At 45.3% G+C, this 58,168-nt stretch overlaps 3 protein-coding genes and 3 non-coding genes across 9 annotated transcripts in view; 1 reads left to right on the top strand and 5 right to left on the bottom strand.

Annotated features, from left to right (window-relative positions):
- The first annotated feature begins 14,775 nt into the window (after positions 1-14,775).
- LOC117751391 lies at positions 14,776-33,864 on the top strand. Of its 2 annotated transcripts, none has more exons than XM_034563228.1 (4): positions 14,776-15,627; positions 17,450-17,641; positions 27,085-27,295; positions 31,513-33,864. In XM_034563228.1, exons 1-4 carry the CDS (start codon positions 14,976-14,978, stop codon positions 31,745-31,747), a joined length of 1,290 nt encoding a protein of 429 aa, XP_034419119.1. In that variant the 5' UTR covers positions 14,776-14,975; the 3' UTR covers positions 31,748-33,864. The 2 variants fall into 2 exon arrangements, with proteins under 2 accessions (XP_034419119.1, XP_034419118.1); XM_034563227.1 differs by having other exon boundaries at positions 17,447-17,641.
- Positions 33,865-33,943: 79 nt separating this feature from the next.
- On the bottom strand, positions 33,944-38,669 carry dkc1 (dyskeratosis congenita 1, dyskerin). Of its 2 annotated transcripts, none has more exons than XM_034563225.1 (15): positions 38,583-38,669; positions 37,661-37,710; positions 37,494-37,580; positions 37,062-37,153; positions 36,782-36,966; positions 36,577-36,641; positions 36,273-36,399; positions 35,810-35,940; positions 35,453-35,596; positions 35,248-35,368; positions 34,950-35,068; positions 34,775-34,878; positions 34,616-34,658; positions 34,302-34,460; positions 33,944-34,210 (listed from the first exon to the last, which is right to left on the bottom strand). In XM_034563225.1, the coding sequence occupies exons 1-15, from the start codon at positions 38,596-38,598 to the stop codon at positions 34,151-34,153; spliced, it is 1,503 nt and encodes a 500-aa protein (XP_034419116.1). In that variant the 5' UTR covers positions 38,599-38,669; the 3' UTR covers positions 33,944-34,150. The 2 variants fall into 2 exon arrangements, with proteins under 2 accessions (XP_034419116.1, XP_034419117.1); XM_034563226.1 differs by having other exon boundaries at positions 37,661-37,713; positions 38,583-38,668.
- On the bottom strand, positions 35,137-35,213 carry LOC117725497. The gene has a single exon (XR_004608935.1). It is a non-coding gene; the product is annotated as a small nucleolar RNA SNORD83 (small nucleolar RNA).
- On the bottom strand, positions 36,020-36,214 carry LOC117725498. Its single transcript, XR_004608937.1, has one exon. It is a non-coding gene; the product is annotated as a small nucleolar RNA SNORD17 (small nucleolar RNA).
- On the bottom strand, positions 37,236-37,430 carry LOC117725499. The gene has a single exon (XR_004608938.1). It is a non-coding gene; the product is annotated as a small nucleolar RNA SNORD17 (small nucleolar RNA).
- Positions 38,670-48,981: 10,312 nt separating the features above from the next.
- Positions 48,982-58,168, bottom strand: part of sec23a (Sec23 homolog A, coat complex II component) — a 21,074-nt gene continuing 11,887 nt past the window's right edge. The window contains exons 16-20 of one of the 2 annotated variants that reach the window (XM_034563669.1): positions 57,353-57,514; positions 56,264-56,350; positions 55,476-55,631; positions 55,049-55,114; positions 48,982-49,533 (exon numbers count right to left, since the gene is read on the bottom strand). In XM_034563669.1, the coding sequence (XP_034419560.1) occupies positions 49,444-49,533; positions 55,049-55,114; positions 55,476-55,631; positions 56,264-56,350; positions 57,353-57,514 (561 nt within the window). In that variant the 3' untranslated portion in view covers positions 48,982-49,443. The remainder of the gene's footprint in view (positions 49,534-55,048; positions 55,115-55,475; positions 55,632-56,263; positions 56,351-57,352; positions 57,515-58,168) is intronic. The other variant, XM_034563671.1, reaches the window with a different exon arrangement.

Here is a 58,168-nt window from a genome sequence, read left to right as displayed (position 1 = left end):
TCCACGAGAACACGAGAACACGACTCCATGAGAACACGAGTCCACGAGAACAAGAGTCCACGAGAACACGACACCACGAGAACACGAGACCACTAGAACACGAGACCACGACTCCACGAGAACCTTGAGAACACGATAACACGAGTCCACGACTCCACGACTCCACGAGTCCACGAGAACCTTGAGAACACGAGTCCACGAGGACACGAGAACACGACACCACGAGTCCACGAGAACACGAGTCCACAAGTCCACGAGAACACGAGTCCACGAGTCCACGAGAACACGACACGAGTCCACGAGTCCACGAGGACACGAGGACACGAGTCCACGAGAACACGAGTCCACGAGAACACGAGGACACGAGTCCACGAGAACCTTGAGGACACGAGTCCACGAGAACCTTGAGAACACGAGAACACGAGTCCACGAGGACACGAGAACACGAGAACACGAGTCCACGAGAACACGAGAACACGAGTCCACGAGAACACGAGAACACGAGAACACGAGTCCACGAGAACACGAGTCCACGAGTCCACGAGAACCTTGAGAACACGAGTCCACGAGAACACGAGGACACGAGTCCACGAGAACTCGAGTCCACTAGAACACGAGTCCACGAGAACACGAGTCCACGAGAACACGAGTCCACGAGAACACGAGAACACGAGTCCACAAGTCCACGAGAACACGAGTCCACGAGAACACGAGAACACGACACGAGAACACGAGTCCACGAGAACACGAGAACACGAGTCCACGAGAACACGAGAACACGAGTCCACGAGAACACGAGTCCACGAGAACCTTGAGTCCACGAGGACACGAGAACCTTGAGAACACGAGTCCACGAGAACACGAGAACACGAGTCCACGAGTCCACGAGAACACGAGTCCACGAGTCCACGAGAACACGAGAACCTTGAGAACACGAGGACACAAGTCCACGAGAACACGAGTCCACGAGAACACGAGAACACGAGAACACAAGTCCACGAGAACACGAGTCCACGAGAACACGAGTCCACGAGTCCACGAGAACACGAGTCCACGAGAACACGAGTCCACGAGTCCACGAGTCCACGAGAACCTTGAGAACACGAGTCCACGAGAACACGAGTCCACGAGAACACGAGTCCACGAGAACACGAGTCCACGAGTCCACGAGAACACGAGTCCACGAGAACACGAGTCCACGAGAACACGAGTCCACGAGTCCACGAGATCCTTGAGAACACGAGTCCACGAGAACACGAGTCCACGAGTCCACGAGAACACGAGTCCACGAGAACACGAGGACACGAGTCCACGAGTCCACGAGAACACGAGTCCACGAGTCCACGAGTCCACGAGAACACGAGTCCACGAGAACACGAGAACACGAGAACCTTGAGTCCACGAGGACACGAGAACCTTGAGAACACGAGAACACGAGTCCACGAGTCCACGAGAACACGAGAACACGAGTCCACGAGAACACGAGTCCACGAGTCCACGAGTCCACGAGAACACGAGAACCTTGAGAACACGAGGACACAAGTCCACGAGAACACGAGTCCACGAGAACACGAGAACACAAGTCCACGAGTCCACGAGAACACGAGTCCACGAGAACACGAGTCCACGAGATCCTTGAGAACACGAGTCCACGAGAACACGAGTCCACGAGTCCACGAGAACCTTGAAAACACGAGTCCACGAGAACACGAGTCCACGAGAACACGAGTCCACGAGTCCACGAGAACACGAGTCCACGAGAACACGAGTCCACGAGAACACGAGATCCTTGAGAACACGAGAACACGAGTCCACGAGTCCACGAGAACCTTGAGAACACGAGTCCACGAGGACACGAGAACACGACACCACGAGTCCACGAGAACACGAGAACACGAGTCCACGAGAACCTTGAGAACACGAGTCCACGAGTCCACGAGAACCTTGAGAACACGAGTCCACGAGTCCACGAGAACCTTGAGAACACGAGTCCACGAGTCCACGAGAACACGAGGACACGAGAACCTTGAGAACACGAGGACACGAGTCCACGAGTCCACGAGAACACGAGACCACGAGTCCACTAGAACACGAGTCCACGAGAACACGAGTCCACAAGTCCACGAGAACACGAGTCCACGAGTCCACGAGAACCTTGAGAACACGAGAACACGAGTCGACGAGAACACGAGAACACGAGTCCACGAGAACACAAGTCCACGAGTCCACGAGTCCACGAGAACCTTGAGAACACGAGAACACGAGAACACGAGGACACGAGAACACGAGGACACGAGAACACGAGTCCACGAGAACACGACACGAGTCCACGAGAACACGAGAACACGAGTCCACGAGAACACGAGGACACGAGTCCACTAGAACACGAGTCCACGAGTCCACGAGTCCACGAGAACACGACACGAGAACACGAGTCCACGAGAACACGAGAACACGAGATCCTTGAGAACACGAGAACACGAGTCCACGACTCCACGAGTCCACGAGAACCTTGAGAACACGAGTCCACGAGGACACGAGAACACGACACCACGAGTCCACGAGAACACGAGTCCACGAGTCCACGAGAACCTTGAGAACACGAGTCCACGAGTCCACGAGAACCTTGAGAACACGAGTCCACGAGTCCACGAGAACCTTGAGAACACGAGTCCACGAGTCCACGAGAACACGAGGACACGAGAACCTTGAGAACACGAGGACACGAGTCCACGAGTCCACGAGAACACGAGACCACGAGTCCACTAGAACACGAGTCCACGAGAACACGAGTCCACAAGTCCACGAGAACACGAGTCCACGAGGACACGAGTCCACGAGAACCTTGAGAACACGAGAACACGAGTCGACGAGAACACGAGAACACGAGTCCACGAGAACACAAGTCCACGAGTCCACGAGTCCACGAGAACCTTGAGAACACGAGAACACGAGAACACGAGGACACGAGAACACGAGTCCACGAGAACACGACACGAGTCCACGAGTCCACGAGAACACGAGTCCACGAGTCCACGAGAACACGAGTCCACGAGAACACGAGTCCACTAGAACACGAGAACACGAGAACACGAGAACACGAGTCCACGAGAACCTTGAGAACACGAGAACACGAGTCCACGAGAACACGAGTCCACGAGAACACGAGTCCACGACTCCACGAGAACACGAGTCCACGAGTCCACGAGAACCTTGAGAACACGAGTCCACGAGAACCTTGAGAACACGAGAACACGAGTCCACGAGAACACGAGTCCACGAGAACACGAGAACACGAGTCCACGAGAACACGAGAACACGAGTCCACGAGAACACGAGAACACGAGAACATGACTCCTTGAGAACACGAGAACACGAGGACACGAGTCCACGAGTCCACGAGTCCACGAGAACACAACACGAGTCCACGAGTCCACTAGAACACGAGAACACGAGTCCACGAGAACACGAGAACACGAGTCCACTAGAACACGAGAACATGACTCCATGAGAACACGAGTCCACGAGAACAAGAGTCCACGAGAACACGACACCAAGAGAACACGAGACCACTAGAACACGAGACCACGACTCCACGAGAACCTTGAGAACACGAGAACACGAGTCCACGACTCCACGAGAACCTTGAGAACACGAGTCCACGAGGACACGAGAACACGACACCACGAGTCCACGAGAACACGAGAACACGAGTCCACAAGTCCACGAGTCCACGAGAACACGACACGAGTCCACGAGTCCACGAGAACACGACACGAGAACACGAGTCCACGAGAACACGAGTCCACGAGAACACGAGAACACGAGAACACGAGTCCACGAGTCCACGAGGACACGAGTCCACGAGAACCTTGAGAACACGAGGACACGAGAACACGAGTCCACGAGGACACGAGTCCACGAGAACACAAGTCCACGAGTCCACGAGGACACGAGAACCTTGAGAACACGAGAACACGAGGACACGAGAACACGAGAACACGACACGAGTCCACGAGAACACGAGTCCACGAGTCCACGAGGACACGAGAACCTTGAGAACACGAGAACACGAGGACACGAGAACACGAGAACACGACACGAGTCCACGAGAACACGAGAACACGAGAACACGAGTCCACGAGGACACGAGAACACGAGTCCACGAGGACACGAGAACACGAGTCCTTGAGTCCACGAGAACACGAGTCCACGAGAACACGAGGACACGAGTCCACTAGAACACGAGTCCACGAGAACACGAGTCCACAAGTCCACGAGAACACGAGTCCACGAGTCCACGAGAACACGACACGAGAACACGAGTCCACGAGAACACGAGTCCACGAGAACACGAGTCCACGAGAACACGAGAACACGAGTCCACTAGAACACGAGAACACGAGAACATGACTCCATGAGAACACGAGTCCACGAGAACAAGAGTCCACGAGAACACGACACCACGAGAACACGAGACCACTAGAACACGAGAACACGAGTCCACGAGAACACGAGGACACGAGTCCACGAGAACACGAGTCCACTAGAACACGAGTCCACGAGAACACGAGTCCACAAGTCCACGAGAACACGAGTCCACGAGTCCACGAGAACACGACACGAGAACACGAGAACACGAGTCCACGAGTCCACGAGAACCTTGAGAACACGAGTCGACGAGGACACGAGAACACGACACCACGAGTCCACGAGAACACGAGAACACGAGTCCACTAGAACACGAGTCCACGAGGACACAAGAACACGAGTCCACGAGAACACGAGAACCTTGAGAACACGAAAACCTTGAGAACACGAGTCCACGAGAACACGAGTCCACGAGTCCAAGAGAACACGAGAACCTTGAGAACACGAGTCCACTAGAACACGAGTCCACGAGAACACGAGTCCACAAGTCCACGAGAACACGAGTCCACGAGGACACGAGTCCACGAGAACCTTGAGAACACGAGAACACGAGTCCACGAGTCCACGAGAACACGAGAACACGAGTCCACGAGAACACAAGTCCACGAGGACACGAGAACACGAGTCCACGAGAACACGACACGAGTCCACGAGTCCACGAGAACACGAGTCCACGAGAACACGAGTCCACGAGATCCTTGAGAACACGAGTCCACGAGAACACGAGTCCACGAGTCCACGAGAACCTTGAAAACACGAGTCCACGAGAACACGAGTCCACGAGAACACGAGTCCACGAGTCCACGAGAACACGAGTCCACGAGAACACGAGTCCACGAGAACACGAGATCCTTGAGAACACGAGAACACGAGTCCACGAGTCCACGAGAACCTTGAGAACACGAGTCCACGAGGACACGAGAACACGACACCACGAGTCCACGAGAACACGAGAACACGAGTCCACGAGAACCTTGAGAACACGAGTCCACGAGTCCACGAGAACCTTGAGAACACGAGTCCACGAGTCCACGAGAACCTTGAGAACACGAGTCCACGAGTCCACGAGAACACGAGGACACGAGAACCTTGAGAACACGAGGACACGAGTCCACGAGTCCACGAGAACACGAGACCACGAGTCCACTAGAACACGAGTCCACGAGAACACGAGTCCACAAGTCCACGAGAACACGAGTCCACGAGGACACGAGTCCACGAGAACCTTGAGAACACGAGAACACGAGTCGACGAGAACACGAGAACACGAGTCCACGAGAACACAAGTCCACGAGTCCACGAGTCCACGAGAACCTTGAGAACACGAGAACACGAGAACACGAGGACACGAGAACACGAGGACACGAGAACACGAGTCCACGAGAACACGACACGAGTCCACGAGAACACGAGAACACGAGTCCACGAGAACACGAGGACACGAGTCCACTAGAACACGAGTCCACGAGTCCACGAGTCCACGAGAACACGACACGAGAACACGAGTCCACGAGAACACGAGAACACGAGATCCTTGAGAACACGAGAACACGAGTCCACGACTCCACGAGTCCACGAGAACCTTGAGAACACGAGTCCACGAGGACACGAGAACACGACACCACGAGTCCACGAGAACACGAGTCCACGAGTCCACGAGAACCTTGAGAACACGAGTCCACGAGTCCACGAGAACCTTGAGAACACGAGTCCACGAGTCCACGAGAACCTTGAGAACACGAGTCCACGAGTCCACGAGAACACGAGGACACGAGAACCTTGAGAACACGAGGACACGAGTCCACGAGTCCACGAGAACACGAGACCACGAGTCCACTAGAACACGAGTCCACGAGAACACGAGTCCACAAGTCCACGAGAACACGAGTCCACGAGGACACGAGTCCACGAGAACCTTGAGAACACGAGAACACGAGTCCACGAGAACACGAGAACACGAGTCCACGAGAACACAAGTCCACGAGTCCACGAGTCCACGAGAACCTTGAGAACACGAGAACACGAGAACACGAGGACACGAGAACACGAGTCCACGAGAACACGACACGAGTCCACGAGTCCACGAGAACACGAGTCCACGAGTCCACGAGAACACGAGTCCACGAGAACACGAGTCCACTAGAACACGAGAACACGAGAACACGAGAACACGAGTCCACGAGAACCTTGAGAACACGAGAACACGAGTCCACGAGAACACGAGTCCACGAGAACACGAGTCCACGAGAACACGAGTCCACGACTCCACGAGAACACGAGTCCACGAGTCCACGAGAACCTTGAGAACACGAGTCCACGAGAACCTTGAGAACACGAGAACACGAGTCCACGAGAACACGAGTCCACGAGAACACGAGAACACGAGTCCACGAGAACACGAGAACACGAGTCCACGAGAACACGAGAACACGAGAACATGACTCCTTGAGAACACGAGAACACGAGGACACGAGTCCACGAGTCCACGAGTCCACGAGAACACAACACGAGTCCACGAGTCCACTAGAACACGAGAACACGAGTCCACGAGAACACGAGAACACGAGTCCACTAGAACACGAGAACATGACTCCATGAGAACACGAGTCCACGAGAACAAGAGTCCACGAGAACACGACACCAAGAGAACACGAGACCACTAGAACACGAGACCACGACTCCACGAGAACCTTGAGAACACGAGAACACGAGTCCACGACTCCACGAGAACCTTGAGAACACGAGTCCACGAGGACACGAGAACACGACACCACGAGTCCACGAGAACACGAGAACACGAGTCCACAAGTCCACGAGTCCACGAGAACACGACACGAGTCCACGAGTCCACGAGAACACGACACGAGAACACGAGTCCACGAGAACACGAGTCCACGAGAACACGAGAACACGAGAACACGAGTCCACGAGTCCACGAGGACACGAGTCCACGAGAACCTTGAGAACACGAGGACACGAGAACACGAGTCCACGAGGACACGAGTCCACGAGAACACAAGTCCACGAGTCCACGAGGACACGAGAACCTTGAGAACACGAGAACACGAGGACACGAGAACACGAGAACACGACACGAGTCCACGAGAACACGAGTCCACGAGAACACGAGAACACGAGTCCACGAGTCCACGAGAACACGAGTCCACGAGTCCACGACACGAGAACACGAGTCCACTAGAACACGAGAACACGAGAACACGAGAACACGAGTCCACGAGAACACGAGTCCACGAGAACACGAGGACACGAGGACACGAGAACCTTGAGAACACGAGAACACGAGTCCACGAGTCCACGACACGAGAACACGAGTCCACGAGTCCACGAGAACACGAGTCCACGACTCCACGAGAACACGAGTCCACGAGTCCACGAGAACCTTGAGAACACGAGTCCACGAGAACCTTGAGAACACGAGTCCACGAGAACACGAGTCCACGAGTCCACGAGAACACGAGTCCACTAGAACACGAGAACATGACTCCTTGAGAACACGAGAACACGAGGACACGAGTCCACGAGGACACGAGTCCACGAGAACACGAGTCCACGAGAACACGAGTCCACGAGAACACGACACGAGAACACGAGTCCACGAGTCCACTAGAACACGAGAACACGAGTCCACGAGAACACGAGTCCACTAGAACACGAGAACATGACTCCATGAGAACACGAGTCCACGAGAACAAGAGTCCACGAGAACACGACACCACGAGAACACGAGACCACGAGACCACGACTCCACGAGAACCTTGAGAACACGAGAACACGAGTCCACGACTCCACGAGTCCACGAGAACCTTGAGAACACGAGTCCACGAGGACACGAGAACACGACACCACGAGTCCACGAGAACACGAGAACACGAGTCCACAAGTCCACGAGAACACGACACGAGTCCACGAGTCCACCTTGAGAACACGAGAACACGAGGACACGAGGACACGAGAACACGAGAACACGAGTCCACGAGTCCACGACACGAGAACACGAGTCCACGAGAACACGAGTCCACGACTCCACGACTCCACGAGTCCACGAGAACCTTGAGAACACGAGTCCACGAGAACCTTGAGAACACGAGTCCACGAGAACACGAGTCCACGAGAACACGAGAACACGAGAACACGAGTCCACGAGAACACGAGAACACGAGTCCACGAGAACACGAGTCCACGAGGACACGAGAACACGAGAACACGAGAACACGAGTCCACGAGAACCTTGAGAACACGAGAACACGAGTCCACGAGAACACGAGTCCACGACTCCACGAGAACACGAGTCCACGAGTCCACGAGAACCTTGAGAACACGAGTCCACGAGAACCTTGAGAACACGAGAACACGAGTCCACGAGAACACGAGTCCACGAGAACACGAGAACACGAGTCCACGAGAACACGAGAACACGAGTCCACGAGAACACGAGAACACGAGAACATGACTCCTTGAGAACACGAGAACACGAGGACACGAGTCCACGAGTCCACGAGAACACGAGTCCACGAGAACACAACACGAGTCCACGAGTCCACTAGAACACGAGAACACGAGTCCACGAGAACACGAGTCCACTAGAACACGAGAACATGACTCCATGAGAACACGAGTCCACGAGAACAAGAGTCCACGAGACCAAGAGAACACGAGACCACTAGAACACGAGACCACGACTCCACGAGAACCTTGAGAACACGAGAACACGAGTCCACGACTCCACGAGAACCTTGAGAACACGAGGACACGAGAACACGACACCACGAGTCCACGAGAACACGAGAACACGAGTCCACAAGTCCACGAGAACACGACACGAGTCCACGAGTCCACGAGAACACGACACGAGAACACGAGTCCACGAGAACACGAGTCCACGAGAACACGAGAACACGAGAACACGAGTCCACGAGAACACGAGTCCACGAGTCCACGAGGACACGAGTCCACGAGAACCTTGAGAACACGAGGACACGAGAACACGAGTCCACGAGGACACGAGTCCACGAGAACACAAGTCCACGAGGACACGAGAACCTTGAGAACACGAGAACACGAGGACACGAGAACACGAGAACACGACACGAGTCCACGAGTCCACGAGTCCACGAGAACACGAGTCCACGAGTCCACGAGAACACGAGTCCACTAGAACACGAGAACACGAGAACACGAGAACACGAGTCCACGAGAACACGAGTCCACGAGAACACGAGGACACGAGGACACGAGAACCTTGAGAACACGAGAACACGAGTCCACGAGTCCACGACACGAGAACACGAGTCCACGAGTCCACGACTCCACGAGAACACGAGTCCACGAGTCCACGAGAACCTTGAGAACACGAGTCCACGAGAACCTTGAGAACACGAGTCCACGAGAACACGAGTCCACGAGTCCACGAGAACACGAGTCCACTAGAACACGAGAACATGACTCCTTGAGAACACGAGAACACGAGGACACGAGTCCACGAGGACACGAGTCCACGAGAACACGAGTCCACGAGAACACGAGTCCACGAGAACACGACACGAGAACACGAGTCCACGAGTCCACTAGAACACGAGAACACGAGTCCACGAGAACACGAGTCCACTAGAACACGAGAACATGACTCCATGAGAACACGAGTCCACGAGAACAAGAGTCCACGAGAACACGACACCACGAGAACACGAGACCACGACTCCACGAGAACCTTGAGAACACGAGAACACGAGTCCACGACTCCACGAGTCCACGAGAACCTTGAGAACACGAGTCCACGAGGACACGAGAACACGACACCACGAGTCCACGAGAACACGAGAACACGAGTCCACAAGTCCACGAGAACACGACACGAGTCCACGAGTCCACCTTGAGAACACGAGAACACGAGGACACGAGGACACGAGAACACGAGAACACGAGTCCACGAGTCCACGACACGAGAACACGAGTCCACGAGAACACGAGTCCACGAGAACACGAGTCCACGACTCCACGACTCCACGAGTCCACGAGAACCTTGAGAACACGAGTCCACGAGAACCTTGAGAACACGAGTCCACGAGTCCACGAGAACACGAGTCCACGAGAACACGAGAACACGAGAACACGAGTCCACGAGAACACGAGTCCACGAGAACACGAGTCCACGAGGACACGAGAACACGAGAACACGAGAACACGAGTCCACGAGAATACGAGAACACGAGTCCACGAGAACACGAGTCCACGAGAACACGAGGACACGAGTCCACGAGTCCACGAGTCCACGAGAACACGACACGAGAACACGAGTCCACGAGAACACGAGAACACGAGTCCACGAGTCCACGAGAACACGAGTCCACGAGTCCACGAGAACACGAGGACACGAGAACACGAGGACACGAGGACACGAGAACCTTGAGAACACGAGAACACGAGTCCACGAGTCCACGACACGAGAACACGAGTCCACGAGTCCACGAGAACACGAGTCCACGACTCCACGAGTCCACGACTCCACGAGTCCACGAGAACCTTGAGAACACGAGTCCACGAGAACACGAGAACACGAGAACACGAGTCCACGAGAACACGAGAACACGAGTCCACGAGTCCACGAGAACACGAGTCCACGAGTCCACGAGAACACGAGTCCACGAGAACACGAGTCCACGAGAACACGAGAACCTTGAGTCCACGAGGACACGAGAACCTTGAGAACACGAGAACACGAGTCCACGAGAACACGAGTCCACGAGAACAAGAGTCCACGAGAACACGACACCACGAGAACACGAGACCACTAGAACACGAGACCACGACTCCACGAGAACCTTGAGAACACGAGAACACGAGTCCACGAGTCCACGAGAACCTTGAGAACACGAGTCCACGAGGACACGAGAACACGACACCACGAGTCCACGAGAACACGAGAACACGAGTCCACAAGTCCACGAGAACACGACACCACGAGTCCACGAGGACACGAGTCCACGAGAACCTTGAGAACACGAGTCCACGAGAACCTTGAGAACACGAGAACACGAGTCCACGAGGACACGAGAACACGAGAACACGAGTCCACGAGAACACGAGAACACGAGTCCACGAGAACACGAGAACACGAGGACACGAGTCCACTAGAACACGAGTCCACGAGTCCACAAGTCCACGAGAACACGAGTCCACGAGAACATGACACGAGAACACGAGTCCACGAGAACACGAGAACACGAGTCCACGAGTCCACGAGAACACGAGTCCACGAGAACACGAGTCCACGAGTCCACGAGAACACGAGTCCACGAGTCCACGAGAACACGAGTCCACGAGTCCACGAGAACACGAGAACACGAGAACCTTGAGAACACGAGAACCTTGAGAACACGAGAACACGAGGACACGAGAACCTTGAGAACACGAGAACACGAGTCCACGACACGAGAACACGAGTCCACGAGTCCACGAGAACACGAGTCCACGACACCACGAGTCCACGACTCCACGAGTCCACGAGAACCTTGAGAACACGAGTCCACGAGAACCTTGAGAACACGAGAACACGAGTCCACGAGAACACGAGTCCACGAGTCCACGAGATCCTTGAGAACACGAGTCCACGAGAACACGAGTCCACGAGAACACGAGTCCACGAGTCCACGAGAACACGAGTCCACGAGAACACGAGTCCACGAGTCCACGAGATCCTTGAGAACACGAGTCCACGAGAACACGAGTCCACGAGAACACGAGTCCACGAGTCCACGAGAACCTTGAGAACACGAGTCCACGAGAACACGAGTCCACGAGAACACGAGTCCACGAGAACCTTGAGAACACGAGTCCACGAGAACACGAGAACACGAGTCCACGAGAACACGAGTCCACGAGAACACGAGTCCACGAGAACACGAGAACCTTGAGTCCACGAGGACACGAGAACCTTGAGAACACGAGAACACGAGTCCACGAGAACACGAGTCCACGAGAACACGAGAACCTTGAGTCCACGAGGACACGAGAACCTTGAGAACACGAGAACACGAGTCCACGAGTCCACGAGAACACGAGTCCACGAGAACACGAGTCCACGAGAACCTTGAGAACACGAGGACACAAGTCCACGAGAACACGAGTCCACGAGAACACGAGTCCACGAGAACACGAGAACCTTGAGTCCACGAGGACACGAGAACCTTGAGAACACGAGAACACGAGTCCACGAGAACACGAGTCCACGAGAACACGAGAACCTTGAGTCCACGAGGACACGAGAACCTTGAGAACACGAGAACACGAGTCCACGAGTCCACGAGAACACGAGTCCACGAGAACACGAGTCCACGAGAACCTTGAGAACACGAGGACACAAGTCCACGAGAACACGAGTCCACGAGAACACGAGTCCACGAGTCCACGAGAACACGAGTCCACGAGAACACGAGTCCACGAGTCCACGAGAACCTTGAGAACACGAGTCCACGAGAACACGAGTCCACGAGAACACGAGTCCACGAGTCCACGAGAACCTTGAGAACACGAGTCCACGAGAACACGAGTCCACGAGAACACGAGTCCACGAGAACCTTGAGAACACGAGTCCACGAGAACACGAGTCCACGAGAACACGAGTCCACGAGAACACGAGTCCACGAGAACACGAGAACCTTGAGTCCACGAGGACACGAGAACCTTGAGTCCACGAGAACACGAGTCCACGAGAACACGAGTCCACGAGAACACGAGAACCTTGAGTCCACGAGGACACGAGAACCTTGAGAACACGAGAACACGAGTCCACGAGTCCACGAGAACACGAGTCCACGAGAACACGAGTCCACGAGAACCTTGAGAACACGAGGACACAAGTCCACGAGAACACGAGTCCACGAGAACACGAGTCCACGAGAACACGAGAACACGAGTCCACGAGTCCACGAGATCCTTGAGAACACGAGTCCACGAGTCCACGAGAACCTTGAGAACACGAGTCCACGAGTCCACGAGAACCTTGAGAACACGAGTCCACGAGAACACGAGTCCACGAGAACACGAGTCCACGAGAACACGAGTCCACGAGTCCACGAGAACCTTGAGAACACGAGTCCACGAGAACACGAGGACACGAGTCCTCCATTTACAACCTGCTGTTATTTTTATAGCCCAGAATCACAAAATACTTGCCTCAGAGTGCTTCACAATATAACTTAAAAAACTTAAAATTGAACAAACTATATATTTTCCTGCACTATATATTTATCTCATGTATTCATGTGATTTATATTGTATGTTTCGAACATCCTTTGGGGACAAATACAAGTGATTTAATATTGATTAAAGTAACAAAGTGTCTTTCAACATGAATTCTTAGCTCAGCTGAAACGGTCCGAGTGACACCTCCTCTGAGGAGACGATCTTCTCTCAGTGACGCAGCAGGAAGCAGAACAAAAACAAATAAGGAGACGAACAGAAAGAGAAGAAAGAGAAAGAGAAGAAAGAGAAGAAAGAGAAGAAAGAGAAAAAGAAGAAAGAGAAAAAGAAGAAAGAAGAAAGAGAAAAAGAAGAAAGAGAAGAAAGAGAAAAAGAAGAATGGTCTAACCTCACACCCAGGACATGGTCTAACCTCACATCCAGGACATGGTCTAACCTCACACCAGGACATGGTCTAACCTCACATCCAGGACATGGTCTAACCTCACACCCAGGACATGGTCTAACCTCACATCCAGGACATGGTCTAACCTCACACCAGGACATGGTCTAACCTCACACCAGGACATGGTCTAACCTCACATCCAGGACATGGTCTAACCTCACACCCAGGACATGGTCTAACCTCACATCCAGGACATGGTCTAACCTCACATCCAGGACATGGTCTAACCTCACATCCAGGACATGGTCTAACCTCACACCCAGGACATGGTCTAACCTCACACCCAGGACATGGTCTAACCTCACACCCAGGACATGGTCTAACCTCACACCCAGGACATGGTCTAACCTCACATCCAGGACATGGTCTAACCTCACATCCAGGACATGGTCTAACCTCACACCCAGGACATGGTCTAACCTCACACCAGGACATGGTCTAACCTCACACCCAGGACATGGTCTAACCTCACATCCAGGACATGGTCTAACCTCCACCAATCGGCTTGTAGCTCCTTCACTTCGAGCTAAACACTCAAAGTCAGACTGTTTGCTGTGCTGGCTCCTCATTGGTGGAACGAGCTCCCCATTGACATCAGGACAGGAAGTCTCTACAGACTAAAAACACATCTTAGTGACTACACCTTGAATAGGGAAGGTAGAGCCGTAGTAGCACTTAAATGTACCTTACCGATAGCACTTTGTAGTTTAACACTTTAGTAGCACTTAAATGTCTCTTACTGATAGCACTTTGTAGTTTAACACTTTAGTAGCACTTAATCAGTAATCGATCAGACAGACCTGTGTGACATCACTAATAATCAGTAATCGATCAGACAGACCTGTGTGACATCACTAATAATCAATAATCGATCTTGAAGATGTCCGTGCTGCAGCTTCCTGCTGAGCTGTGGCTGCAGGTGTTCAGCTTCCTGTCCTGGAGAGACAAGCTGAATGTGCGCTGCACCTGCGCACACTTCAAGTACCTGCTGGATAAGTCCCGCCCCCTTTGGCGTGGCTTCTGCGTGGTGCTGAAGGACTTCTCCCGGTACAACCCGCCCTTCTGGCGCAGCCTGGCTGAGAGGCGTGTGGACGTCATCGTGGTGCGCTCAGGTAAGAGGAAACACCTGAAGCAGCTCGCCACCTGGCTTCCTGCTCTCGGGGCGTTGCGATTGGACGACTGGAGGGAAGGGGGCGTCACTGAGCTGAAACTGTTCCACAGGATGCAGTGTCTCTCTGTCACTTCCTGTTCCGCACCTTTGAAGAATGTGGACTTCCTGTTTTCCCTGAGTCAACAGCTGTTGCAGCTCAGACTGTGTAACGTGAAGCTCACCTGTACCGCCTCTCACCTGTTGGCTGCACTCAGTCAGCTGACTCGCCTCACCTTGCTGCAGCTGCACCACGACGGCAGTCTGAGAGTCCCAACACTCAGTGGTGTCCTGACTCACCTGTCTGAGTTGAAACACCTGTCCTGGACCATGATTACCTACAGAACACTGTCACATGACTTCTTCAGCCCTGCCCACCTTACAGGTAAATGTCACATAATCCAATCAGCAGGTATCACACGGTCCTTGTCCCCCAAGACAAGATGGAGCACTGACATTGATTTCTAGGAATGCAACCCAAGACTCAATTACACAGGTAGTGACAGGCGTGATGACACAGGTAATGACAGGTGTGATGACGACACAGGTAATGACAGGTGTGATGATGACACAGGTAGTGACAGGCGTGATGACACAGGTAATGACAGGTGTGATGACGACACAGGTAATGACAGGTGTGATGACGACACAGGTAATGACAGGTGTGATGACGACACAGGTAATGACAGGTGTGATGACGACACAGGTAATGACAGGTGTGATGACGACACAGGTAATGACAGGTGTGATGACGACACAGGTAATGACAGGTGTGATGACGACACAGGTAATGACAGGTGTGATGACGACACAGGTAATGACAGGTGTGATGACGACACAGGTAATGACAGGTGTGATGACGACACAGGTAATGACAGGTGTGATGACGACACAGGTAATGACAGGTGTGACGACACAGGTAATGACAGGTGTGATGACGACACAGGTAATGACAGGTGTGATGAAGACACAGGTAATGACAGGTGTGATGACGACACAGGTAATGACAGGTGTGATGACGACACAGGTAATGACAGGTGTGATGACGACACAGGTAATGACAGGTGTGATGACGACACAGGTAATGACAGGTGTGATGAAGACACAGGTAATGACAGGTGTGATGACACAGGTAATGACAGGTGTGATGACGACACAGGTAATGACAGGTGTGATGACGACACAGGTAATGACAGGTGTGACGACAAAGGTAATGACAGGTGTGATGACACAGGTAATGACAGGTGTGATGACGACACAGGTAATGACAGGTGTGATGATGACACAGGTAATGACAGGTGTGATGACGACACATGTAATGACAGGTGTGATGACGACACAGGTAATGACAGGTGTGATGACACAGGTAATGACAGGTGTGATGACACAGGTAATGACAGGTGTGTCGACAAAGGTAATGACAGGTGTGATGACGACACAGGTAATGACAGGTGTGATGACACAGGTAATGACAGGTGTGATGACGACACAGGTAATGACAGGTGTGATGACGACACAGGTAATGACAGGTGTGATGATGACACAGGTAATGACAGGTGTGATGACACAGGTAATGACAGGTGTGATGACGACACAGGTAATGACAGGTGTGATGATGACACAGGTAATGACAGGTGTGACGACAAAGGTAATGACAGGTGTGACGACACAGGTAATGACAGGTGTGATGACGACACAGGTAATGACAGGTGTGATGACACAGGTAATGACAGGTGTGATGACACAGGTAATGACAGGTGTGATGACGACACAGGTAATGACAGGTGTGATGATGACACAGGTAATGACAGGTGTGACGACAAAGGTAATGACAGGTGTGATGACACAGGTAATGACAGGTGTGATGACGACACAGGTAATGACAGGTGTGATGACGACACAGGTAATGACAGGTGTGATGATGACACAGGTAATGACAGGTGTGACGACAAAGGTAATGACAGGTGTGATGACACAGGTAATGACAGGTGTGATGACGACACAGGTGTGATGACACAGGTAATGACAGGTGTGATGACGACACAGGTAATGACAGGTGTGATGACGACACAGGTAATGACAGGTGTGATGACAACACAGGTAATGACAGGTGTGATGACACAGGTAATGACAGGGGTGATGACACAGGAAATTCAATTAAATTCATGACAGGTGTGTTATGATATATGATGTTTGTCTTGAAGCAGGTGGTGGCGCTCTCCAGCTGTCTGACCTCCAGTTGTTGAACTACGATGCTGTGGTGACACAGGAAGTTCTGCAGCCTTTGTCCCACCTCCGCAGCCTGTCAATCTTCCACCTGTACTCTGTACCTGGTCCCATCTGTCACCTGCAGACATGGCTGACATCACTGCCACAGCTTCTCAGCCTCAGCGTGCACGGTAAGGGTTGACATCTACTGCAGTGATGAGATTCTGCTGTGCATCGTTGTTATTAATAGGGCTGGGCACGTTAACTCGTTATTAATGTGTTAACACAGCAATCCATTAACGATAATTTCACCATGCGTTAACGGCATTTTTTTTTTGTTGCATTGGGAGGGGCTTAATGCTGGTAGGGGCTTAACATTGGGAGGGGCTTAACATTGGGAGGGGCTTAGTGCTGGTAGGGGCTTAACATTGGGAGGGGCTTAACATTGGGAGGGGCTTAGTGCTGGTAGGGGCTTAACATTGGGAGGGGCATAACATTGGGAGGGGCATAACATTGGGAGGGGCTTAACATTGGGAGGGGCTTAGTGCTGCTGCGCACATTGACCGAGAACATGGAGAAATGTACTTTGAAATGGACATTTTCATTTTAAATCTCTACCAGAAGCCGTAGTTAATAAAAGCAAAGTTATTGGTAACCACTCAAACTGGAGTTATCTTATTACCGGAGGACCACGAGAATGAAGTACCACGAGGATGAAGCACCACGGGAATGAAGTACTACGAGCATGAAGTACCACGAGCATGAAGTACTACGAGCATGAAGTACCACGAGCATGAAGTACTACGGGAATGAAGTACTACGAGCATGAAGTACTACGAGCATGAAGTACCACGAGGATGAAGCACCACGGGAATGAAGTACTACGAGCATGAAGTACTACGAGCATGAAGTACTACGGGAATGAAGTACTACGAGCATGAAGTACTACGAGCATGAAGTACTACGAGCATGAAGTACCATGGGAATGAAGTACTACGAGCATGAAGTACTACGAGCATGAAGTACTACGGGAATGAAGTACTACGAGCATGAAGTACCACGGGAATGAAGTACTACGAGCATGAAGTACTACGAGCATGAAGTACTACGAGCATGAAGTACCACGGGAATGAAGTACTACGAGCATGAAGTACTACGAGCATGAAGTACCACAAGCATGAAGTACCACGAGCATGAAGTACCACGAGCATGAAGTACCACGAGCAAAAGTACCACGAGCATGAAGTACTACGAGCATGAAGTACCATGAGCATGAAGTACCACGAGGATGAAGTACTACGAGCATGAAGTACCACGAGCATGAAGTACCACGAGCATAAAGTACCACGGGAATGAAGTACTACGAGCATGAAGTACCACGAGCATGAAGTACCACGGGAATGAAGTACTACGAGCATGAAGTACCACGAGCATGAAGTACCACGGGAATGAAGTACTACGAGCATGAAGTACCACGAGCATAAAGTACCACGAGCATAAAGTACCACGGGAATGAAGTACTACGAGCATGAAGTACCACGAGCATGAAGTACCACGAGCATGAAGTACCACGGGAATGAAGTACCACGAGCATGAAGTACCACGGGAATGAAGTACCACGAGCATGAAGTACCACGAGCATGAAGTACCACGGGAATGAAGTACTACGAGCATGAAGTACCACGGGAATGAAGTACTACGAGCATGAAGTACTACGAGCATGAAGTACCACGGGAATGAAGTACTACGAGCATGAAGTACTACGAGCATGAAGTACCACAAGCATGAAGTACCACGAGCATGAAGTACCACGGGAATGAAGTACTACGAGCATGAAGTACCACGAGCATGAAGTACCACGGGAATGAAGTACTACGAGCATGAAGTACCACGAGCATGAAGTACCACGAGCATAAAGTACCACAGGAATGAAGTACTACGAGCATGAAGTACCACGAGCATGAAGTACTACGAGCATGAAGTACCACGGGAATGAAGTACCACGAGCATGAAGTACCACAAGCATGAAGTACCACAAGCATGAAGTACCACGAGCATGAAGTACTACGAGCATGAAGTACCACGAGCATGAAGTACCACGGGAATGAAGTACCACGAGCATGAAGTACCACGAGCATGAAGTACCACGAGCACGAAGTACCACGAGCACGAAGTACCACGGGAATGAAGTACTACGGAGCATGAAGTACTACGAGCATGAAGTACCACGAGCATGAAGTACCACGAGCATGAAGTAACACATGGACACAGGAACAATGAACACAAGAACAATGATCACATGAACAAAGATCACATGAACAATGAACACATGAACAATGAACACATGAACGATGAACACATGAACGATGAACACATGAACAATGAACACATGAACAATGAACACATGAACAATGGACACATGAACAAAGATCACATGAACAATGAACACATGAACGATGAACACATGAACAATGGACACATGAACAAAGATCACATGAACAATGAACACATGAACAATGAACACATGAACGATGAACACATGAACAATGGACACATAAATAAAGATCATATGAACGATGAACACATGAACAATGGACACATGAACAAAGATCACATGAACAATGAACACATGAACATTGAACACATGAACACATGAACAATGGACACATGAACAAAGATCACATGAACAATGAACACATGAACATTGAACACATGAACACATGAACAATGGACACATGAACAAAGATCACATGAACAATGAACACAAGAACAATGATCACATGAACAAAGATCACATGAACAATGAACACATGAACAATGAACACATGAACGATGAACACATGAACAATGGACACATGAACAAAGATCACATGAACGATGAACACATGAACAATGGACACATGAACGATGAACACATGAACAATGGACACATGAACAAAGATCACATGAACGATGAACACATGAACAATGGACACATGAACAAAGATCACATGAACAATGAACACATGAACAATGATCACATGAACGATGGACTCATGAACAATGAACACATGAACAATGAACAGATGAACCAGAAACACATGGACTCATGAACAATGAACACATGAACAATGAACAGATGAACCAGAAACACATGGACACAGGAACAATGATCACATGAACAAAGATCACATGAACGATGAACACAGGAACACATGAACAATGAACACAGGGACACAATGAACACATGAACATTGAACACATGAACCAGGAACACATGGACACAGGAACAATGAACACAGGAACAATGAACGCATGAACAATGAACACATGAACAATGAACACATGAACAATGAACACATGAACAAATTAACATGAACAATGAACACAGGAACAATGAACACAGGAACACATGAACACATACACAATGAACAATGAACACAGGGACACATGAACACAGGAACAATGAACGCATGAAAAATGAACACAGGAACAATGAACGCAGGAACAATGAACACAGGAACAATGAACACAGGAACATTGAACACATGAACATGAACAATGGACACATGAAGAAATAAACACATGAAGAAATAAACACATGAACACAAACACATGAACACAGGAACAATGAACAATGATCACATGATCAATGAACACATGAACGATGAACTATTAACACATGAACTATTAACACATGAAAAATGAACACAGGAACATTGAACATATGAACATGAACAATGGAACACATGGACACAATGAACATTGAACACATGAACATGAACAATGAACACATGAACATTGAACACATGAACAATGGACTCATAAACAATGAACACATGAACAATGGACACATGAACAAAGATCACATGAACATATGAACGATGAACACATGAACATTGGACTCATGAACAATGAACACATGAACGATGAACACAGGGACACAGGAACAATGAACACAGGAACAATGATCACATGAACAAAGATCACATGAACACATGAACGATGAACACAGGGACACATGAACACAGGAACAATGAACGCATGAAAAATGAACACAGGAACAATGAACGCAGGAACAATGAACACATGAACAATAAACACATGAACACAGGAACAATGATCACATGAACAAAGATCACATGAACACATGAACGATGAACACAGGGACAATGAACACATGAAAAATGAAGTACCACGAGCAAAAGTACCACGAGCATGAAGTACTACGAGCATGAAGTACCATGAGCATGAAGTACCACGAGGATGAAGTACTACGAGCATGAAGTACCACGAGCATGAAGTACCACGAGCATAAAGTACCACGGGAATGAAGTACTACGAGCATGAAGTACCACGAGCATGAAGTACCACGAGCATAAAGTACCACGGGAATGAAGTACTACGAGCATGAAGTACCACGAGCATGAAGTACCACGAGCATGAAGTACCACGAGCATGAAGTACCACGGGAATGAAGTACCACGAGCATGAAGTACCACGGGAATGAAGTACCACGAGCATGAAGTACCACGAGCATGAAGTACCACGGGAATGAAGTACCACGAGCATGAAGTACCACGGGAATGAAGTACCACAAGCATGAAGTACCACGAGCATGAAGTACCACGAGCATGAAGTACCACGAGCATGAAGTACCACGGGAATGAAGTACTACGAGCATGAAGTACCACGAGCATGAAGTACCACGAGCATGAAGTACCACGGGAATGAAGTACTACGAGCATGAAGTACCACGAGCATGAAGTACCACGAGCATGAAGTACCACGGGAATGAAGTACCACGAGCATGAAGTACCACGGGAATGAAGTACCACGAGCATGAAGTACCACGAGCATGAAGTACCACGGGAATGAAGTACTACGAGCATGAAGTACCACGGGAATGAAGTACCACGAGAATGAAGTACTACGAGCATGAAGTACTACGAGCATGAAGTACTACGAGCATGAAGTACCACGGGAATGAAGTACTACGAGCATGAAGTACTACGAGCATGAAGTACCACAAGCATGAAGTACCACGAGCATGAAGTACCACGGGAATGAAGTACTACGAGCATGAAGTACCACGAGCATGAAGTACCACGGGAATGAAGTACTACAAGCATGAAGTACCACGAGCATGAAGTACCACGAGCATAAAGTACCACAGGAATGAAGTACTACGAGCATGAAGTACCACGAGCATGAAGTACCACGAGCATGAAGTACTACGAGCATAAAGTACCACAGGAATGAAGTACTACGAGCATGAAGTACCACGAGCATGAAGTACTACGAGCATGAAGTACCACGGGAATGAAGTACCACAAGCATGAAGTACCACAAGCATGAAGTACTACGAGCATGAAGTACCACAAGCATGAAGTACCACGAGCATGAAGTACTACGAGCATGAAGTACTACGAGCATGAAGTACCACGGGAATGAAGTACCACGAGCATGAAGTACCACGAGCATGAAGTACCACGAGCACGAAGTACCACGAGCACGAAGTACCACGGGAATGAAGTACTACGGAGCATGAAGTACTACGAGCATGAAGTACCACGAGCATGAAGTACCACAAGCATGAAGTACCACGAGCATGAAGTAACACATGGACACAGGAACAATGAACACAAGAACAATGATCACATGAACAAAGATCACATGAACAATGAACACATGAACAATGAACACATGAATGATGAACACATGAACAAAGATCACATGAACAAAGATCACATGAACGATGAACACATGAACACATGAACAATGAACACATGAACGATGAACACATGAACGATGAACACATGAACACATGAACAATGGACACATGAACAATGTACACATGAACAAAGAACACATGAACGATGAACACATGAACAATGGACACATGAACAAAGATCACATGAACAATGAACACATGAACAATGAACACATGAACGATGAACACATGAACAATGGACACATGAATAAAGATCACATGAACAATGAACACATGAACAAAGATCACATGAACACATGAACGATGAACACATGAACAATGGACACATGAACAAAGATCACATGAACAATGAACACATGAACATTGAACACATGAACACATGAACAATGGACACATGAACAAAGATCACATGAACAATGAACCCATGAACAATGAACACAAGAACAATGATCACATGAACAAAGATCACATGAACAATGAACACATGAACAATGAACACATGAACGATGAACACATGAACAATGGACACATGAACAAAGATCACATGAACGATGAACACATGAACAATGGACACATGAACGATGAACACATGAACAATGGACACATGAACAAAGATCACATGAACGATGAACACATGAACAATGGACACATGAACAAAGATCACATGAACAATGAACACATGAACAATGATCACATGAACGATGGACTCATGAACAATGAACACATGAACAATGAACAGATGAACCAGAAACACATGGACTCATGAACAATGAACACATGAACAATGAACAGATGAACCAGAAACACATGGACACAGGAACAATGATCACATGAACAAAGATCACATGAACGATGAACACAGGAACACATGAACAATGAACACAGGGACACAATGAACACATGAACATTGAACACATGAACCAGGAACACATGGACACAGGAACAATGAACACAGGAACAATGAACACAGGAACAATGAACGCATGAACAATGAACACATGAACAATGAACACATGAACAAATTAACATGAACAATGAACACAGGAACAATGAACACAGGAACAATGAACACAGGAACACATACACAATGAACAATGAACACAGGGACACATGAACACAGGAACAATGAACGCATGAAAAATGAACACAGGAACAATGAACGCAGGAACAATGAACACAGGAACAATGAACACAGGAACATTGAACACATGAACATGAACAATGGACACATGAAGAAATAAACACATGAAGAAATAAACACATGAACAATGAACACAGGAACAATGAACAATGATCACATGATCAATGAACACATGAACGATGAACTATTAACACATGAACTATTAACACATGAAAAATGAACACAGGAACATTGAACATATGAACATGAACAATGGAACACATGGACACAATGAACATTGAACACATGAACATGAACAATGAACACATGAACCAGAAACACATGGACACAGGAACAATGAACACAAGAACAATGATCACATGAACAAAGATCACATGAACGATGAACACATGAACATTGAACACATGAACAATGGACTCATAAACAATGAACACATGAACAATGGACACATGAACGATGGACACATGAACAAAGATCACATGAACATATGAACGATGAACACATGAACATTGGACTCATGAACAATGAACACATGAACGATGAACACAGGGACACAGGAACAATGAACACAGGAACAATGATCACATGAACAAAGATCACATGAACACATGAACGATGAACACAGGGACACATGAACACAGGAACAATGAACGCATGAAAAATGAACACAGGAACAATGAACACATGAACAATAAACACATGAACACAGGAAAAATGATCACATGAACAAAGATCACATGAACGATGAACACAGGGACACATAAACACAGGAACAATGAACGCATGAAAAATGAACACAGGAACAATGAACACATGAACAATGAACACAGGAACAATGAACACATGAACAATGAACACAGGAACAATGAACACATGAACAATGACCACATGAACAATGATCACATGATCAATGAACACATGAACGATGAACTATTAACACATGAACTATTAACACATGAAAAATGAACACATGAACAATGAACACATGAACTATTAACACATGAACAAAGATCACATGAACGATGAACACATGAACAATGGACTCATGAACAATGAACACATGAACTCATGAACAAAGATCACATGAACAATGAACACATGGACAATGTTTACATGAACAAAGAACACATGGACACAGGAACAATGATCACATGAACAAAGAACACATGAACAATGGACACATGAACACATGAACAAAGATCACATGAACAAAGAACACATGGACACAGGAACAATGGACACAGGAACAATGATCACATGAACAAAGAACACAGGAACAATGGACACATGAACACATGAACAAAGATCACATGAACAAAGAACACATGGACACAGGAACAATGGACACAGGAACAATGATCACATGAACAAAGAACACATGAACAATGGACACATGAACACATGAACAAAGATCACATGAACAAAGAACACATGGACACAGGAACAATGGACACAGGAACAATGATCACATGAACAAAGAACACAGGAACAATGGACACATGAACAAAGAACACATGGACACAGGAACAATGGACACATGAACACATGAACAATGGACACATGAACACATGAACAATGATCACATGAACAAAGAACACAGGAACAATGGACACATGAACACATGAACAATGGACACATGAACACATGAACAAAGATCACATGAACAATGAACACATGGACAATGATCACATGAACAAAGAACACATGGACACAGGAACAATGAACACATGAACAATGGACACATGAACAATGATCACATGAACAAAGAACACATGAACAATGGACACATGAACAATGATCACATGAACAAAGAACACATGGACACAGGAACAATGGACACAGGAACAATGATCACATGAACAAAGAACACATGAACAATGGACACATGAACAATGATCACATGAACAAAGAACACATGGACACAGGAACAATGGACACAGGAACAATGATCACATGAACAAAGAACACATGAACAATGGACACATGAACAATGATCACATGAACAAAGAACACATGGACACAGGAACAATGGACACAGGAACAATGATCACATGAACAAAGAACACATGAACAATGGACACATGAACAATGATCACATGAACAAAGAACACATGGACAATGGACACATGAACACATGCCTCTCCAGGTGGAGAGCAGTGGACTCCAGACCGAGTCCTGTAGAGAAAGAGGTCTGAGGAGCTTCCTCATGCTCTCAACGTGTTTGTTGTGAACGCAGCACGAGAAACACAACGAAAGATGCTCCGTCCATTTGTATGAAACGGAGCGGACTACAAAGATGGCGGCGGGTCAGTGTCACTGCTTTATGTTTCAGAGGCTTTACAGACTAAAAGTCTCCTGCACAGTAAATTACAGCTGGGCTTTTTTTGTGCTAGACAGAATTTCTTTTTAAACAGATTTATATTCTGTATGTTAACTTGCTGTTGCTCACAGAGTGCCTGTTATATTGTTCTGATAACAATAAAATCGTGCAATACACTAGTTTTTAATTCATTCTTGAATTTTGCGCATAATGCGATTAATCGCAGTTAATCACAGAAAAACATGCGATTAATCGATTACATTTGTTCATCTTTTGCCCAGCACTAGTTCTTAATAATATTACTATAATATCAGTGTAATAAGTATGACGTGTACAATAATAGTTCACTATAAATATATATATACATTTATATATATATTTAAGTGCCTGAGATTGTTCTCCTGCTCAAGCTGCTAACACACCGTGATGTCATCATGACCTCACTCTGTTTATCCAAAAGGAGGCCATCCTCTGGCAGTGTACGCCGACTTCCTGCCATCCTCCCTCCTCAGTCTGACTCTCTGTGTGGATCTGCAGCCTGAAGACCTGCAGGTGGTCTCACGCAGAGCTCCTCACCTGGAACACCTGCACCTGGAACCCTGGAGCTCCTCTACCAGCCTTGTTAGACTCCTCCCACAGCTGTTCCCTCACTTGAGGACACTCCGGATCCGGTAGGTCCCTGACACCTCATGACAACCTGTTTCCAACTATCGTGATTAGTAATAACCACTGAAACAGGACCCTGTTGGAGGAGATCCTGAATAATCGACAATACTCTATTAAACTCTCTGTATCTACTGGTCTCTGTATCTACTGGTCTCTGTATCTACTGGTCTCTGTATCTACCCTCTGGTCTCTGTATCTACTAGTCTCTGTATCTACCCGCTGGTCTCTGTATCTACCGGTCTCTGTATCTATTGGTCTCTGTATCTACTAGTCTCTGTATCTACTACTCTCTGTCTCTACTAGTCTCTGTATCTATTGGTCTCTGTATCTACTGGTCTCTGTATCTACTACTCTCTGTATCTACTAGTCTCTGTATCTACCCGCTGGTCTCTGTATCTACCGGTCTCTGTATCTACTGGTCTCTGTATCTACTAGTCTCTGTATCTACTACTCTCTGTCTCTACTAGTCTCTGTATCTATTGGTCTCTGTATCTACTGGTCTCTGTATCTACTACTCTCTGTATCTACTAGTCTCTGTATCTACTACTCTCTGTCTCTACTGGTCTCTGTATCTACTACTCTCTGTCTCTACTGGTCTCTGTATCTACCCGCTGGTCACTGTATCTACTGGTCTCTGTATCTACTAGTCTCTGTATCTACTGGTCTCTGTATCTACTGGTCTCTGTATCTACTAGTCTCTGTATCTACTGGTCTCTGTATCTATTGGTCTCTGTATCTACCGGTCTCTGTATCTACTAGTCTCTGTATCTACTGGTCTCTGTATCTACTGGTCTCTGTATCTACTAGTCTCTGTATCTACTAGTCTCTGTATCTACTAGTCTCTGTATCTACTGGTCTCTGTATCTATTAGTCTCTGTATCTACTGGTCTCTGTATCTATTAGTCTCTGTATCTACTAGTCTCTGTATCTACTAGTCTCTGTATCTACTGATCTCTGTCTCTACTGGTCTCTGTATCTACCCGCTGGTCTCTGTATCTACTAGTTTCTGTATCTACCGGTCTCTGTATCTACTAGTCTCTGTATCTACTGGTCTCTGTATCTACTAGTCTCTGTATCTACCCGCTGGTCTCTGTATCTACTGGTCTCTGTATCTATTGGTCTCTGTATCTACTGGTCTCTGTATCTATTGGTCTCTGTATCTACCCGCTGGTCTCTGTATCTACTGGTCTCTGTATCTATTGGTCTCTGTATCTACTGGTCTCTGTATCTACTGGTCTCTGTATCTATTGGTCTCTGTATCTACTACTCTCTGTATCTACTGGTCTCTGTATCTATTAGTCTCTGTATCTACTACTCTCTGTCTCTACTGGTCTCTGTATCTACCCGCTGGTCTCTGTATCTACCGGTCTCTGTATCTACCGGTCTCTGTATCTACTGGTCTCTGTATCTACTAGTCTCTGTATCTACTGGTCTCTGTATCTATTAGTCTCTGTATCTACTGGTCTCTGTATCTATTAGTCTCTGTATCTACTAGTCTCTGTATCTACTGATCTCTGTCTCTACTAGTCTCTGTATCTACCCGCTGGTCTCTGTATCTACTAGTTTCTGTATCTACCGGTCTCTGTATCTACCGGTCTCTGTATCTACTGGTCTCTGTATCTACTACTCTGTCTCTACTGGTCTCTGTATCTACCGGCTGGTCTCTGTATCTACTAGTTTCTGTATCTACCGGTCTCTGTATTTACTAGTCTCTGTATCTACTGGTCTCTGTATCTACTAGTCTCTGTATCTACTAGTCTCTGTATCTACTGATCTCTGTATCTATTAGTCTCTGTAACTACTGGTCTCTGTATCTACTGATCTCTGTATCTACTGATCTGTCTCTATTTGTCTCTGTATCTACTAGTCTCTATTTGTCTCTGTATCTATTAGTCTCTGTATCTACTAGTCTCTATTTGTCTCTGTATCTACTGATGTCTGTATCTACTGGTCTCTGTATCTACGAGTTTCTATCTACTGGTCTACTAGTCTCTGTATCTACTAGTCTACTAGTCTCTGTATCTACTGGTCTCTGTATCTACTGGTCTCTGTATCTACTAGTCTCTGTATATACTAGTCTCTGTATCTACTAGTCTACTAGTCTCTGTATCTACTAGTCTCTGTATCTACTGGTCTCTGTATCTACTAGTTTCTGTATCTATTGGTCTCTGTATCTACTGGTCTCTGTATCTACTAGTTTCTGTATCTATTGGTCTCTGTATCTACTAGTCTCTGTATCTATTGGTCTCTGTATCTACTGATCTCTGTATCTACTAGTTTCTGTATCTATTGGTCTCTGTATCTACTGGTCTCTGTATCTACTAGTCTCTGTATCTACTGGTCTCTGTATCTACTAGTTTCTGTATCTATTGGTCTCTGTATCTACTAGTCTCTGTATCTACTAGTTTCTGTATCTACTAGTTTCTGTATCTATTGGTCTCTGTATCTACTGGTCTCTGTATCTACTGGTCTCTGTATCTATTGGTCTCTGTATCTACTACTCTCTGTATCTACTGGTCTCTGTATCTATTAGTCTCTGTATCTACTACTCTCTGTCTCTACTGGTCTCTGTATCTACCCGCTGGTCTCTGTATCTACCGGTCTCTGTATCTACCGGTCTCTGTATCTACTGGTCTCTGTATCTACTAGTCTCTGTATCTACTGGTCTCTGTATCTATTAGTCTCTGTATCTACTGGTCTCTGTATCTATTAGTCTCTGTATCTACTAGTCTCTGTATCTACTGATCGCTGTCTCTACTAGTCTCTGTATCTACCCGCTGGTCTCTGTATCTACTAGTTTCTGTATCTACCGGTCTCTGTATCTACCGGTCTCTGTATCTACTAGTCTCTGTATCTACTGGTCTCTGTATCTACTACTCTGTCTCTACTGGTCTCTGTATCTACCGGCTGGTCTCTGTATCTACTAGTTTCTGTATCTACCGGTCTCTGTATTTACTAGTCTCTGTATCTACTGGTCTCTGTATCTACTAGTCTCTGTATCTACTAGTCTCTGTATCTACTGATCTCTGTATCTATTAGTCTCTGTAACTACTGGTCTCTGTATCTACTGATCTCTGTATCTACTGATCTGTCTCTATTTGTCTCTGTATCTACTAGTCTCTATTTGTCTCTGTATCTATTAGTCTCTGTATCTACTAGTCTCTATTTGTCTCTGTATCTACTGATCTCTGTATCTACTAGTCTCTATTTGTCTCTGTATCTACTGATGTCTGTATCTACTGGTCTCTGTATCTACGAGTTTCTATCTACTGGTCTACTAGTCTCTGTATCTACTAGTCTACTAGTCTCTGTATCTACTAGTCTCTGTATCTACTGGTCTCTGTATCTACTAGTCTCTGTATATACTAGTCTCTGTATCTACTAGTCTACTAGTCTCTGTATCTACTAGTCTCTGTATCTACTGGTCTCTGTATCTACTAGTTTCTGTATCTATTGGTCTCTGTATCTACTGGTCTCTGTATCTACTAGTTTCTGTATCTATTGGTCTCTGTATCTACTAGTCTCTGTATCTATTGGTCTCTGTATCTACTGATCTCTGTATCTACTAGTTTCTGTATCTATTGGTCTCTGTATCTACTGGTCTCTGTATCTACTAGTCTCTGTATCTACTGGTCTCTGTATCTACTAGTTTCTGTATCTATTGGTCTCTGTATCTACTAGTCTCTGTATCTACTAGTTTCTGTATCTACTAGTTTCTGTATCTATTGGTCTCTGTATCTACTGGTCTCTGTATCTACTAGTTTCTGTATCTACTGGTCTCTGTATCTACTAGTTTCTGTATCTATTGGTCTCTGTATCTACTAGTCTCTGTATCTACTGATCTCTGTATCTACTAGTTTCTGTATCTATTGGTCTCTGTATCTACTGATCTCTGTATCTACTAGTCTCTGTATCTACTGGTCTCTGTATCTACTAGTCTCTGTATCTATTAGTCTCTGTATCTACTGGTCTCTGTATCTACTAGTCTCTGTATCTACTGGTCTCTGTATCTACTAGTCTCTGTATCTACTGGTCTCTGTATCTACTAGTCTCTGTATCTATTAGTCTCTGTATCTACTGGTCTCTGTATCTACTGGTCTCTGTATCTACTAGTCTCTGTATCTATTAGTCTCTGTATCTACTGGTCTCTGTATCTATTAGTCTCTGTATCTACTAGTCTCTGTATCTACTGATCTCTGTATCTACCCGTTTTTTGTTTCAGACATCACCACCTGTCAGACAATGACTTCCTGCATCTGCAGCAGCTTCAGCATCTTGTCACTCTAGAGGTTCTGGATTCGTTCTACAAACCAGACCCAACTGACCCGAGCTGGGTCATCCACCAGCCAAGTCCTCGTCTGCGGCAGCTGATCTCAGACCTGCAGGAACTGACCAATCACAGAGTACAAGTCATCACTAGTTCACACAGAGAGCCACTCTCCTGCCATTGCATCTGACCAATCAGAGAGGGGCTGACCAATCACCTGGGCAACTGCCTTGGGGGCGGGGTCAGTTCTCATTGTGGCATTTGATGACATGTTTTTAACAGTTTGCTGGAGTAAAATTACTAAAAAGGTAAAGGTTATTAAACAACATTTTTAAATACAAAGTTCTTGAACACCAGAAAGTCTTAAAGACCAGAGTCACGTGACCTTCAGTATGTAATGTCTGCCGCTCGAGGCCTTCCAAAAAAAACAAGACTGTTTAAGATGACGTCCTAAAGTATGTAATGTGGTTATGAGTTCAAATACGGCCTCGAAACAGCTGCAAAATAAATCCTATCGCCCAATTTCTATATTGAAAGTAGATTATAAACTGTTTACATCTATAACCTCAAAAAGAATAGAACGCTTTCTTCCCAAATTAATAAATGAAGATCAGACAGGATTTATAAAAGGTCGACAAACACAGAATAACACTAGACAAACCTTACATATATATATATATATATATATATATATAATAGAACAGGCTAATAAACAACATCTAAGTGCAGCTCTGGTCAGTCTGGATGTGGAACAGGTTTTTGATAGCCGGTGCTAGAAAGGCTGCTTTTAATAACCAATCTTCATATAGAGACCCAACGGCTAGAATAAAGACCAATGGCCACCGGTCAGGTAGTTGTAGCGGTCTAGAGGCCTCCAAGATAAAATGAAAATAAATTCAGAAACATAATGTTCGTCATTCTCGAACATTTTCTGAAATGTTTTCTTACGGACTTCAGAAAAGATCCTGATCCATGAAGCCTGTAAATGGGTTCTCACAGCGGAAGTGTTCTCAGCGGTTCTCCCGATGAGGGGAACATAGTCCTGGACATGAGAAAGACCTTTATTGAGAACTTCACATATTACACAAGTTCAAAGCACACAGGCATAAAACTAAGTCATTAATATACATGAAGTGCCTGTACCTTCGTGTACATTTACGTTGTTAACAGGTGACGCTGCGCGACGGCCAAGATTCTTGGCGACTCGCCAGTTTCTACCTCCGTGAGATCGGCTTTTCTGCCGTTGCCCTTCAAAACAAAAGCTCAACATTGAGCATGAATTGAGAGTGTCCTGTCACCAAGGCAGAGGTCAGAGATATTGGGCTTAAAAAGGTTGGTGACCACTGCCCTAGGGGATAGTCAAGAAATACGAAAGGGAAGGAGACTGTAACCTTCTGATTTGGCCCTCAGACCACCAGGTTTAGAGATGATACTTCTGTACACTGGAGAGAAAAAGGAATAACGGCTGTAAGTACACTGAGGGGAAAACATTTAAAAACAAGAGAATTTAAATTTAGGAAATGGGGACTGTTCAGATATTTACAGCCAAGACATTTCTATGATACAGAAATTAAGAGGAATATCAGTAGTAGGTAATGAAGTGATGACGGGTGCATACAAACAACCCCCTCCAAACTGTAGAGTAGAAACACACTACATGTAGAGCTGAACATTTAACTGTTTCCACCAGCTCTAGAAGATGGAGGGAACCAAACAAGTGGGTAAAGAGCAGCCATGCTGGAGAGAGTGGGCAGATGAATGCTGACCACTCATGTTCTGGACATGTATACAAACAGTCTGGGACAGTTATTATTATTCAGAGTCCGCAGATTGTGGACCTGGGACTGATCTACCTCTTTAAAACCCTGATACTTAAGAGCTGGATGACAGGCGACCCTCCAAGCCCACATTGACAAAGACGGATCACACGAACAACGCTGTGAACATTAACTGTATACAAGGGAAAAGATTAATGTTCTCAGCTGACGTGAAAAGAATGAATACAAAAATTGTAAATAGCAATTGATGACCAGTGCTAGTGCTGATAGGCTCCATCTCTGTACTGGTCTTGTTAGACTTTAGTACTGATTAAGGACTTAAAGAATGTCTTAAAAGACATAAAAACATGGATGACCTGCAACTTCCTGAAGTTATTTTACTGGCTCTGAACAAATCAATGAGCTGGCATCCTTTGTTTGGCCAAACAAGTCTTTCAAGGACTTGTTTGCGCTGCTTAGCCATGTGCCTTTGGAGAGTTATGTTTATAAATTAAATATATATATTTAATAATAAATATATATAATTATTATATATATTTACGGATTTATGCTCTAAAGAGCAAATTGATTCACAATTAGATCTGAATAAAAGATAATTTCACCCCAAATACAGAAAAACAACTTTTATTTTCAAATTCCAAACAGACTTCCTGTTCAGGTATTTACAGTAGAAAGAAAAACACAATAAAATGTATATAAAAACAAAAATAGTCTCTTTTCTTTGTGTCCATTTTTCTAAAACTCCTGAAGGTGTTGCATTCAGACAGGTGAGGGGCGGAGTCTCACTTTCCTGTTCACCTGTATATCCACTGTTGTCACTCTGCCTCGTCGCCGTGTTTTAGTTTCTTCTTCTTCTTCTTCTTGGCACTTAAAACCTACAATATGAAATATAATAGTTATATTCAGGCTCATGAACTGATCGTCAGGAGTTTAAAGACTTTAAAAGACAAACGCTTGTTTCCTCACCTCAGCCCCTCCCTCCTCAGGCTCCGCCTCCTCAGGTGCCTCCTCCTCCAGTTTCACTCTTTTCTCCTTCTTCTTCTTCTTCTTCTTCACGTCCTCTGCCGGCGGCGTGCTGGGTGCCGGGGGCACGTCGCCGTCGCTGTCTGCCGCCTCCCTCTTCCTCTGTGGAGCACAACGGTCAGATGGTCTTTTCTGAACAGGTGTTCCTCAGACTAGTCAAGTATGACATTAACCGGCAGAGTACCACCAGGGATCAGTTTTAAATTGGTATTCAGGATCTCGTGTGCATATTTATCAGCTGATCATTCCAAGTTTACCTTTGCTGACGCGTCACATGACTCTGCTGTCGCCTTGGAGATGCTTTCAATGAAAACAAAAACAATGCGTCAATAATTTAACTGAAGCTGCACAGCGAAGCTCACAGATCACATCAGCTCAGGGGGATAACCGGCTCCGCCCCCTCAGGCGACGCTCACCTGTAGTCCACATACTGGCTCTTCCAGTCGGTGGGCGTGCTGTCGTTGGGCTTCCCGTGTTTGTCCAGCAGTCCTTTCTGGATCATCATCTTCTTCTTGCTCGCCTGCAAACAAGCGTCCGTTAGCAGACTCAACCAAACGCAAGTGTTCAGCACCTGAGGTGGGCGGGGCTTACCTTGGGACCCAGACCCCACTTCCTAGGATACGTGTCCCTCTCCATGATGACCCTCTTGATCTTGGCCACGACGCCGTGGTCACAGGTGGAGATGACGGCTGTGGTCATCAGAGCAACGGCTGCAGGAGGAGAGACGTTAGTGAAGTCTTTCTAATAGTGAGGTCATCATCTTTAGCCCTGAACCCTCAGCCATCAGAACAGGGTGATAGATAGCAGGTCATCACAGCCCGAGAGCTACTGCATCTACTCTGCTCATCATGTGGCTACAGACACCTGTAGGCACCCGGCCCCACCTCACCTGTGCAGATGGCCTCCCCCTTGGTCGTGATGACCACGATGTCCTGGTTCATCTCGATGCCGTCTTCGTACCTGAGGACACCCGGCAGCATGATCTTGGCTCCGTAACAGATGGCGTTCACCTGGAAACAGTCAGGTCCTCAGGTTAGTCACGGGCAGCGACGACACGGCCACACGATAAATATAAAACTATTGATCAGCCTCACCGCGCTGTCCTTCATCACCAGCCTCTTGTAGGACACCAGCAGCTTCTCCAGCGGGAACACGACCCTCCGGAGGTACGTCTCGTCTTTGTTGTGGTCAAACTGCCACTGCGCGTCCAGCACGTCGTGCATCGTCACCATGTGGTCCTGAAAACAACAGCGGGCGTGAGGTTGCGAAAGGTCTCGATGGGGTCGTGGTGATGTCAGCAGCCTCGAGGCTCCACAGACACGACGATGTCCTCAGAGCTTCTGCTGCAGCTTTCTGTTCCAAAGATGAATTAACAGGCCGGCACCGAGCAGCAGGCCTGTACTCAACACTTTGATCAGACAGGAAGTGACTTCACGGGAATGGACCCTGACCTTCTCTCCCAGCACTCCGGACCGGACTCTCCTCAGCTCCTGCATCTGACCGCCAACCCCGAGCATGAGACCCATGTGCACACACAGAGTCCGGATGTAAGTTCCAGCCTCACAGCTCACCCAGAAGATACCTGCAACACAGACCATGTGACCTCAGAGACCTCCCACGGGCGTTTGATGACCTCACTGTCCTACGCGGGTCGTCCTCATGGGATCAGAACAGTCAATCGTCTTGGCGGCGCTCCAGTCGCAGCCTTCTCTCTGAGCAGGTTCGGCGTTGTCCGACAGAACGCCGACCAACGCCGGCACCGCAACAGAGAGGCTCCGCCCCCAGAACGGGGACAGAGGTGGTGGCTGAGACAAGATGGCCACTCAGCGAATGGATAAACGTCTTCATCACTTCACATGCTAAAGAGGTGGACCCAGGAGCCCTACTCGGGGTAATATTGATTATTGATCTTACCTAATCTCCTCTCAGGGTCGTATTCGATCAGTTTGCTCTCGTAGATGGTTCGAACCCTGAGCTGACGCTTCACGGCGGCGATGAGCGGCGGCCGCTGGAACAAAGCGCCCGTCAGCGTCTCCAATGCCTGCAGATAGAAAGTTAGTCAGTCACATGACCAACAGCCAGCCAATTAGAGCAAGCGCCAGGTCCAAGGCAAGTTTACAGATGTAATTACATCTAATCATCAAATTGATCTTAAAACCGTTAAATATAAATAATGTTTCAGTCTACAGCTTATTGATCTTAATGTCTCCAGACTCACCCGGGCAAGGGTGTGCTCGCTCTCTATGGCATTGTGCAGCCGAACGATCCCCACATACTCTTTACCTGCAACACACAGAGAGAGTAGTGAGGGGGCTGCTGGGTTTTACTGTGCTCACATGCCTGACAGCCGGGTGGAGACATTCGGCAACACAAAGATCACGCGTCAGTTTCTGGACCAACCGGCAGCCTTCATCTCAACCTACCGGCACTCTGCTGGGACTTGACCAATCGCGTGGCTCGATCCACACAGACGATCAGGCAGCCGGTGACTTTGGGGTCCAGCGTCCCGCTGTGGCCAGTCTTCTCTACCCGGAGGATCCTCCGGATCCACGCCACCACCTCGTGAGACGACGGGTTGGCCGGTTTGTCCAGGTTGATGAAGCCCGACCTGACAGGAAGTAGCATTGGATGTTAGCATTGCATACCCGACAGTGCTGGAGTTAACATAGCATACATGACAGTCCTGGTGTTAGCATTGCATACCTGACATAGTCCTGGATGTTCCTCTTCAGGGGGTTGCTTCCGTTCGCTAGAGGAGTGTAATGAGCCGTCCGGATGTTCAGTTTGTCAAAATGCTGCAAGAAGGTTTCATGTAAATGAGTTTCTTCCCGAGTGGAAACAGTTCTACGCGTGTCGTGTATCAACAGAGCACGTCATGGGATCAGAACAGTCAATCGTCTTGGCGGCGCTCCAGTCGCAGCCTTCTCTCTGAGCAGGTTCGGCGTTGTCCGACAGAACGCCGACCAACGCCGGCACCGCAACAGAGAGGCTCCGCCCCCAGAACGGGGACAGAGGTGGTGGCTGAGACAAGATGGCCACTCAGCGAATGGATAAACGTCTTCATCACTTCACATGCTAAAGACTTGTGCACCACAGTAGTAAATAATTAGCCTGAGGTGGTCCCAGGAGCCCTACCTTCAGTAACAGGGGCCACTGGGACGTGTCCAGAGAGGCCACCTTGGACTCCGGCTTGATGAGGAAGTCTCCGCTCTGCTGGATCTCCTGTTGATCAGAACACTTGTATTATAGCAGCAGCTCAGTCAGAGGAACTGAGGACCAGCAGACCACAAACCATCACTCACCCCGACGTCTTCATCAGGAACCCTCTTGCTTCTTCTCTTCTTCCCCGACGCTGCTGAGACACAAGCACTTTGGAATAAAACTGAAATAAAAGCCACGAAACTAAACAAATTAAGTCGTGTCGTGAAGTCACGTGAAAAGGAAAAAGAGCAGCTGCCCACGTGGCCTTAGACCACACGTGGTAGTTAGCACGATGCTGCTAACTAAGCTAACGGACAGAGTGAGCCACGTGTGACCCGCAGGGGTCGATGCAGGGACCTGGTTTTAATATTATTATTATAAAACGAGCTCTGCTTTAAACTGTTGTCGTCCTACAGGGGCCCGAGAGCAGGACACACGCGTCTTACGGGGGCCGAGAGGAGGCCACACGTGTCCTACGGGGGCCGAGAGGAGGCCACATGTGTCCTACGGGGGCCGAGAGGAGGCCACATGTGTCTTACGGGGGCCGAGAGGAGGCCACACGCGTCTTACGGGGGCCGAGAGCAGGACACACGCGTCTTACGGGGGCCGAGAGGAGGCCACATGTGTCCTACGGGGGCCGAGAGGAGGCCACACGTGTCCTACGGGGGCCGAGAGGAGGCCACACGTGTCCTACAGGGGCCGAGAGGAGGCCACACGTGTCCTACAGGGGCCGAGAGGAGGCCACACGTGTCTTACGGGGGCCCGACAGCAGGCCACATGTGGATCCCGCAGGGGCCCGTGAGCAGGCCCCAGGCGAGGACCGGGCTTCTCCGCATCAGCAGCTTCCTACAGAAACACGCGGCGACCCAACACACGAGGGAGCCATGCACGAGACTATATGACTAGATAAAGACACAGGCAGACATCTTTACATGACGTCACACCGAGCGCCAACAACCGGAGTCTAAAGAAGCCTGAACACGTCACACAACATGTATATAACGAGTAAAGCGCAGCGCTCACCTTCTGGGTCCGCCATCTTCCTCCGAGACTGAAGGAAAGACTGCGGCTCGCTCCGCTCCGGCTCCTCCTTGTTCCGCTTCTTCTTCTCGGGTTGGACTGGAGGACGATGAACCTACGTTACCGGAACCTGGCGCCACCTGCTGTAGCGGAGGGTGTATTACGTATATCTATGTATCATGTTATATATGTATGATGTTATACATGTATACATCATGTATACATGTATACATCATGTATACATGTATAACATCATACATATAACATATACACATGTATAATACATGTGTATATGTTATATGTATGATGTTATATGTATATATGTATGATGTTACATGTTATATGTATCATGTTATATATGTATGATGTTATACATGTATACATCATGTATACATGTATACATCATGTATACATGTATAACATCATACATATAACATATACACATGTATAATACATGTGTATATGTTATATGTATGATGTTATATGTATATATGTATGATGTTACATGTTATATGTATCATGTTATATATGTATGATGTTATACATGTATACATGTGTATATGTATGTTATGTATGATGTTATATGTATGATGTTATATATGTATACATGATGTATACATGTATAACATCATACATATAACATATACACATGTATAATACATGTGTATATGTATAATGTTATATGTATATATGTATGATGTTATATGTATATATGTATGATGTTATGTATATATGTATGATGTTATGTATATATGTATGATGTTATACATGTATACATGTGTATATGTATATATGTATATATGTATGATGTTATATGTATATATGTATGATCTTATATGTATATATGTATGATGTTACATGTTATATGTATGATGTTATGTATATATGTATGATGTTATATGTATATATGTATGATGTTATATGTATGATGTTATATGTATATATGTATGATCTTATATGTATGATGTTATATGTATATATGTATGATCTTATATGTATATATGTATGATCTTATATGTATATATGTATGATGTTATATGTATATATGTATGATGTTATATGTATATATGTGTATGATGTTATATGTATATATGTATGATGTTATATGTATATATGTATGATCTTATATGTATATATGTATGATGTTACATGTTATATGTATGATGTTATGTATATATGTATGATGTTATATGTATATATGTATGATGTTATATGTATATATGTATGATGTTATATGTATATATGTATGATGTTATATGTATATATGTATGATGTTATATGTATATATGTATGATGTTATATGTATATATGTATGATCTTATATGTATGATGTTATATGTATATATGTATGATGTTGTATGTATATATGTATGATGTTGTATGTATATATGTATGATGTTATATGTATATATGTATGATGTTATATGTATATATGTATGATGTTATATGTATATATGTATGATGTTATATGTATATATGTATGATGTTATATGTATATATGTATGATGTTATATGTATATATGTATGATCTTATATGTATATATTTATGATGTTATATGTATATATGTATGATGTTATATGTATGATGTTGTATGTATATATGTATGATGTTATATGTATATATGTATGATGTTATATGTATATATGTATGATGTTATATTTATATATGTATGATGTTATATGTAATATATGTATGATGTTATATGTATATATGTATGATGTTATATGTATATGATATATGTAATATATATATGATGTTATATGTATATATTTATGATCTTATATGTATATGTGTATATATGTATGATATTGTGTATACATGTATATATATTGTTTTGTGTATATGTATGTTATGTGTATATATGTATGTTATACATGTATATGTGTTATGTGTATATGTGTATGATGTTATATGTATATATGTATGATGTTATATGTATATATGTATGATCTTATATGTATATATGTATGATGTTATATGTATGATGTTATATGTATATATTTATGATGTTATATGTATATATGTATGATGTTGTATGTATACATTTATGATGTTATATGTATATATGTATGATGTTATATGTATATATGTATGATGTTATATGTATATATGTATGATCTTATATGTATATATGTATGATGTTATATGTATATATGTATGATGTTATATGTATATATGTATGATCTTATATGTATATATGTATGATGTTATATGTATATATGTATGATGTTATATGTATATATGTATGATGTTGTATGTATACATTTATGATGTTATATGTATATATGTATGATCTTATATGTATATATGTATGATGTTATATGTATATATGTATGATGTTATATGTATATATGTATGATCTTATATGTATATATGTATGATGTTATATGTATGATGTTATATGTATATATTTATGATGTTATATGTATATATGTATGATGTTGTATGTATACATTTATGATGTTATATGTATATATGTATGATCTTATATGTATATATGTATGATCTTATATGTATATATGTATGATGTTATATGTATGATGTTATATGTATATATGTATGATCTTATATGTATATATGTATGATGTTATATGTATATATGTATGATCTTATATGTATATATGTATGATCTTATATGTATATATGTATGATGTTTTATGTATATATGTATGATGTTATATGTATATATGTATGATCTTATATGTATATATGTATGATCTTATATGTATATATGTATGATGTTATATGTATATATGTATGATGTTATATGTATATATGTATGATGTTGTATGTATATATGTATATGATGTTATATGTATATATGTATGATGTTATATGTATATATGTATGATGTTATATGTATATATGTATGATGTTATATGTATATATGTATGATGTTATATGTATATATGTATGATCTTATATGTATATATGTATGATGTTATATGTATATATGTATGATCTTATATGTATGATCTTATATGTATATATGTATGATGTTATATGTATATATGTATGATGTTATATGTATATATGTATGATCTTATATGTATATATGTATGATGTTATATGTATATATGTATGATGTTATATGTATATATGTATGATGTTGTATGTATATATGTATATGATGTTATATGTATATATGTATGATGTTATATGTATATATGTATGATGTTATATGTATATATGTATGATGTTATATGTATATATGTATGATCTTATATGTATATATGTATGATGTTATATGTATGATGTTATATTTATATATGTATGATGTTATATGTATATATGTATGATCTTATATGTATATATGTATGATGTTATATGTATATATGTATGATCTTATATGTATATATGTATGATCTTATATGTATATATGTATGATGTTATATGTATGATGTTATATTTATATATGTATGATGTTATATGTATATATGTATGATCTTATATGTATATATGTATGATGTTATATGTATATATGTATGATCTTATATGTATATATGTATGATCTTATATGTATATATGTATGATGTTATATGTATATATGTATGATGTTATATGTATATATGTATGATGTTATATGTTTATATGTATGATGTTATATGTATATATGTATGATCTTATATGTATATATGTATGATGTTATATGTATATATGTATGATGTTATATGTATATATTTATGATCTTATATGTATATATGTATGATGTTATATGTATATATGTATGATCTTATATGTATATATGTATGATGTTATATGTATATATGTATGATGATATATGTATATATTTATGATCTTATATGTATATATGTATGATGATATATGTATATATTTATGATCTTATATGTATATATGTATATGATGTTATATTACATTACATTACATTACATGTCATTTAGCTGACGCTTTTATCCAAAGCGACTTACAATAAGTGCATAAAACCGTGAGTCCAAACTCAGAACAACAAGAATCAAGCAAGTACAATTTCTTCAATAAAGTCAAACTACAAAGTACTATCCGTAAGTGCCATTTAAGTGCTACTAAAGTGCTATCGGTAAGGGACATTTAAGTGCTACTACGGCATTTAAGTGCTACCTATTCAAGGTATAGTCGAAAGAGATGTGTTTTTAGTTTGCGACGGAAGATGTAGAGACTTTCTGCTGTCCTGATGTCAATGGGGAGCTCGTTCCACCAATGAGGAGCCAGCACAGCAAACAGTCGTGATTTAGCTCGAAGTGAAGGAGCTACAAGCAGATTGGCAGAAGCCGAGCGAAGTGAACGGGCTGGGGTGTGAGGTTAGACCATGTCCTGGGTGTGAGGTTAGACCATGTCCTGGTGTGAGGTTAGACCATGTCCTGGGTGTGAGGTTTGACCATGTCCTGGATGTAGACCAGACCCGATCTGTTCGCAGCACGGTACGCAAGTACCAATGTTTTGAAGCGGATGCGGGCGGCCACCGGTAGCCAGTGAAGGTCGCGGAGGAGCGGAGGATTGTGGGTAAATTTCGGTCGGTTGAAGACCAGTCGAGCAGCTGCATTCTGGATGAGCTGTAGAGGTCGAATGGCATTAGCAGGTAGACCTGAAGGAGGGAGTTGCAATAGTCTAGCCGTGAGATGACCAGAGCCTGGACCAGAACCTGTGCCGCCTTCTGAGTGAGAAGGGGTCGGATTCTCCTGATGTTGTACAGCATGTACCTACAGGAGCGTGTTATTGCAGTAATGTTGGCAGTCAGGGAGAGTTGACTGTCGAGTGTCACTCCGAGGTTTCTGGCAGTCGGAGTCGGAACCAGCACTGAGTCGTTGAAGTTAATAGATAGGTCGTGGGTGGGAGAGCCTTTTCCTGGAAGGAGGAGAAGTTCAGTCTTGTCCGGGTTAATTTTCAGGTGGTGTGCAGACATCCACTGAGAGATGTCAGTCAGACAGGCAGAGATTCGTGCTGCTACCCGTGCTTCAGATTGGGGAAACGAGAGGATCAGTTGGGTGTCGTCAGCATAGCTGTGGTAGGTGAAGCCATGCGAGCGAATGACAGAGCCAAGAGAGTTGGTGTACAGAGAGAAGAGAAGAGGACCAAGGACTGAACCCTGAGGGACCCCAGTAGTCAGAGGACAAGGCTCAGACACAGATCCTCTCCAGGTTACCCGGTAAGAGCGGTCGGTGAGGTAGGATGAGAAGAGTGAGAGCAGAGCCTGAGATACCAGGTCCTGGAGGGAGGACATGAGGATCTGGTGGTTCACTGTGTCAAAGGCAGCGGAAAGGTCTAGAAGGATAAGGACAGAGGAGAGAGAGGCTGCTCTAGTGTGAAGGATAAGGACAGAGGAGAGAGGATGCTCTAGTGTGAAGGGTAAGGACAGAGGAGAGAGAGGCTGCTCTAGCAGTGTGAAGCTGCTCAGAGACAGCAAGGAGGGCAGTCTCTGTTGAGTGGCCTTGAATCCAGACTGGTGGGGGTCTAGAAGGTTGTTACAGTGAAGAAAGGAGGAGACTTGGTTAAAGATAGCTCGCTCTAGAGTTTTGGAAAGGAAGGGGAGGAGAGAGACAGGTCTGTAGTTGTTGACTTCAGGTCTGTAGTTGTTGACTTCAGGTCTGTAGTTGTTGACTTCAGGTCTGTGGTTGTTGACTTCAGGTCTATAGTTGTTGACTTCAGGTCTGGTTGTTGACTTCAGGTCTGTAGTTGTTGACTTCAGGTCTGTAGTTGTTGACTTCAGGTCTGTGGTTGTTGACTTCAGGTCTGTAGTTGTTGACTTCAGGTCTGTAGTTGTTGACTTCAGGTCTGTTGTTATTTACTTCAGGTCTGTAGTTGTTGACTTCAGGTCTGTAGTTGTTGACTTCAGGTCTGTTGTTATTGACTTCAGGTCTGTAGTTGTTGACTTCAGGTCTGTAGTTGTTGTTGACTTCAGGTCTGTAGTTGTTGACTTCAGGTCTGTAGTTGTTGACTTCAGGTCTGTGGTTGTTGACTTCAGGTCTGTAGTTGTTGACTTCAGGTCTGTAGTTATTGACTTCAGGTCTGTAGTTGTTGACTTCAGGTCTGTAGTTATTGACTTCAGGTCTGTAGTTGTTGACTTCAGGTCTGTAGTTATTGACTTCAGGTCTGTAGTTGTTGACTTCAGGTCTGTAGTTATTGACTTCAGGTCTGTAGTTGTTGACTTCAGGTCTGTAGTTGTTGACTTCAGGTCTGTGGTTGTTGACTTCAGGTCTGTAGTTGTTGACTTCAGGTCTGTAGTTATTGACTTCAGGTCTGTTGTTATTGACTTCAGGTCTGTAGTTGTTGACTTCAGGTCTGTAGTTGTTGACTTCAGGTCTGTAGTTGTTGACTTCAGGTCTGTAGTTATTGACTTCAGGTCTGTAGTTGTTGACTTCAGGTCTGTAGTTGTTGACTTCAGGTCTGTGGTTGTTGACTTCAGGTCTGTAGTTGTTGACTTCAGGTCTGTAGTTATTGACTTCAGGTCTGTTGTTATTGACTTCAGGTCTGTAGTTGTTGACTTCAGGTCTGTAGTTGTTGACTTCAGGTCTGTAGTTGTTGACTTCAGGTCTGTAGTTGTTGACTTCAGGTCTGTAGTTATTGACTTCAGGTCTGTAGTTGTTGACTTCAGGTCTGTAGTTGTTGACTTCAGGTCTGTAGTTGTTGACTTCAGGTCTGTAGTTGTTGACTTCAGGTCTGTAGTTATTGACTTCAGGTCTGTAGTTGTTGACTTCAGGTCTGTAGTTGTTGACTTCAGGTCTGTAGTTATTGACTTCAGGTCTGTAGTTGTTGACTTCAGGTCTGTAGTTATTGACTTCAGGTCTGTAGTTGTTGTTGACTTCAGGTCTGTAGTTGTTGACTTCAGGTCTGTAGTTGTTGTTGACTTCAGGTCTGTAGTTATTGACTTCAGGTCTGTGGTTGTTGACTTCAGGTCTGTAGTTGTTGACTTCAGGTCTATAGTTATTGACTTCAGGTCTGTAGTTATTGACTTCAGGTCTGTAGTTGTTGACTTCAGGTCTGTAGTTATTGACTTCAGATGGGTCCAGAGTGGGTTTCTTCAGGAGAGGGTTGACTCCGCCTCCTTCAGAGAGTTGGGGAAACAGCCGGTTGAGAGGGAGGTGTTAATAAGATGGGTGAGAAAGGGAAGAAGGTCCGGAGCAATGGACTGGAGAAGGTGAGACGGGATGGGGTCAAGGGGGCAGGTGGTTGGGGGGTCAGAGGTCATCAAGGTAAGAACTTGATTAGGAGACAGGGGGATGAAAGAGGAAAACAAGGGGGAAGAAGGTGAAGTTACTGGAGGTGTAGTTGAGGAAGATGGATTAGTAAATTATATGTAATATATGTATGATGTTATATGTATATATGTATGATGTTATATGTAATATATGTATGATGTTATATGTAATATATTGTTAGGTTGTAGTGGATTTTATGTACACTTGCACATGTAGATAAGAGAGGTTATGTTTTAAATTAATACATAAAGAAAGATATGATCATTAATTTGAGGAATATTCTGAGGAATGTATTATGAAGCATAAGAGATGATCACTGTTTTATTATTCTGTTTGTTAATGACAAATGTAAAGATTCATTGTATGATGCATGGGAATGAATGGATGTTTTGTTGTTTAGACAATAGTTAAAATGGATGCCGATTAAAACCTGATTTGATTTGAGGCATTCTTTGAAGTGGCCAATGGAACTAACCCTCAGGTGTGAACCTCATGTCTTATTCTCTGGTCAGCAGCATGTCTCTGAAAGGTATTTACATGAATACCTCCACTAACCAATGGAACTAACCTTCAGGTGTGAACCTCATGTCTTATTCTCTGGTCAGCAGCATGCTGTGTCTCTGAAAGGTATTTACATGAATACCTCCACTAACCAATGGAACTAACCTTCAGGTGTGAACCTCATGTCTTATTCTCTGGTCAGCAGCATGTCTCTGAAAGGTATTTACATGAATACCTCCACTAACCAATGGAACTAACCTTCAGGTGTGAACCTCATGTCTTATTCTCTGGTCAGCAGCATGTCTCTGAAAGGTATTTACATGAATACCTCCACTAACCAATGGGACTAACCTTCAGGTGTGAACCTCATGTCTTATTCTCTGGTCAGCAGCATGTCTCTGAAAGGTATTTACATGAATACCTCCACTAACCAATGGAACTAACCTTCAGGTGTGAACCTCATGTCTTATTCTCTGGTCAGCAGCATGTCTCTGAAAGGTATTTACATGAATACCTCCACTAACCAATGGAACTAACCTTCAGGTGTGAACCTCATGTCTTATTCTCTGGTCAGCAGCATGTCTCTGAAAGGTATTTACATGAATACCTCCACTAACCAATGGAACTAACCTTCAGGTGTGAACCTCATGTCTTATTCTCTGGTCAGCAGCATGCTGTGTCTCTGAAAGGTATTTACATGAATACCTCCACTAACCAATGGAACTAACCTTCAGGTGTGAACCTCATGTCTTATTCTCTGGTCAGCAGCATGCTGTGTCTCTGAAAGGTATTTACATGAATACCTCCACTAACCAATGGAACTAACCTTCAGGTGTGAACCTCATGTCTTATTCTCTGGTCAGCAGCATGTCTCTGAAAGGTATTTACATGAATACCTCCACTAACCAATGGAACTAACCCTCAGGTGTGAGCCTCATGTCTTATTCTCTGGTCAGCAGCATGCTGTGTCTCTGAAAGGTATTTACATGAATACCTCCACTAACCAATGGGAGCTTAGCTCAGCGAATGGACTGCGAATAAAACTAATTGTAAGACGTGAATTTGGTCTCTTACGTGGTGACGCCAGACAGAAACTGTTGGCTACGTCAGGAGACTGGAAGTGAAGCCATGTGAGCGCGTCCGGGCCTGGACCATGTATGTATACAGATGACTCTTGTTTGTTATGATTAAATAATGATTATTATATACCTCTGGCTTCGGAGCTTCTTCTTCCAGGCACCAGGTAGCTCGAGATTCTTTGAACTCTTACAATATGTATGATCTTATATGTATATATGTATGATGTTATATGTAATATATGTATGATGTTATATGTAATATATGTATATGATGTTATATGTAATATATGTATGATGTTATATGTATATATGTATATGATGTTATATGTATATGATGTTATATGTAATATATGTATGATGTTATATGTATATATGTATGATGTTATATGTAATATATGTATTATGTTATATGTATATATGTATATGATGTTATATGTAATATATGTATGATGTTATATGTATATATGTATGATGTTATATGTATATATGTATGATGTTATATGTATATATGTATATGATGTTATATGTAATATATGTATGATGTTATATGTATATATGTATGATGTTATATGTAATATATGTATTATGTTATATGTATATGATGTTATATGTAATATATGTATGATCTTATATGTATATATGTATGATGTTATATGTATATATGTATATGATGTTATATGTAATATATGTATGATGTTATATGTATATATGTATGATGTTATATGTATATATGTATATGATGTTATATGTAATATATGTATGATGTTATATGTATATATTTATGATCTTATATGTATATGTGTATATATGTATGATATTGTGTATACATGTATATATATTGTTTTGTGTATATGTATGTTATGTGTATATATGTATGTTATACATGTATGTGTTATGTGTATATGTGTATGTTATACATGTATACTTGTGTATATGTATGTTATGTGTATATATTTATGATCTTATATGTATGTGTATATATGTATGATGTGTATACATGTATATATATTATGTTTTGTGTATATGTATGTTATGTGTATATATGTATGTTATATGTATACATATAGGGGCTGCACGGTGGTGTAGTGGCTAGCACTGTCGCCTCACAGCAAGAGGGCCGCGGGTTCGATTCCCGGTCGGAGCGGTCCTTCTGTGTGGAGTTTGCATGTTCTCCCCGTGGCAGCGTGGGTTCTCTCCGGGCTCTCCGGCTTCCTCCCACAGTCCAAAGACATGCTGCAGGTTAATTGATCTCTAAATGTCCCATAGGTGTGAATGTGAGAGTGAATGGTTGTATGTCCCTACATGTGCCCTCGATGGACTGGCGGCCTGTCCAGGGTGTCCCCTGCCTTCGCCCTATGTCAGCTGGGATAGGCTCCAGCGCCCCCTAATGAGGATAAGCGGTATTGAAAATGGATGGATGGATGGATGGATGGATGGATGGATGGATGGATGGATGGATGGATGGATGGATGGATGGATGGATGGATGGATGTATACATACATATATATATATATATATTTATATGTATATATATATGTTGCTCTAAAGTTATAAGTCTTTACAGTATTGCATGTTTTTAAAAGTCAAAGTATGTCATAAAATCTTCTAAAATGATAGAAACACTTTGAACAGAGCAACGTTTTAATTAGAAACAGAATCAGACCGTCGACTCAATGAAAACATAAAGCCGTCCTCTCTGGACTGAAGAGAAGCCGTCTACACACTAAAGGAGTACCTCCATGAACAGAGAACGTGTGTTTCTGAACGGGTTTCAACAATTACATGTTCTATTTTCTGACATGAAACTGACTCCCATCTGCTTGAAAAATGGGATTAAACAGAGAAAAAGCAGCAGCTCGGAGGTCTGCTTGTTCCTCAGAGACGAGAGTGCTATGTTCAGGGTCCTGTTTCTCCAGGCAGATGATACTTCCTGCTGCTTTTTCATAATAAAAGCTTCATATAGAAAAAGCACATTACGTTTTTTATTGGGAAGCAGCTTCAGGAACATTGGATGTTTAACTGGTCATCGCTTTGAACTTGCTGCTGATTGGCTGAGAGGTGGAGGTTGACGGACAGCTGGGGCAGGAAGTCAGGCAGCGCTGGAGACAGCCAGTTTCTTGAGGTGGTCCATGAACACCTGCAGGCTGACGTCGTCTGTCAGGATGGGAGCTCCAGACTCCTGCAGAGGACACGACACGTCTCAGAGCAACACATTGGTCAACTAAAGGTGCAGGGCTCACCTGTCTACATGTAGCAACACATTGGTCAACTAAAGGTGCAGGGCTCACCTGTCTACATGTAGCGACACATTGGTCAACTAAAGGTGAAGGGCAACCTGTCTACATGTAGCAACACATTGGTCAACTAAAGGTGAAGGGCTCACCTGTCTACATGTAGCGACACATTGGTCAACTAAAGGTGAAGGGCAACCTGTCTACATGTAGCGACACATTGGTCAACTAAAGGTGCAGGGCAACCTGTCTACATGTAGCAACACATTGGTCAACTAAAGGTGAAGGGCAACCTGTCTACATGTAGCGACACATTGGTCAACTAAAGGTGAAGGGCAACCTGTCTACATGTAGCAACACATTGGTCAACTAAAGGTGAAGGGCAACCTGTCTACATGTAGCAACACATTGGTCAACTAAAGGTGCAGGGCTCACCTGTCTACATGTAGCAACACATTGGTCAACTAAAGGTGAAGGGCAACCTGTCTACATGTAGCAACACATTGGTCAACTAAAGGTGCAGGGCTCACCTGTCTACATGTAGCAACACATTGGTCAACTAAAGGTGAAGGGCTCACCTGTCTACATGTAGCGACACATTGGTCAACTAAAGGTGCAGGGCTCACCTGTCTACATGTAGCAACACATTGGTCAACTAAAGGTGAAGGGCAACCTGTCTACATGTAGCGACACATTGGTCAACTAAAGGTGAAGGGCAACCTGTCTACATGTAGCAACACATTGGTCAACTAAAGGTGCAGGGCTCACCTGTCTACATGTAGCAACACATTGGTCAACTAAAGGTGAAGGGCAACCTGTCTACATGTAGCGACACATTGGTCAACTAAAGGTGAAGGGCAACCTGTCTACATGTAGCAACACATTGGTCAACTAAAGGTGCAGGGCTCACCTGTCTACATGTAGCAACACATTGGTCAACTAAAGGTGAAGGGCAACCTGTCTACATGTAGCAACACATTGGTCAACTAAAGGTGCAGGGCTCACCTGTCTACATGTAGCAACACATTGGTCAACTAAAGGTGAAGGGCTCACCTGTCTACATGTAGCGACACATTGGTCAACTAAAGGTGAAGGGCAACCTGTCTACATGTAGCAACACATTGGTCAACTAAAGGTGCAGGGCTCACCTGTCTACATGTAGCAACACATTGGTCAACTAAAGGTGAAGGGCTCACCTGTCTACATGTAGCAACACATTGGTCAACTAAAGGTGCAGGGCTCACCTGTCTACATGTAGCGACACATTGGTCAACTAAAGGTGAAGGGCAACCTGTCTACATGTAGCGACACATTGGTCAACTAAAGGTGCAGGGCTCACCTGTCTACATGTAGCAACGCATTGGTCAACTAAAGGTGAAGGGCTCACCTGTCTACATGTAGCGACACATTGGTCAACTAAAGGTGAAGGGCAACCTGTCTACATGTAGCAACACATTGGTCAACTAAAGGTGCAGGGCTCACCTGTCTACATGTAGCGACACATTGGTCAACTAAAGGTGAAGGGCAACCTGTCTACATGTAGCAACACATTGGTCAACTAAAGGTGAAGGGCAACCTGTCTACATGTAGCAACACATTGGTCAACTAAAGGTGCAGGGCAACCTGTCTACATGTAGCGACACATTGGTCAACTAAAGGTGAAGGGCTCACCTGTCTACATGTAGCGACACATTGGTCAACTAAAGGTGAAGGGCAACCTGTCTACATGTAGCGACACATTGGTCAACTAAAGGTGAAGGGCAACCTGTCTACATGTAGCAACACATTGGTCAACTAAAGGTGCAGGGCTCACCTGTCTACATGTAGCAACACATTGGTCAACTAAAGGTGAAGGGCAACCTGTCTACATGTAGCGACACATTGGTCAACTAAAGGTGAAGGGCTCACCTGTCTACATGTAGCGACACATTGGTCAACTAAAGGTGAAGGGCAACCTGTCTACATGTAGCGACACATTGGTCAACTAAAGGTGCAGGGCAACCTGTCTACATGTAGCAACACATTGGTCAACTAAAGGTGAAGGGCAACCTGTCTACATGTAGCAACACATTGGTCAACTAAAGGTGAAGGGCAACCTGTCTACATGTAGCAACACATTGGTCAACTAAAGGTGCAGGGCTCACCTGTCTACATGTAGCAACACATTGGTCAACTAAAGGTGAAGGGCAACCTGTCAACATGTAGCGACACATTGGTCAACTAAAGGTGAAGGGCTCACCTGTCTACATGTAGCGACACATTGGTCAACTAAAGGTGAAGGGCAACCTGTCTACATGTAGCGACACATTGGTCAACTAAAGGTGCAGGGCAACCTGTCTACATGTAGCAACACATTGGTCAACTAAAGGTGAAGGGCAACCTGTCTACATGTAGCAACACATTGGTCAACTAAAGGTGAAGGGCAACCTGTCTACATGTAGCGACACATTGGTCAACTAAAGGTGAAGGGCAACCTGTCTACATGTAGCAACACATTGGTCAACTAAAGGTGCAGGGCTCACCTGTCTACATGTAGCAACACATTGGTCAACTAAAGGTGCAGGGCTCACCTGTCTACATGTAGCAACACATTGGTCAACTAAAGGTGAATGGCAACCTGTCTACATGTAGCAACACATTGGTCAACTAAAGGTGAAGGGCAACCTGTCTACATGTAGCGACACATTGGTCAACTAAAGGTGAAGGGCAACCTGTCTACATGTAGCGACACATTGGTCAACTAAAGGTGAAGGGCAACCTGTCTACATGTAGCGACACATTGGTCAACTAAAGGTGAAGGGCAACCTGTCTACATGTAGCGACACATTGGTCAACTAAAGGTGAAGGGCAACCTGTCTACATGTAGCAACACATTGGTCAACTAAAGGTGAAGGGCAACCTGTCTACATGTAGCGACACATTGGTCAACTAAAGGTGAAGGGCAACCTGTCTACATGTAGCGACACATTGGTCAACTAAAGGTGCAGGGCTCACCTGTCTACATGTAGCAACACATTGGTCAACTAAAGGTGCAGGGCTCACCTGTCTACATGTAGCAACACATTGGTCAACTAAAGGTGAAGGGCAACCTGTCTACATGTAGCGACACATTGGTCAACTAAAGGTAAAGGGCAACCTGTCTACATGTAGCAACACATTGGTCAACTAAAGGTGAAGGGCAACCTGTCTACATGTAGCAACACATTGGTCAACTAAAGGTGAAGGGCTCACCTGTCTACATGTAGCAACACATTGGTCAACTAAAGGTGAAGGGCTCACCTGTCTACATGTAGCAACACATTGGTCAACTAAAGGTGAAGGGCTCACCTGTCTACATGTAGCAACACATTGGTCAACTAAAGGTGAAGGGCTCACCTGTCTACATGTAGCAACACATTGGTCAACTAAAGGTGAAGGGCAACCTGTCTACATGTAGCGACACATTGGTCAACTAAAGGTGAAGGGCAACCTGTCTACATGTAGCGACACATTGGTCAACTAAAGGTGAAGGGCAACCTGTCTACATGTAGCAACACATTGGTCAACTAAAGGTGCAGGGCTCACCTGTCTACATGTAGCAACACATTGGTCAACTAAAGGTGCAGGGCTCACCTGTCTACATGTAGCAACACATTGGTCAACTAAAGGTGAAGGGCTCACCTGTCTACATGTAGCAACACATTGGTCAACTAAAGGTGCAGGGCTCACCTGTCTACATGTAGCAACACATTGGTCAACTAAAGGTGAAGGGCTCACCTGTCTACATGTAGCAACACATTGGTCAACTAAAGGTGAAGGGCAACCTGTCTACATGTAGCAACACATTGGTCAACTAAAGGTGAAGGGCAACCTGTCTACATGTAGCGACACATTGGTCAACTAAAGGTGTAGCAACACATTGGTCAACTAAAGGTGAAGGGCAACCTGACTACATGTAGCGACACATTGGTCAACTAAAGGTGAAGGGCAACCTGTCTACATGTAGCGACACATTGGTCAACTAAAGGTGAAGGGCAACCTGTCTACATGTAGCAACACATTGGTCAACTAAAGGTGAAGGGCAACCTGTCTACATGTAGCGACACATTGGTCAACTAAAGGTGTAGCAACACATTGGTCAACTAAAGGTGAAGGGCAACCTGACTACATGTAGCGACACATTGGTCAACTAAAGGTGAAGGGCAACCTGTCTACATGTAGCGACACATTGGTCAACTAAAGGTGAAGGGCAACCTGTCTACATGTAGCAACACATTGGTCAACTAAAGGTGAAGGGCAACCTGTCTACATGTAGCAACACATTGGTCAACTAAAGGTGAAGGGCAACCTGTCTACATGTAGCAACACATTGGTCAACTAAAGGTGAAGGGCAACCTGTCTACATGTAGCAACACATTGGTCAACTAAAGGTGAAGGGCAACCTCTCTACATGTAGCAACACATTGGTCAACTAAAGGTGAAGGGCAACCTGTCTACATGTAGCAACACATTGGTCAACTAAAGGTGCAGGGCTCACCTGTCTACATGTAGCGACACATTGGTCAACTAAAGGTGAAGGGCAACCTGTCTACATGTAGCGACACATTGGTCAACTAAAGGTGAAGGGCTCACCTGTCTACATGTAGCAACACATTGGTCAACTAAAGGTGAAGGGCAACCTGTCTACATGTAGCAACACATTGGTCAACTAAAGGTGAAGGGCTCACCTGTCTACATGTAGCAACACATTGGTCAACTAAAGGTGAAGGGCTCACCTGTCTACATGTAGCGACACATTGGTCAACTAAAGGTGAAGGGCTCACCTGTCTACATGTAGCAACACATTGGTCAACTAAAGGTGCAGGGCAACCTGTCTACATGTAGCAACACATTGGTCAACTAAAGGTGAAGGGCAACCTGTCTACATGTAGCAACACATTGGTCAACTAAAGGTGAAGGGCAACCTGTCTACATGTAGCAACACATTGGTCAACTAAAGGTGCAGGGCTCACCTGTCTACATGTAGCGACACATTGGTCAACTAAAGGTGAAGGGCAACCTGTCTACATGTAGCAACACATTGGTCAACTAAAGGTGAAGGGCAACCTGTCTACATGTAGCAACACATTGGTCAACTAAAGGTGCAGGGCTCACCTGTCTACATGTAGCGACACATTGGTCAACTAAAGGTGAAGGGCAACCTGTCTACATGTAGCAACACATTGGTCAACTAAAGGTGAAGGGCAACCTGTCTACATGTAGCAACACATTGGTCAACTAAAGGTGAAGGGCAACCTGTCTACATGTAGCGACACATTGGTCAACTAAAGGTGAAGGGCAACCTGTCTACATGTAGCGACACATTGGTCAACTAAAGGTGAAGGGCAACCTGTCTACATGTAGCAACACATTGGTCAACTAAAGGTGAAGGGCAACCTGTCTACATGTAGCAACACATTGGTCAACTAAAGGTGCAGGGCTCACCTGTCCCCAGGCGTACATGTTGTTGTGGGTCTGGGACGGGTTCACCTTGGAGAGCAGGAAGCGAGCCTGGAAAGATGCATTATCATCATCATCATGTTGTATTATAATGTAGTGTAAATAACACTATATTATGTTGTATTGAATAGCGTACATCCAGTTACATTGAGTATATTGATGTATAGTACATAAACCTTTGTTGTCATGGATTGACCAAAACAGTGACGACGTCGTCAGTTAAATGTTTGACGTTTACAGTTTGAATGACGTCTCGCGGGAGAGGGATGGATTGATAGTACATATATTGAACATTGTGCATATATTATATAGTGTATATATTGATATAGCACACAGTTATTGAGGTATAGTCCACATTTAGAGATGTAGAACATATAAATAAAGCTGTGTGGTTACGTGTGAGCGCCCCCACCTGGCTGCCTCCGTGCTCCGTGTCGATGTATCTGGGCATCGGGAAGCGAGTGTGCAGCAGCTCCTGAGCGTCGTCCACCGGAGCCTGAAGGAGGTGTCTGAAGTTCTCATACTCAGACATTTCCTGATAACCAGCCTTCCTCCACTGAGCTACAGTCTGACAGACAGAAACCAGGGATTAATGAACAGTCCTATCCACCGAGTTAAAGCCTGACAGACAACGTTCGGGGGTGTACTCGGCGTAAACTCGGCGTGTACTCGGCGTGTACTCGACGTGTACTCGGCGTGTACTCGACGTGTACTCGACGTGTACTCGACGTGTACTCGACGTGTACTCGGCGTGTACTCGACGTGTACTCGACGTGTACTCGACGTGTACTCGACGTGTACTCGGCGTGTACTCGACGTGTACTCGACGTGTACTCGACGTGTACTCGGCGTGTACTCGACGTGTACTCGACGTGTACTCGACGTGTACTCGGCGTGTACTCGACGTGTACTCGGCGTGTACCTCTCCGTGTACTCGACGTGTACTCGGCGTGTACTCGACGTGTACTCGGCGTGTACTCGACGTGTACTCGACGTGTACTCGGCGTGTACCTCTCCGTGTACTCGGCGTGTACTCGACGTGTACTCGACGTGTACTCGGCGTGTACTCGACGTGTACTCGACGTGTACTCGGCGTGTACTCGGCGTGTACCTCTCCGTGTACTCGCCGTGTACTCGACGTGTACTCGACGTGTACTCGGCGTGTACTCGACGTGTACTCGACGTGTACTCGGCGTGTACCTCTCCGTGGTAGATGAGGATTTGGAAGAAGGTGTCCATCAGCAGGATCCGGTCCGGCAGGATGCTGCTGCTGTCCAACAGAACCGGCTGAAACACACAAATACCACATATTCTGATGCTACGCAATACTTAGTATTAATAAATCAATATTCTTAAAGAGTTTCAGGAGCAGCACATATCCTGATAGATATAACACCAGAGTATCTCTAGTAGTAAAACAGGCATCAGCTAACACGTAAAAGTAGATCAGGGTTTTATTATTTGAAACAGTATGTTTGAATGTCTGCACTGTTTTTTAATACTGTTTGTGTGAGGGGGTTAAAAAAGGCAATTTTATATTGTGACAATAAAGTATTGACTCTTGAGATACTAAAACATTCATACCAGGCATCAAGCTTCTAAAGGGTGAAGTCTATGCTTCATGTGTTGAAGCTGCATTCTCTCTCCTGACCGCCAGGGGGCGACTCCTCTGGTTGTATAGAAGTCTATGCTTCATGTGTTAAAGCTGCATTCTCTCTCCTGACCACCAGGGGGAGACTCCTCTGGTTGTATAGAAGTCTATGCTTCATGTGTTGAAGCTGCATTCTCTCTCCTGACCACCAGGGGGAGACTCCTCTGGTTGTATAGAAGTCTATGCTTCATGTGTTGAAGCTGCATTCTCTCTCCTGACCGCCAGGGGGCGACTCCTCTGGTTGTATAGAAGTCTATGCTTCATGTGTTGAAGCTGCATTCTCTCTCCTGACCACCAGGGGGCGACTCCTCTGGTTGTATAGAAGTCTATATAAATGTCTCTACTTCTCTTGATTTATTCCCTCAGTAAACATTGTAAACATGAGTTTTTGGTCTCAATCTCTAGTTTCAAGTCTTCAATACAGCGTGATGTTCATTTAGTAAATGATGGACATTTAGAGTCACTTCTGGTTGCAAAAAACAAGATGGCAATGGACAAAATGACGATCTTGATACTATAATCCACAAACCAACAGGTAATGTCATGGTGACTTTGTCTTACAGTCTATAATTGTCACCTCTAATATACAGGTTGTGATGTGCCATGTCACACGTTCATATGTACAGGTGTATAAATACCTCAGGTGGTCCGTTGAATGAATAAGCGTAGAGCACAGGTTGGATCATGATGAGCGCCTGAGTCAGGTCGTGTCTGTTGAACTGATGTCTGTAATATGAACTCTCATCTGGACTGTTATTGAACACTTGTAGGAATGGAGAGCGGCGCAGGTGAAACATGAACTGGAAAAACAACACAGGTAACCAGGTCAGCGACAGGTCACCCACAGGTAACCGGGTCACCCACAGGTAACCGGGTCACCCACAGGTAACCGGGTCACCTACAGGTAACCGGGTCACCCACATGTAAGCAGGTCACCTACAGGTAACCAGGTCACCTACAGGTAACCAGGTCACCCACATGTAACCAGGTCACCCACATGTAACCGGGTCACCTACAGGTAACCGGGTCACCCACAGGTAACCGGGTCACCTACAGGTAACCGGGTCACCTACAGGTAACCAGGTCACCTACAGGTAACCAGGTCACCCACATGTAACCAGGTCACCCACATGTAACCGGGTCACCTACAGGTAACCGGGTCACCTACAGGTAACCAGGTCACCTACAGGTAACCAGGTCACCCACATGTAACCGGGTCACCTACAGGTAACCGGGTCACCTACAGGTAACCGGGTCACCTACAGGTAACCGGGTCACCTACAGGTAACCAGGTCACCCACATGTAACCGGGTCACCTACAGGTAACCGGGTCACCTACAGGTAACCAGGTCACCCACAGGTAACCAGGTCAGCGACAGGTCACCCACAGGTAACCGGGTCACCCACAGGTAACCGGGTCACCTACAGGTAACCAGGTCACCCACAGGTAACCA

The sequence above is a fragment of the Cyclopterus lumpus genome, chromosome 22 (assembly GCF_009769545.1).
Source record: "Cyclopterus lumpus isolate fCycLum1 chromosome 22, fCycLum1.pri, whole genome shotgun sequence".
In the NCBI taxonomy this organism is placed as follows: Eukaryota; Metazoa; Chordata; class Actinopteri; order Perciformes; family Cyclopteridae; genus Cyclopterus; species Cyclopterus lumpus.
Note: the sequence above shows the minus strand (reverse complement) of the source record. Positions and strands in the feature narration are given on the sequence as shown.

Excerpts from the sequence above, each read along its gene's own strand:
- dkc1 (XM_034563226.1), bottom strand. Across the intron at positions 35,941-36,272 it reads CGACCCTGAGAGGAGATTAG|GTATCTTCTGGGTGAGCTGT; the intron begins GTAAGATCAATA and ends TCTGTGTTGCAG. Across the intron at positions 35,369-35,452 it reads TGGTGATGAAGGACAGCGCG|GTGAACGCCATCTGTTACGG; the intron begins GTGAGGCTGATC and ends GACTGTTTCCAG.
- LOC117751391 (XM_034563227.1), top strand. The coding sequence starts at position 14,976 with ATGTCCGTGCTGCAGCTTCCTGCTGAGCTGTGGCTGCAGGTGTTCAGC. Across the intron at positions 15,628-17,446 it reads CAGCCCTGCCCACCTTACAG|CAGGTGGTGGCGCTCTCCAG; the intron begins GTAAATGTCACA and ends TTTGTCTTGAAG. Across the intron at positions 27,296-31,512 it reads TTGAGGACACTCCGGATCCG|ACATCACCACCTGTCAGACA; the intron begins GTAGGTCCCTGA and ends TTTTTGTTTCAG.